Genomic DNA, 72,089 nt, shown 5'->3' with positions numbered 1-72,089 from the left:
ACTGAGAATTAAAATAGGTCCTGGCATTTCAGGTACACAGAGGCCCAATCAGCCCACACAGAGGCCCAAATAGCCCCCACCAGCCCATTAAATACTGACTTTCTATGGGACCTTATAGCAGCCCCTCTGGCATTTGCCAGAACCCACAGATTGTCAGTCCGGGCCTGTTCTCCATGCAGGGTAAGGTTGTCACCTGTCTGGTTTTGAAACGGACAATCTGGTTGGAAAATGTCTGCCTGGTTTTCAAAAATCTGAAAACTAGTCAAGCCTGTCCCCCGCTTCTGGAGCGATGTGTGAAATCATTGACCTGTCCCTCTGCGTTACATCATCAACTATGCCTCTGACATCACTGGTGCTTCCCCCTGTCTGGATTCAAAGGAAGGAAAAAGTGGCAACCCTAATGCATGGAAAGACACAACTCTGATTGCAACTTCTAAATAGTTAATAATAACACTTTATAGAAATGGCCTCTGTATACAGTATTAAAAACCCCTCTTATAACTCGAGAAAATGTACTTAAAGGAGAACTTAAACCTAAAAATGAATGAGGCTAAAAATGGCATATTTTATATAGTGAACTTATTGCACGAGGCTAAAGTTCCAGCTTGTCAATAGCAGCAATGATCCAGGACTTCAAACTTGTCACAGGGGGTCACCATCTTGGAAAGTGTCTGTGACACTCACATGCTCAGTGGGCTCTGATTGGCTGTTGAGAAGCTAAGCTTAGGGCTCGTCACTAATTATCCAGCAGAAAATGAGCTTCCCTGGCTGTAATATAAGCTGATGCTACAGGTTTGCTGATTATTAAATTCTGATGCTAATTGCACTGGTTTCTGTGCTGCCATGTAGTAATTATCTGTATTAATTACTAATCAGCCTTATATTGTGACATTTCTATTCTATGTGTACTGTATATTGTGAGTGGGTCCCTAAGCTCAGTAAGTGACAGCAGCACAGAGCATGTGCAGTGAATCAGCAGAAAAGAAGATGGGGAGCTACTGGGGCATCTTTGGAGACACAGATCTTTACTGCTAAAGGGCTGTGGTTGCCTGGGACTGGTATAGAGACACAAAACAAAATACACAACATTTCTAGTTATTTCTTTAGTTAAGCTTTAGTTTAGTTAGCAACTCTTTTGTCTCAGCTACAATTTTGTCTTGGCAACTTTTTTGTCCAAATGCATTAAAGTCAATGGGTGTTTTTTTTTTCTTATGGCGACTACTTTGTTGTGGCGAAATTTTCTTCAGTAAGTTTTTGCCTCAGTTTCGCTAAATAATTTCCAGGTGGCGAAGTGCAGAATTTCTCCTCGAATCCGTGCCTGGCGTGGATTCACTACTAGTATAAAGTAGGAAAGAAGAAACAAAGAAGAGCCCAGATGAGCAAAATGGTATGGCTTAGACCCAATTACATATCCACATATTCTAGCATGTCCCAATATATTAATTCCATTTCCATTTCATATATTTAACATATTTAAATAGATTACATTCCCTCTCTGTAGTTACAGTAGTAATAGAAATTATTCCTCATTTTACTGAGTATTAGAACACTAATTATGAAATTAGGAAGGCCAGCTAGAAAGGCGATAAAGCACGTTCTGCCCATGCAGACAGAATTAAGTTGACAGCTGTTTTGGACAGTAAACAAAAGTATTAATATCAGCAGCAAGCCCAGCCTCAGATAGCCTCCATAACCTCAGTTCACTCTTGTCACATTGCAAAGGTTTCTGTGAGTCCATCGCCTATGGCCAAATCTATTTAATTGTGCGCTGACATGTAGAAGGTGATCACGCTAAGGCTCGTTTGTGATACTTCACCTCAGTTACCGGTCTGTCATTTAGTAGAAAATGCCTGCTGAGTTCAATGGAAGAACGTAAGCAGCCGTGGTACATGGGAGTTGTAATGAACTGTGAATTGAGAAGAATATCTTGGTTATTTTCTACACACTATTAAATACCAGGAAAGAATATTAGCTGGTTTATTTGGGAGGCTACAAAGCTTCTGTGATCAGAAGAAGGAGGAGGAGGAGCTATAAATCAAACGAGAAGGATTATTGGTGATATTTTATTGAGGGTAGTGTTGTAGTGTGCTGCTATAGGTTGCCATACTTGTCTTACATAGTTAAGTTGGGTTGAAAAAAAGACCAAAGTCCATATATACACATACTTATCTATGCACTCCCATATACAGTATACTGTATATACCAATAAATATATACTAATTGAAGATATCATGCCTGTCCTAGAATATGTCATCACAACATCAACTGGCAGGCCATTCCACAACTAGTGATGGGTGAATTTCTCCCATTTCGCTTCAGCCGAAAAATTCACGAATTTCCCGCAAAATTCCCAAAACGTCGAAAAATCTGCGAAAAACCGTGAAATCGGAAAGTTCCCGAAAAAATAGTGAAATTCTAACGTTTTCACGAAAAAATCAAGAAAATCAGACGTTTTCACGCAAAAATCGTGAAATTAGGAGGATTCCACTCAAAAATCATGAAATTTCAAGGATTTCACTCAAAAATCATAAAAAATGTGAAGGTTTTCACTAAGAAATCGTGAAAATTGGACGTTTCACTCAAAAATCGTGAAATTTGAAGATTTTCACAAAAAAAATCATGAAATTTGAAGGATTTCACTCAAAAATCGTGAAATTTGAAGGATTTCACTCAAAAATCGTGAAAATCTGAAATTTTAATCGGCGAATTTTCACGGGAGATTCGTGAATTTATTTGCTGCCGGCGAAACACGGAAATTTGCGGTGAATTTGTGCCAGGCGAATTTAATCAACCCATCACTATCCACTATCCTGTTTAAAGGACAAGGAAAATTAAACTAAAGAAGTAGGCTAGAAATGTTGTATAATATATATATATATATATATTTTGTGATAACACCCCATTAAGAACATCTTCTACACTCAGTCACATCCCACCTTTACCAACCTGTCTACATAACGAATTGATTTTTCTGTACTTTTCCAATTCATAATTTCCCTTTTTGTGTACTATAGACCAAATCTATAGCATAGTCCAGATGGGACCATAATAGTGCAGAATCCCATTTCTATCCCATTTCTATCCTGGAGTCTATGCTTAAAGGGGCTTTGAGCTAGAAGTCCTTGCCCGTTGTTAGGTCTAACTTGTTAGTATCCTTGAGGCGATTTCTGTGTTGTTTGATTCCAGTATTGATCTTTGCCTGCCTGACTATTCTTTGAACGCTGCCTGTATCGACCCCAGCCTGATTGACCTTGCTTGAACTCTGCCTGTACCGACCACTGCCTGTCTGACCCTACTTGAACTCCGCCTGTCCCGACCCCGGCCTACTTGACTATGCTTTTCGGCAACTCCGTGAACTGTTGCTTTTCATCCAAAACCTTGGAAACAGATGTGCCCCTTTGCTCTTTCAGAGCACCATCTTTGCTCCTCTCAAGTTCTGGTGGCATCTGAGTAGCTGAGGGCTCCTCCCGAGACCGAAGGGAGCTGTACGGGACAGCAATGAAGACAAATTTTGCATAAAATAAAAAAAATGTGTGGCCATAAAGAATGTCACATAGAATGGAAAGCTCACATTTTGTGCCAACGGTTTGGATAGACCATTTCTGTTTCAGCACGTTTATGCTCATGTGCACAAAGTGAGGTCCAACAGAACTGGTTTGCTGAGATGGAAATGGAATAACTTGAATAACCTGCACAGAGACCTGAATTTACCTGACCTGAATTTCAGATCCTCACTGTGGTTAAGGATCATATCTGTGTGAACAATAATGTTCCAGATCTAGTACCAGTGGCTGTAATGATGATGAGCAGAAATACAGTTCCATCCCTACAAAGGGATGGAACTGTGAGGGGTCAGAGACAGAGCATCAGGAACGGCCTCCTCAGTTTATAGCAGATTGTATCTAGGGCACAAATGGTATGCAGATAATTTTGCTGCAAAGCAAGAGAGAATGGGAGGAAGGAAGTGATGAGACAGAACATGAGATCATGATCAGGAAGTGGGAAAGTGAAGATACTCAGCATATGGCGAGCAGTTCCTGCTACAGTAAATGGGAGGCTTTGGTCTATTTAAGACTTGCCATACATTCCAGCAGCTTATTCTATAAGCACCCAACGTGCCGAAGAATATTCAAAAGGTGGGGGAAGAAAATGTTAGTTTAGCAGGAGCCAGTGGGCTACAAATGGACATCTTTGACATAAGACTCATAAATATGTATTTATTTAACTGCATTTAGAACCCCCATTTTTATTTACTGCCCCATGGTTGATACCTTTCTTCTCGAACTTCATGGCAAAGTCAGAAAAAATAGCTCACCGTACATTGTCCAGAAGCAATTCATATGCCGTCAAGTCACAATTCAGTTCTAAATTCAATTTACAATTCAATTATATTTTTACTCTCTTTGATGTTGGTGTTTATCATCCCATTGTTCTGCAGACTATCCATGCTTTATGCTTTATTGCTCAAATGTGGCGTGAAATGAAAGTGACTAAGTCAGTGACTTTTTGTCAGATTTGATCTTTGTCCAAGTGACTGGACTCCCGTCGTATTCTCTAAATTGGAAAGTTATGTGCAGATAAGAGCATATTCATTAAGAAAACCATTGTAGTTACATCTACAAACCAAGGAAGTAAATAGAAACCCAACTCCAATCTTTGCCCTAACTTGCCTTTAGAGTGGATCCCCACCTTTGGTTTTGTCCTAGGCCTTATCAGTCAAAAGTGAAGACCCCCTCTCCAACAAATGCATGACCTATTATTGCTTGGCAGGACCCCCCATTCCTCCAACCCCCTTCCCCCTTGCAGCTGTGCAAAGTCCACATATGATAGCACTCACTTTTAGTGTGGTTTTTTTTTACCCACAATGGAACGTTCCCCCCCATAGTTTCAACATCATTGTCATCTCTAGAGGGCATTGCATCTAAAGCAATTGCGACTGGTGCATTAAACTTGATGTAATTGCACCTACACACCAACACAAACTAGATACAGTTGCACTAAAAGTTTTCTATGTCTGGTAGATATAATTTTTGGAGCAGTGCTCAGTTTGGAACAGGAGTAATGTTGCCACCTCACCCCTTCAAAGGGGTTGTTCACCTTTAAATAAACTTTTAGTATGATGTAGAGACTGGTATTCTGAGACAATTTGCAATTGGTTTTCATTTTTTATTATTTGTGGTTTTTGAACTTAGATTTTTATTCTGCAGCTCTCCAGTTTGCAGTTTTAGGAATCTGGTTGCTAGGGTCCAAATTACCATAACAACAATGCACTGATTTGAGACGGGCATATGAATAGGAGAGGCCTAATGAGTAATAAACAGTAGCAAGAACAATACATGTGTAACCTTAGAGCAGGGGCACATGGGCAGATTCGGGGAGATAATTTGCCCCAGTGACAAATCTCCTCTTCTTTGGGGCAACAGTCTCCCCGAACTGCCTTCCCCCTGCCTTCCACCTGCTTAAATGAAAAATCGCATGCGCCAATGCACTTAGATTTCCGAATTCGCCCGAAGTTTCCTCGTGAGGCAACTTCGGGTGACTTCGGAAATCGAAGCGCCGCAAGTGAATTGCCGCAGGCGATTTTTCATTTTAGCAGGCGGAAGGCAGTTCGGGGAGATTGTCGACCGGTAGAAGAGGCAAATAATCGCCAGGCCACTAAATCTCTGCAAATCTGCCCGCGTACCCCTGCCCTAAAAGAGGATTTGTTTATTAAATGGGGTCGGTTATCCCACATTTAATAGCTGGAGTCAGAAGAAGAAGACAGAAAATTCAAAAACTATAAAAAATAAATAATTAAAACCAATTGAAATTAACCATTGCTGCAGACTGAATTGATTTATGTGTAGTAATGCAACATGCCTCCAAATGAATTGCATGCAGCATGTGAATTTAAGATGCGACAAGTATTAAAGGGATGAGGTGACACCCCTAAACAGGAGGCAGGTTATGGGGCACTTAGTACTGCTAAATGTGAGTGCATGTATTGGAATGAATAATTATCATGTGACATTACATCCATATTGCAGGGCTGCACAGAAATCATTGCAGTCTGATTCATGCAAAAATGATTGGCCATGTAGGATCATGCGAAATTAATATATGAAGTCAATGGGTATCTATAGGATGAGTTGGCATCTAGGAAATGATTTTCTTTATTTTCACCACTTTCCATAATCATACCCCATGCAAGTAAATAGTTAACATCCAGAAAATGCTGAAAATCTTTCTTCTTCCCCCTAAAAAGATTCATTTCTCACGGCTGTTCCTGTAGTTGTATTTACTGAAGTATGGAACAGAGATAAAAACAAAAGCAAAACTCTTTTTTCAAGTCATAAGAAACAGGGAACCCAGACAGTTTTTGTTCTAGACACAATTAGCAGATAGAGTTGCAGACTCGCTACTTGCAGTTGCAGCAAAATTCCCAAGCTGAGAAAATGGTATTGTGTCTGGTTTGTAGGCTGATGTCAGCTACGCACTGCAGATCCAGCATCATCTTCATTCCATTGCAACTCAAGGGAGATCAGAAGAATGCAGGAAAGGCAATGTTTCTCACTTAAAAGGACAGAGGCACAGGATGATGGAAGGGAGATGCTTTTTTAAATAAAATATTCAATAATGAACCTATTAATTCCCCTGATAATGCATTGCTGCAAATAATGCATCATTCAAAAGACAACAGAATAAAAGGTTGTGTTTGGAACTCACAAAAATGCACTTAACTCAGCCTGCAGCCTTGTGCCTTTATATGGTCACAGAACCCCTCAGTGACGTCTAATATCCTTATCATTTACAGTAGGGGGTACATTATCCCTTATAATACATGAGTGATACTCAGAGTTCCCTGTATAACTCAGCCTGCAGCCTTGTGCCTTTATATGGTCACAGAACAACCCCTCAGTGACTTCTAATATCCTTATCATTTACAGTAGGGGGTACATTATCCCTTATAATACATGAGTGATACTCAGAGTTCCCTGTATAACTCAGCCTGCAGCCTTGTGCCTTTATATGGTCACAGAACAACCCCTCAGTGACTTCTAATATCCTTGTCATTTACAGTAGGGGGTACATTATGCCTTATAATACATGAGTGATACTCAGAGTTCCCTGTATAACTCAGCCTGCAGCCTTGTGCCTTTATATGGTCACAGAACAACCCCTCAATGACTTCTAATATCCTTATCATTTACAGTAGGGGGTACATTATCCCTTATAATACATGAGTGATACTCAGAGTTCCCTGTATAACTCAGCCTGCAGCCTTGTGTCACAGTAGGGGGTACAATATCACATCTACACAGTATCCATCCGTGTTATATATTTAGAAGATCTAAGTTTAGAAAAGCAGGGAGCAAGTTCTGTTGAAGTTGATGTAAGATCTTGGGTGTGTTTTGTTTAATGAATGCAGAATTCTGTTGAAAGTGATACGGGTGTGAAGAGCCAGCCCGCAGCGCTGACAGTTGCTCCATGAAGCGGAGGATTTGTATAGTGTAAGTAAAGAGGACAAAAGCATTGGCTGCTAGTGAAAACATATGGCTTAGAATACAGGAACTTGTCATTTGTTTTACATGGGAAAGTGATTGTAATGCAGTAAGTGCTCTTGTTATAAGCCTGTGATAATGAAAGCGTGACAGTGGGGCCTGTAAAAATATATAGTTAGTACTTACTCCCACACCTGCACCTGCAATATCCACCGACACTGTCCATAAAGCAGAATGTCCTGTACATGTTATCTGGCTGTTAATAGGTAGTAGGACTGAGACAATGGAGGGGCCTATTCTCAATTCTCAGGATTTCAAACAATAAAGTAATTGCCCCACTCTCAGATTCTTTCAAAATGGCTCCCAGTGTCAGGGTTGATTCTTATTAGTAGATAAGTACATGTGGGTAAAGCGACAAATAGCTTTAAAACCATTAAAAGTTTTAAATAAATATTTATTGAGAGGTTGATCGGAAATACATTTTTTAGCTATAATTTGATTTTCAAATGTATATCCCCTTTAAGCATTTGATGGGTGGCAGTGATGAGCAAATCTCTTCCATTTCACTTCACCGAAAAAATTCGCGAAACTGTGGAAAAAATCTCGAAACAGTGAATTTTTTTTAAACGCTTTCTACTACTATAGTTTATATAAACAAGCTGCTGTGTAGCCATGGGGGCAGTTTATTTATATAAACTATAGTAGTACTTATCTGTTATCTACTGTGTATCCTGTGCTTGAATGGCTGCCCCCATGGCTACACAGCAGCTTGTTTATATAAACTATAGTAGTACTTATCTGTTATCTACTATGTATCCTGTGCTTGAATGGCTGCCCCATGACTACACATCAGCTTGTTTATATAAACTATAGTAGTACTTATCTGTTATCTACTGTGTATCCTGTGCTTGAATGGCTGCCCCATGGCTGCACAGCAACTTGTATATCTAAACTATAGTAGTACTTATCATTGCAGGACAACACTATATTTATTATGTTGTCATTACTGTAAAACACTTTCTCTTTTTGGTGTTACTATCCCTTTAAGTGCTTTATTTTGTGGGTGAAAGTGAGTGGACACTTGCAGACCCTGGCGCTTCAATTAAATTGATCATAGAACTGGATTTGATAAGAGTACAAGATAATAAGCAATGTCCATAGGATGGTATGGGTATGATTATTATTGGGACAGACAAATGGATGTACAGTAAGATGAATCTTTCGACTATTTGACCATTCGATAGTCGAAGTACTGTCTCCTTAAAAAAAACTTCAACCACCTACTTCGCCACCTAAAACCTACCGAGCATCAATGTTAGCCTATGCGGAAGGTCCCCATAGGCTTTCTAACCAATTTCTGATTGAAGGAAAATCGTTAGATCGATGGATTAAAATCCTTTGAATCGTTCGATTCAAAGGATTTAATCGTTCGTTCGAACAATTATTCCTTTGATCGTTCGATCGAACGAATATCGCTAAATCCTTCAACTTCGATATTCGAAGTCGAAGGATTTAACTTCAACGGTTAAATATCGAGGGTTAATTAACCCTCAATATTCGACCCTAAGTAAATGTGCCCCTAGATGTTGTACTATTGTAGTGGCTGTGTATGTTAGTGTCAAGCTCACAATTGTGTAGAAGTGTGAATAACACAATGTGTGCGTTTGCACGGCTCAAATGTCTGTTTCTTCCCTTAAGGGGAACTGAGGCTTTTTCCTTTAGTACAGAAAAAAGTCAATGTAAGGCCTGTGTGTATAGAGGGTATAGTTTCCCTTGAATAGGTGAGGGAGTAGAGCACATCGCTCTAGGAAGAAGCCAGTCGGCGAAACGCGTCAGCGAGGACTAGCAATTTTGAGAGCTGCGGAATTGTGTCACAAACATGCGCAGTGGACGGTAAAAGACGCTGAGAGACCGGGAGCAGCAAATAGAGACTTTTATGCGGATTTTATATGCGGTTTTACTAAGAACGTCTGTGAGTGCATTTTAAATATTTAGGGGCCGATTCACTAACTTCGAGTGATGGATTCGAAGTTAAAAAACTTCGAATTTCGAAGGTTTTTTTGGGCTTCTTCGACCATCGAATGGGCTACTTCGACCTTCGACTATCGAGGTATTCGAAGTAAAAACCGTTCGACTATTCCACCATTCGATAGTCAAAGTACTGTCTCTTTAAAAAAAACTTCGACCCCCTAGTTCGCCATCTAAAAGCTACCGAAGTCAATGTTAGCCTATGGGGAAGGTCCCCATAGGCTTGGCTAACTTTTTTTGATCGAAGGATATTCCTTCAATCATTGGATTTAAATCCTTCGAATCGTTCGATTCAAAGGATTTTATCGTTCGATCGAAGGATTATTCCTTCGATTGTTCGATCGTACTATCTGCGCTAAATCCTTCAACTTCGATATTCGAAGTCGAAGGATTTCAATTCCCAGTCGAATATCGAGGGTTAATTAACCCTCGATATTCGACCCTTAGTGAATCAGCCCCTTATTAAAGTTATAAAAGCGCTTCTGCACATGTCACTTTTTTTATGCCCAAGCAAGGAACAAAGAAGATCTGGAGCGGAGCAAATCATCTAATATATCCAACGCCCGCATTAACTCATGTCTTGTGAGTATAATATACCACCGGGAATAGTGCGGTTTTTAGTTCTGGTTTTCACTAAACTACAAGACTTCGGCAGCACTGCGAAGTGTGGATCCTATTTTGTCACACTTTTTTTCTAATTTTTTTCCAATTTTTGTTATTTTCCTTTTTTTATTTTTATTTTTTCCATTTTTCATTTTTTCGCAATTTTTTTATTCACTTAATAATCACCATATGTTTATTGGTTACCATTTTTTCACTTATGTAGGATATCTTTTAGCTGACTAAGCACAAATTAAAATATAAGAAGCACCAAGGGTGTCACACATTTTTTTTTTTATAAAATAATACACTATATTATTTGTATTTTGCTGTTTTTCTGTTTTTCCCCTCTCCCCTGGTTTTTGAGGTATACAGAGATCCAATCTTGGATATTGTCTGGAGCACATTAATCAGTGTGTTGAGGGAAGTAGTTTAGCATGACCTGCTGACAGGACTTTCCATAGATGAATGCAACCCCCTGACAAGACAGGAGTGGAAATAAACAGCACTTTGCTCAGTCTCCCATAAAGCAGAACTTGCAGGGAAAAAGAGATTAGCCTGGCTTTAACACTTACACTGTTGTAGAACTATAGCTAGAAGTAGTGATCTGTAATCAGAGGCAGAAGGGAATGATGAGAGTTAAAGTTCTGCAACAGCTGGAACCCAAGAATTTTCCTGTGCCTGTGCTTCGGTGTACTAAAGAGGATGTAACCCCAACAATAAAATTGTGAAAGAAAATGGAATTCAATGCAACTTTCCAATTCTAAGGGTAAGGGCACACCTGGCGTTTCGGGAAGATTAAGTCGCCTGGCGAATAATCGCCTCTACTTTGGGACGACTAATCTCCCCGAACGGCTTCTGCTGTAATGAAAAAACGCCTGCTTCATGGCACATGTGGCGCTTCGTATTCCTAATTCGCCCGAAGATTCCTCGTGAGGCAACTTCGGGCGACTTCAGAAAACGAAGCACTAAGTGTGCCATGCCTTAGGCGTGGTGTGCCCTTACTAGGGATGCACCAAATCCAGGATTCGGTTCGGGATTCGGCCAGGATTCGGCCTTTTTCAGCAGGATTCGGATTCAGCTGAATCCTTGTGCCTGGAGAACCAAATCCGAATCCTAATTTGCATATGTAAATTAGGGGCGGGTAGGGAAATCACATGACTTTTCATCACAAATGAAGATTTTTTTCCACTTTTTCATTTCCTGCCCCTAATTTGCATATGTAAATTAGGATTCGGTTCATATTCAGCCGAATCTTTCACCAAGGATTCGGAGATTCGGCCGAATCCCAAATAGTGGATTCGGTGCATCCCTGGCCCTTACACTAAATGGTTTTAAAGGTGTAGCATGTCCCCCTTTCCAGGGTTCAATGAATAAGTAGATTATTAGATTAACATCTGACAGATAAGCAGGAGCCCAGGATGCTGGGGAATTAGTTAAATTTCTGTAATCCTATTATCTACCCTCAAAAGAACCAAACACGGTGCAGTTTTATAACGGAATAATAAATAACGGAAACCATTATTTGTGATTAAACGTACGTTCAGCACAAGCCCCATTTATGGAACTCATGTACTGCCCCTTTAATACTTAAAGCAAAGGTATCACATTTATCACATGGTCATTCATCTCATACAATCATCGAAGGCTGAGCCCTGCACACATCAGCCTGGCTGAGATAACATGTGGGTAAAGTGACACATAGCTTTCAAACCATTAAAACTTTTAAATAAATGTTTATTGAAAGGTTGATCGGAAATACATTTTTTAGCTATAATTTTAAACATTGAAATATGCTGGGTGGTAGTGATGAGCAAATCTGTTCCATTTCACTTCACCGCAAAATTTGCAAAACTGTGGGGGAAAAAAACGAGAAGCGGCGAAATTTCACAAAATGCATTGAAGTCAATGTCCTAATGCATTAAAGTCCCCCTATAAGATATATTGGATGTAACTGTCAATGAATATCTGACACCCAACTGCTGCATGAAGAGAGAATGAAGAGAAACAGATGCTGAGAGAGGAATAGTGAAGATAAACTTGATTATTTCAGAAACAAAACCGAATATTTAATTGATTGTATTTAGAAAGTTTCTAATTTCAGCATGATGAAGTTTTATTCAGTTTTAATTTTCGAGATAGTTCCCCTTTAAGCCCAATGTCTTGTTGAGATGGCCCATATCTATCCTGAAGATCTACAATGTGATCATTGATCCCTTTATAGTTCATTTTGAAGGCAGGATTTTGTCCTAAAACTTCAAAAGAGGCTGACACAAGTCTGGACCCTTGATGTAGTAAAGCCGGAGTCAGATTGTAAAAGGATTAAAAAGGCTTACATTTTATTTTCCATAATTAAGAACCAAGGCCTGACGCGTTTCGTGTCTACCAAGGACACTTAAGGTGGCCATAGAAGCAAAGATCCACTCGTTTGGCGACATCGCCAAACGAGCGGATCTTTCCCCAATATGTCATTAAAGAGCATGGTTATATCGGGGGTAATCTAAACGTTCGGCCATATGGCCAAACGATCCGATTACGATGTGCAATGGGCTCCGGCGGGATCGGTCGGGACAAAATCAAACCTGATCGATCGACCAAACGACCCATATCCGCCGGAAGAAAGATGTCGGCACTCTCTACACACGATCCAAAAATCGCACAACTCCTCGATTCGTATGATAGGATCTGTGCGTCTATGGCCAGCTTTAGTCATAGGCTCCTTGGTAGACACGAAACGCGTCAGGCCTTGGTTCTTAGTTATGGAAAATAAAATGTAAGTCTTTTCTAATCCTTTTACAATCTGACTCCGGCTTTACTACTTCGTGGGTCCGGGCTTGTGCCAGCCTCTTCTGATGTTTTCTGGTTTCCTTGCTGAAGGTCTGGGGCGTGAGCACCCGGGCCCACCGTATACAGCGGTAAACTTAAATAAACGCATCTAAATTCAGTATATACTGGTTACATAATTGTACAGGATTTTGCCCTGTTGAACAGAAGGGCACTCTGTATGGCTACCCATAAACCAATAGGCAGGGCTTTATCAGATAACACACTACTCACACAGCCACCACAAAACAACTGCAGAGTAACGGTATTGTGAGAGTCGTTTCTTTCTCAACACACTTCTTCTTCTTCTTCTTCTTCACACTTATCTCTCTAGTGTTTGTCACGCTTTGGCACCCATCTGCCTTGCCGCATCCCACCGGACACAGGGTTAAACAGCGAATATACTTTTAGCAATTGGAGCGTGTTATTTGCACAGCAGTGTGAAGATCCTAATAGCAGCATTGTGTCAACATATTGTGTACCAACCTGGATGCGTTTCTCTGTGCGTCACCTTTCCGGTGCCCTTGTTATGTTCCTTGAGATATGTGACATCTTTTCAAATTGAATCCATCATGCTGACCAGAAAGGCAGATAATATTCCCCTGGGAATTAGTCAGCAAAGGAGCACGTCATGATGCTGTGAGTCAGCAGAGAGCAGAAATCAATGGCAGCCAAAATCAGTAACCCGAGAAGAGCAAAGATCCATATTTTTAGATACCTAAACCAAAATATTATTGTCTGCATGTATTTTTAATTAGTTCAGTTCATTTACGTAGAGCTAAACCATACCCTTGCTTGACTTTTATTATCTTATCATTTACTAAAGACCCTACGGAGGTTATTTATTGATCTCAGAATGCCAAAAACCCGAAAATTTTTTAGGAATTTATTATACCCCTGAGGATGGTAAAAGTCAAAATCCGAAAATCTGACATCGCAGACCTGCCGAGGTTGCATATAAGTCAATGGGAGGATTTCCAAAGATATCCTGATCTGCACTGGGTTTCGTGCAATAATCCAAAGCTTTTGTGGCTTTCAGGCAAAAATCTAAAAAATTAGTTGGAAAATCCTAAAAATTGGTATGGTTTGGGGTTTTTTTCGATTTTTTACGGGTTTTTTCCCGCACAGAAAATTTTTCGGGAAAATGTTTTGATAAAAAAGGGGAAAACTTGTGCAGATATGGTTGGAGTATTTTTTTTAGAAAATAATGTGAGCACTGTGAGCACTGTGTCACTGTATGTAGTACATCTTAGAGTGGTCCTGGGTTCCCTTTCTCCTGCTCTGTTCTGCTTGCCCAATGGTTTTTGGATGTGCCATACTGTATGTGTGTCATACTCTGCCTGTGTGTGCCATACACTGCTTGCCCTATGCTCCCTGTGTGTGCCATACTCTGCCTGTGTGTGCAATACACTGCTTGCCCTATGCTCCCTGTGTGTGCCATACTCTGCATATGTGTGCCATACACTGCTTGCGCTATGCTCCCTGTGTGTGCCATACTCTGCCTGTGTGTGTCATACTCTGCCTGTGTGTGCCATACTCTGCCTGTGTGTGGCATACTCTGCCTGTGTGTGCAATACACTGCTTGCCCTATGCTCCCTATGTGTGCCATACTCTGCATGTGTGTGCCATACACTGCTTGTGCTATGCTCCCTGTGTGTGCCATACTCTGCCTGTGTGTGTCATACTCTGCCTGTGTGTGCCATACTCTGCCTGTGTGTGCAATGCACTGCTAGCCCTATGCTCCCTGTGTGTGCCATACTCTGCCTGTGTGTGCCATACACTGCTTGCGCAATGCTCCCTGTGTGTGCCATACTCTGCCTGTGTGTGTCATACTCTGCCTGTGTGTGCCATACTCTGCCTGTGTGTGCAATACACTGCTTGCCCTATGCTCCCTGTGTGTGCCATACTCTGCCTGTGTGTGCAATACACTGCTTGCCCTATGCTCCCTGTGTGTGCCATACTCTGCCTATGTGTTGGAACAGAGTAAAGCTGAGCACACTCCTTCTTTTGTTCAGATAGCCTGGTGCACAATGTAAGAGGGTACGGCAACCCCCAAATACGACAATTGTGTAGAAATACAATGGCACACAAGGCAATTAAAGTGCAGGGTTACCCCTTGCTATTTATTTTGTGCGAACGTGCAACGTTTCGGGGCAAGCCCCTTTGTCAAGCATGTCATACTCTGCCTGTGTGTGCCATACTCTGCCTGTGTGTGTAATACACTGCTTGTCCTATGCTCCCTGTGTGTCCCATACTCTGCCTGTGTGTGTCATACTCTGCCTGTGTGTGCCATACTCTGCCTGTGTGTGTCATACTCTGCCTGTGTGTGCCATACTCTGCCTGTGTGTGCCATACACTGCTTGCGCAATGCTCCCTGTGTGTGCCATACTCTGCCTGTGTGTGTCATATTCTGCCTGTGTGTGTCATACTCTGCCTGTGTGTGCCATACTCTGCCTGTGTGTGCCATACACTGCTTGCACAATGCTCCCTGTGTGTGGCATACTCTGCCTGTGTGTGGCATACTCTGCCTGTGTGTGGCATACTCTGCCTGTGTGTGCCCTGTTCTGCCTGTGGAACATAAGGCTGGTATTTGCGGGGGTTTGTTAGCATTTAAAAATTATTTTTAGGGGCCCCTAAGGTATTTAATCATGTGCTGGGGGTGCTGTTTTATCAACAGGGGAAGAGGAGGCATATGGATTTAAGGGTATGTCTTAATATGATAACTTTTTTCACATATAAGTGATATCCCTGCAGTGAGCACCAACCATTTGGTTTTTCGGTGTGCTGCCACCATTAATGTGGATAGGGTCGTGTGGTAACATGGGTGTGGTTTATAGTGGGTGTGATTTAAAAACAGGGAGTGGCTAAGAATGGCTTCCATTATCGGCTCTCCACCATGTAGGCCAGAAAAATTCTGGCCCTCGGTATCACAGAAGTTGGACAGCACTGCTCTTACATATGCCTCAGTTACAACAATTGGCAACAATAGGAAACATGGTGGAAAATGTTTAAATCCAAAAAGGAAAGCACAGAATATAAGGAGTGCAGAGTAGACTGCTTACATTGTGTGCATCCGACTGGCTACTTGTATATAATGACATTTTATGGAGAAAACAAGCCTAGGGATTTCCCGAAAGCTCCACTCTGCTTCATTAAGTGCTAAGCGGAGCAGAGCATGACTGCTGAGACTTCCCTTTTAAGATCATCTACTTTATCATTTTGACATTATTAGCTTTATCTCACTTTCTGACTGTAAATTATGTAGCGAGCAAACTAGACATGATAAGGAGGCGCAGGCAAACAAGCTCTAAAGCTTGAGTAATCACAGTAGGTAAATGCAGACATGTTCTGACTGTGTCTATCAGGGCTTCCAAGAAAAGCTCTGTAACACAGCAGATACCTATGTCTTTTCTTATTTGGGGCATAGTGTGTATAGTATGGCAGGGTGGCGTTTAAGGAACAGTAACACCAAAAAATTAAAGTGTTTTAAAGTAATGAAAATATCATGTACTGTTTCCCCGCACTGGTAAAACTGACCTAATTGCTTCAGAAATTCTACTATAGTTTATATAAACAAGCTGCTGTGTAGCCATGGGGGCAGCCATTCAAGCACAGGATACACAGTAGAAACAGATAAGTACTACTATAGTTTATATAAACAAGCTGTTGTGTAGCCATGGGGGCAGCCATTCAAGCACAGGATACACAGTAGATAACAGATTAGTACTACTATAGTTTATATAAACAAGCTGTTGTGTAGCCATGGGGGCAGCCATTCAAGCACAGGATACACAGTAGATAACAGATAAGTACTACTATAGTTTATATAAACAAGCTGTTGTGTAGCCATGGGTGCAGCCATTCAAGCACAGGATACACAGTAGATAACAGATAAGTACTACTATAGTTTATATAAACAAGCTGCTGTGTAGCCATGGGGGCAGCCATTCAAGCACAGGATACACAGTAGATAACAGATAAGTACTACTATAGTTTATATAAACAAGCTGTTGTGTAGCCATGGGGGCAGCCATTCAAGTACAGGATACACAGTAGATAACAGATAAGTACTACTATAGTTTATATAAACAAGCTGTTGTATAGCCATGGGTGCAGCCATTCAAGCACAGGATACACAGTAGATAACAGATAAGTACTACTATAGTTTATATAAACAAGCTGTTGTGTAGCCATGGGGGCAGCCATTCAAGCACAGGATACACAGTAGATAACAGATAAGTACTACTATAGTTTATATAAACAAGCTGTTGTATAGCCATGGGTGCAGCCATTCAAGCACAGGATACACAGTAGATAACAGATAAGTACTACTATAGTTTATATAAACAAGCTGCTGTGTAGCCATGGGGGCAGCCATTCAAGCACAGGATACACAGTAGATAACAGATAATTACTACTATAGTTTATATAAACAAACTGCTGTGTAGCTGAGGGAGGAGCCACTCAAGCACAGGATACACAGTAGATAACAGATAAGTACTACTATAGTTTATATAAACAAGCTGCTGTGTAGCCATGGGGGCAGCCATTCAAGCACAGGACACACAGTAGATAACAGATAAGTACTACTATAGTTTATATAAACAAGCTGCTGTGTAGCCATGGGGGCAGCCATTCAAGCACAGGATACACAGTAGATAACAGATAAGTACTACTATAGTTTATATAAACAAGCTGCTGTGTAGCAATGGCGAACATTTTTAAAATTGATTCCCATTTTTTGTGTAATAATAAAACAGTAACTTGTACTTGATCCCAACTAAGATATAATTAATCCTTATTGGAAGCAAAACCAGCCTATTGGGATTATTTAATGTTTACATGATTTTTTAGTAGACCTTATATATGAAGATCAAAATTACAGAAAGATCCGTTATCTGGAAACCCCCAGTTCCGGAGCATTCTGATAATAGGTCCAATACCTGGTACTGTTTCATTATTACAGAGATTTTTTTTTATGAGTTTCCAGATAACAGATCCCATCCCTGTAGTTTAAATAACATAATGAATGTGGCTGAAAGTGCAAACGCATTAAAAGGTTGTTCACCTTTACGTTAACTTTTAGTTATAGTTAAAGTTATAGTATGTCCTACTCCTAGCATATTTGCAATTGGTCTTCAATATTTTCTAGTTTCTAAATTATTTGCAATAGCTTCCTGTATATTTTCAGCTTTTAAATGGGCTTCACTGACCCTGGCAGCCAAAAACTATTGTTTTGTGTTATTTCTAATTTATATTCCTTATCTTTTCACTCAGCCTCTTTCCTATTCATATTCCAGTCTCTTATCTTAACCACTGCCTGGTTGGGCAGGTAAACAAGGTCCTAGCAACCAGATATATACCTCCCAACTGTCCTGTTCTTTGCGGGAACAGTCCCAATTTTAACAGCTCAACCGCAGTCCCCGATTGTTTCTGAAATGTCCAGACTTTTTCTTTGATCTCCTGCACGGAACAGTCAGAAAAAGATATGAAGTTTCCAATACGAGCTACTGTTTTATTATTACACAGAAAAAGGAAATATTTTTTTAAAATGTGGATTATTTGAATAAAATGGAGCCTATGGGAGATGGCCCTTCTGTAATTTGGAGCTTCCTGTATAATGGGTTTCCGGATAAAGGATCCCATACCTGTAGTTGGTGCCAGCTAAGATCTAATTAATCCTTATTGTAGGCAGCACAATCCTATTGGGTTTAATGAAGGTTACAGTTATTTTTAGTAGACTATGGGGCATATTTATCAAGGGTTGAATTTTGAATTTGGAAATTTGGAAATTTGAATTCAAAAAGACCAACCAAAATTAAGTTGAAGGGTTTTTTTGGCCGATTAGGTCCGTTTTCAATCAAATAGATCAGTTTTTGATCAAATAGGTCTGTATTCAACCAAATTCGAATCGTACGAATCAAAGTAATAGATAATTTTTTCGAATCAAAGTTTGTTTTTTTTTTGTTTTTTTATTAATTTTCACCAATTGACTCCAAATAGGTTCTAGGACGTCCCCCATAGGCTAAAACAGCAATTCGGCAGGTTTTAGATGGCGAAGTCTATTTTTTAAAGAGATAGTACATGATAAATTTCGATATTCAAATTTTAATAAAATTTTTATAAAAGTACACAAAAAATAGCTTGAAATTCTAATTTTTTTAATTCAAAAATTCACCTCGACCTTTGACAAATCTGCCCCTAAGGGTATAGTGATCCAAATTACAGAAAGACCCATTATCCATAAAAAAACCCAACCCCAAGCATTCTGGATAACAGGTCCCATGCCTGTACAATATGTTTTAGTAAAAAAAACTAAAATAAAATAAATACTATTTTTCAATCTGGCTCATTGGCTACAGAATTCTATTTATTAGAATAATAAAATATTGGAGAGGCAACGCTATAAAGAAATAAATGAGACAGGAGTAGTGATGGGCGAATTTATTCGCCAGGCGCGAATTCGCGGCGAATTTGCGCGTTTCGCCGCCAGCGAATAAATTCGCCAAACGCCCGCGAAAATTCGCGGAAAAAATTCGCCGGCGTCAAAAAACTTTTTTTCGAAAAAATGGACGCCGGCGCCAAAAACGGGCGCCGGCGTCGGAAAAACCGGCGCCGGCGTCAACAATGGGCGCTGGCATCAAAAACGAGATGCCGGCGCCGTTTCGCGAATTTTTCGCCGTTTCGCGAATTTCGCGCGAAATTCGCAAATTTTTCTGCGAAGCTAAACGGGGCAAATTCGCCCATCACTAGACAGGAGATATGGAAAAACGGATTCCCATATCATTCCCCAATAGCTCCGTTTAACACTGATTACCTTCACTAATTAGCATTATATAAAATAATCTTGCAGAAAATCGCTGATTATGGCGTAGACATCTCACTCTGTCCATCCGAGAGTTGGAAAACATAATGAGAAGAAAAACCAGTTCATTGATTGGGCCGCTTAAACAGATCATTATCAATACGAGATTTACGGGGTAATTGCTGATACTCATTATTAGATGAAGAAAGAATCGGCGGTGGGGTCGCATTTCTACTGGCAATTAAATAAATGAGGTGGAGTAAATTATACAGTGAGAATGCAGATCTGTTACTGTAGATGGAGTGTAGTTCTATATCGCTATAAATTGGGTAAGTGGCCTGACAGGGTTTGTAGTGAAAATACCGTATTGCGCAGCCATCGGCACAACATATTCCCACTTTCCACAACCTTATCCCGATCCGGCCCTGGATATTGGAACTTCTACTCAATTGTCTTTCTAGGCTTCAGTCAGTTGCAAATGCTGCTGCTAGTCTTACCCACACCATTCCAAGATTATTTGACCACGCCCATTTTTGTGGACACCCCCCCTAATTACCATGTCCATTTTACAAAATTTGGTCGGTTATGAAAGTTTGAACAAATTTCAGTGGTTTTTATGTGCTATTACAGTTGTGACCACGCCTTCTTTGTGACCACACCCCCTAATTACCATGTCCATTTTACAAAGTTTGGAAGGTTATAAAAGTTTGAACACATTTATGTTTTATCGCAGTTTTTATAATGAAGGTGATATTCAGTGCGTGTATGGTGGGAGACCATGGTGGGTCGGCACCCAAAATCCAGAACCGATTCCCAGCACCCTGGTCTCAGCTCCTGCTTCCGCCTGTAGCAGCCGCCTTTGACTTCGGGAGGAGCCCTCAGATACTCGGATGCCGCCAGGTCTTAAAACGAGAGGTGCAAGGCGAGGGGTTCTGGACAAGCAGAGGGGCACGACCAGATAGCAAAAGTCTTTGGGCAGAAGGTCCGCTGTACAAGGCGTGAGACAGATTCGTAGTCAGAACAGGCCGGGTCGGGGCAGGCAGAGTATAAGCGTAGTCAGGCAGGCAAAGGTCAAACCGGGTGATCAATCAGAAGGAATTAGCAGAAGAAGTAGTGGGTATTCAGGCAAGGGTCAGGATTCAGAAGTCAGAATAGTCAAAAAGCCAGGCAGGGTCAAATACAGGAATCAGATACAGAATCAGGAACAGGATCAGAACAAGCTCAAGCAGAAAACAAATCCTACCACGGGCAGTGTGTAAATAGAAGACTTAAAAATACTTAAAAATAAGACTTTTTAATTTTCACACCATTGCCATTATGCGCCTATAAATACAGGAGATGCGCTCCGCGATCGCCCTTACCGGCACAGAGCGGAAGGGGATACACACGGCGGTTGCCCCCGCCGAGGGGGCGGCAGGCGTCCGTGCTGTCCCCCCACTAGACCACCAGGGTGAGTTATTACAGAGACGAGTCGGCCGATATAGGCAAAAGACTAAAAGGGATACTGTCATGGGAAAAAAATTTTGCAAACAGATTTTTTTATATTTAATTTTGATATCTGACATAGGGCTAGACATATTGTCAGTTTCCCAGCTGCCCCCAGTCATGTGACTCTGATGAGCTTCAGTCACTCTTTACTGCTGTACTGCAAGTTGGAGTGATATCATCCCCCTCCCTTTCCCCCCAGCAGCCAAACAACAGAACAATGGGAAGGTAACCAGATAGCAGCTCCCTAACACAAGATAAAAGCTGCCTGGTAGATCTAAGAACAGCTCTCAATAGTAAAATCCAGGTCCCACTGAGAAACATTCAGTTACATTGAGTAGGAGAAACAACAGCCTGCCAGAAAGCAGTTCCATCCTAAAGTGCTGGCTCTTTCTGAAATCACATGATCAGGCAAAATGACCTGAGATGCACCTACACATCAATATTACAACTAAATACACTTGTTGGTTCAGGAATGACATTTTATATTGTACAGTGAATTATTTGCAGTGTAAACAGTGTCATTTAGAAATAAAAAATATATAAGGAAAATCATGACAGAATCCCTTTAAGAAAATTTTGATTGGGCGCCTTTGAAGGCACCCAAACATCGGACATTGTTAGTGCTGAATCATCAGATACAGGTAGAATCAGAGCCGGGCCAGGCCGGCCAGGCGCCCTAAGCAAACTGGCCAGCCACGGCGCCGGCTGGCAATGCGAATGCGAGAATAGACGTGCGCGCTTCGCAAATCATTATGCGTGTACGTGTGAATCAATGTGCGCAGAAGTACAAAATTAAAGAGTCAGTTGGAGAGAGGGGACTGGACATGGGGTAGACGACAGAGCTTTTGTGTCCTAGGCAGGTGCCTACTCTGCCTACCCCTAGTTCCGGCTCTGAGTAGAATTCTGTTGTTTCTCTCTGTATATCTGACCATTCAGCTCTACACGTGTGTATTGAATCGAACAATCCTTCTTGGAAACATCTTTTCCAGGAAAGGTCGTAATTGTTACCTCTATGGCCACCTTTACTCTAAAAACCAGGCAGACAGGAAGATGATTAAAAGAATGTCTAAATAGAAAGATAAATAATAAATAACATTAATGCCATTAAAGAAATAGGCCTCAGGATTCATTTGTTATGCAACTTACGCCACCAGTTCACAATTAGCATTTATCTGCTAAGATTTCATTTTAAGGTGACCTGCCCCTTTAAATATTTTATTCCTGGGAATTTGAAGGTGCATGCAGTTAAATTTATGTTCCCCTTTAATGCGCATTTGCTACGGCAGAGCTTTTAACTCACTGCTGGGGAAGCTTTTTTTCCGTCCAAATGACTGAACACAGACTGAAGCCACAATTTACATTTTGAGGATCTTCCGAACAGTCGTTGCCAGGTAACCTGCCTCCATAGGGTACAGAGCCTCCCACCCTGTGATCTGTTAACACTGCGGAACACGGAGCATCTTTCTATAAATACCCCGGTGTGAGGGATGGACTGGACTCCGTACCTTGTGTTTAAAATATTGATATGTAGTAGGTTAGCGGAGTGGTTTGTGGGCATTCCATGGGCTCGGCGTTGGCACCGTCTGCGCAGAATAATGATCCATTATGACTGCAGTGCTATTGCAGCACGTTACAGCGAGCGGAGATACCGTCATTGATATTCTGCAGTTTGCTAAGCAACGCTGATATTTTCCTTTCCACCAACCCACCCCAACACGTCAGCTAAGCATTTTTCTACGGCCCAAAGCTGCTCGTTCCTAAATAAAACACAGCTCGTAAGCTTTTGTGGTCGAACAATAAAATCCAGAAATTTCATTAAAATGCCGGTCGTAAAAAAAAAAATAAAAACTATAATATTGCAATGGTATGCGGCAGTTATGTAAAGTCTTATATAGATATTGTCTTATGTAACGCTGCTAATTACATACAGGGCACAGATTGCACATATTTTATTATTTCCAGAGGCAGTTGGGTCTTAAATATTTATTATGGCACACTGCTGTTTCTTTTAGTTCCCTATTGTGCCATGTTTGCTTTATTTCATTTTAAAGAGGGACAATACATCAGTTGTAGTTTTATTTTAAATTAAAAATATTCTTAACGAATAATTATTGCTCTTTTTGTTTCTTTTCCAGCTTAGGTTTCATTACGACTGTCCTGTAGAGTCACAATATAATTCTCTGAGACGGGGCCTGGTGAACCAGGTTTGTGGCCTTATTTAATTAGAGGCATCGTCAGTCATATCTAGATTGCTTCATACCAGGGACAGCACCCTAGTTTTTATCAGGGACTGTATACAAAATACCATGAGATTATGTTAAAGGAGAAGGAAAGGCTAAAATTAAGTACGTTTTATCAGAAAGGTCTATATAAATACACCAGTAAACCCTCAAAGTAATGCTGCTCTGAGTCCTCTGTCAAAAGAAACATCACATTTCTTTCCTTCTATTGTGTACTCATGGGCTTCTGTATCAGACTTCCTGTTTTCATCTTAAACCTCCAGGGCTAGGGCTTGAGCATGCTCAGTTTGCTCATCTGCTGTAATCTGAGACCAGAGCTATGAATGAGCAGGGAGAGACTCAGGCAGGAAGTGATGTCACACTAAGCTAATATTGCAGCTGCTATCCTAAACAAACAGAGAGAGCTTCTAGAGCTGTGGAATGGTAAAGCATTCTACAAAATAAATAGTGTTATAGCTTGCAATATTGTCGCTAATCTATTGGCAATAAACTGCTTCAGTAGCTTTCCTTCTCCTGTACCAAGTATAATTCTGCAGGGACAGTCCCTTACATTTCCTGAAATTCTGTAGAGAGCAGCACCCTAAAACTATCCAAGCATAATAATCCCCTTGTACCAAGCACAATTGAGCAGGAACAGCTGTGCAAAAAGGACCTGTGAAAAGTATGTATGCATGAGTATCCATCTATATTAAGAACAAAGCAGCAGGACCAGCCCTTCATATTGTTTTTTGACCCACACAGAGAACTACAACTGTATGGTGACTCCCCTATATTAAGCACAATGCAAGTGGAAGAAGTCCTTGACTTGACTAGGTGTTACCCAGTAGGAAGTACTCTTCAGCATGGAATTGGTAGTTTTTGGAGTATAGTGGTCCTTAAAGTGTATAGGCCTTGTTTTGGCCTATTGGGGAAATACTAATACTTTAAACCAGTAGTTCCCAAACTGTGGGCCTGGAGTTCAGCCTAAAGACCAGTTAGGGAGAATGGCCATTTGCTGTCATAGATACACCTGAACACCCAAATTGAAGGTCAGTTAGGCTGGGATTTGGAGCCAGTGGGTATTTGTGGTCCTAGATATTTTTGGAACTATGACTGATACTGTACTCATTTCATGAGCTAAGGAGGGTGTAAGATGCACCGGGAGATTGCTTAACTCCCAGTGCATCTCTCGGTGCTCAAGCGCACTTCCTGGTTGTCGCTGCCGTCATGACGCTCAACGCGAATAGGATTCAAACTTTGGCGTCAAATCTTCTTTAAAGTCCAAGTCTCCATTTTCAAAGTGCCCAAGCTAGGTTCCAGTTTACTGTTCCAGCCACAGCGTTTATTCTGTGATTGTTTTCCTGGTTTTGACTCCTGCTTGACTTCTGACTTCGATACCTGCCACCTGCTTTGAACTTTTTGCCTGATTCACTACCACGTCTCTTCTAAATCCTTGCCGGTACCTCGCTTACGGACTTGTTGTTTTGTTACACACTTTCCCTTGTGTTTTCCGCAGCAGAAAGCCCGGGGCCCCAAAAGGGTGTCGTGAACACCGGAATTCGCAGGGATCCACTGTGCATTCAGAGTTTACCCATCCCTACGCAAGGTTCCCGATAACGTCATTGTTATAGTTGGGGCCTAACCAAAGACTGGAACTTCAAAAGGGGAACTGGCCAAAAGTTTGACATTTAAGTGGGTTCAACCATAGCTTTAAATGTGAACTAAAGCTTAACTAAAGAAATAGGCTAGAAATGTTGTACATTATGTTTTGAGCTCCTATACCAGGCCAACCACAGCCCTTTAGCAGTAAAGATCTGTGTCTCCAAAGATGCCCCAGTAGCTCCCCATCTTCTTTTATGCTGATTCACTGCACATGCTCTGTGCTGCTGTCACTTACTGAGCTTAGGGACCCACTCACAATATACAGTACACATAGGGGCCGATTCACTAACTTCGAGTGAAGGATTCGAAGGTAAAAAACTTTGAATTTCGAAGTTTTTTTTTGGGCTACTTCGACCATCGAATGGGCTACTTCGACCTTCGACTACGACTTCGAATCAAAGGATTCGAAGTAAAAATCGTTTGACTATTCGACCATTCGATAGTCGAAGTACTGTCTCTTTAAAAAAAACTTCGACCCCCTAGTTCGCCATCTAAAAGCTACCGAAGTCAATGTTAGCCTATGGGGAAGGTCCCCATAGGCTTGGCTAACTTTTTTTGATCGAAGGATATTCCTTCGATCGTTGGATTAAAATCCTTCGAATCGTTCGATTCAAAGGATTTTATCGTTCGATCGAAGGAATTGTCCTTCGATCGTTCGATCAAACTATCTGCGCTAAATCCTTCGACTTCGATATTCGAAGTCAAAGGATTTTAATTCCTAGTCGAATATCGAGGGTTAATTAACCCTCAATATTCGACCCTTAATGAATCGGCTCCTTAGAATAGAAATGTCACAATATAAGGCTGATTAGTAATTAATACAGATAATTAATACATGGCAGCACAGAAACCAGTGCAATTAGCATCAGAATTTAATAATCAGCAAACCTGTAGCATCAGCTTATATTACAGCCAGGGAAGCTCATTTTCTGCTGGATAATTAGTGACGAGCCCTAAGCTTAGCTTCTCAACAGCCAATCAGAGCCCACTGAGCATGTGAGTGTCACAGACACTTTCCAAGATGGTGACCCCCTGTGACAAGTTTGAAGTCCTGGATCATTGCTGCTATTGACAAGCTCAAACTTTAGTCTGGTGCAATAAATTCACTATATCAAATATGGCATTTTTGGCCATATTCATTTTCAGGGTTTAGTTCTCCTTTAAAGACAAGAACCATTAAAGCCAACTTGACACCCTAAAAGTTGTCATAACGGATTCAGGATTCACTTCATAGTCGTCAATAGGCGTCAGTAGAGCAAATGCACCAAGTAACCCACCAACCCCCCTTCACCAACCCTATTGTTTTCCTTGTTGGAATGTGTAGAAAATTGCCTGATAAGCGCATTTACTGTAAATGCTCAAACAAATTAAGTACTAAATACAGTCCAATACATTTCAAGCTCATGCAGATAAAAAAATCCTGCATGATGGGAGTAACATGGTAAATACTGTATAAATAGAGCTTGACTATTTCTCCCCCATAAACATAAATGCTTCTTCTATTTATGTGTACATCATAAATCACAAGAAAAGGCCGAGGGTTTTATGTAGAAGTAGCTCTCACAGTTTCAGCATGAAAATAAATATATTGTAAAATGATTGTTCCGCCGCAAGGCAATTTCTTCTGAAGTCTGAAAAAATTGTTCTGCCTGAAGAATTTTATTTGGAGTGTCAAGGGCATTATGACATGGTAACATATGGCAAGTCATGTAGAGACGACTTCATCTGGTATCAGCCTCAGAATATACATGGTATAGACCAGAAATAGAGTTTATGGGAGACATTGCGTAATGCAGATAACAGGTTTCCGAATAATGAATCCCCATACCTTTACCTAAATACCCACCCTTATCCAAGGCTAATTTAGGGAGCATTGATGACATACTGCCTGCCCCATGGCAAGTGAGAAGAACAGGGTTTGCTGATGTTCCACTCCTTCTTAATCATGGGAAAGGTACAGGGTGTAGACACATCTTCAGCAGAAATGCTTTCTATATTACTTACTTACTTAATCCTGTGTCTCCCACTGGAGCAAAGGGCCTCAACAAATGTGTGCCACCGGTTTCTGTCCTGGGCGATTTATTCTATCTCAGTCCACGATGTCCCTGCTTTCTTTATTTCCTCTTCCACACTTTGTCTCCAAGTTGTCTTTGGTCTTCCTCTTTTCCTGCTGCCTTGAGGATTCCACTTTAAGGCCTCCTTCTCAATTGATTTATCCTTGCGAAGGGTATGGCCAATTCATCTCCACTTTCTCCGTTTGATCTGTAAGTCCACTTGTTGTTCTCGGGTTCTCTCCCACAGCTCTTTATTTGAAGTTATATTCGGCCACCAGATGTTTAATATTCTTCGGAGGCAGCTGTTTATAAAAGTTTGGAGGCTTTTTGTTATCTCCACTGTCACCTTCCATGTCTCACATCCATGCAGGAGGACAGTCTTCACGTTACTCTGGAATATTCTCAGTTTAGATTTCATGGAAATATCTTTGGATCTCCAAATTTGATGCACTTGTACAAAGGCTGCATTTGCCTTCTTAATTCGGCTTTTGGTATCAGCACTGGCACCACCATCCATTGTCATCAGGCTGCCCAGATACTGGAACTCCGTCACAGTTTCTATGTGTTTCTCATGGACCTGGAACTTCTGGTTGGGGTCTACCTTGCTGTTTAATCGCATCTCTTTGGTTTTCTTGCAGTTTATTTTCAGTCCCACCTTCCTGCTCTCTTCTAGTAGATGAGCTAACATTACTTCCATATGTTGGTAATTTTGGGAGAGTAAGCAGATATCGTCTGCGAAGTCAAGATCTTCTATGTATTGTGTCAGCCCCCATTGTAGTCCAGTTCTATTTCCGAGGCATGACTTCCTCACGACTAAGTCCATTACTATCAAGAAGATAGTGGGGGAAAGGGTACATCCCTGTTTCTTTCTATATAAGCACTAATAAATTCGTCATGTGCGAAATCCGGCAAATTTCTGCATTTCACCACGGCGAATAAATTTGAAAATCTGTGGCGAATATTCGCCTGCATCAAAAATTTTTGAACATGCGACAAGTCGCTCGTGTGAAAAAACGTTGCGCATCAACATTATTTGGACGCCCATTGACTTTAACGCCAGCATCAAAATTCGAGTTTGTGAATTTTTCAGTGTTTCACAAATTTCACAGGAAATTCTCAAACTTTTCGGGGAAGCGAAACTAGAGAAATTCGCCCCTCACTAAGCACTAAGGGTGAGCCCTTGCACCCTTATTATAACCTACAGAGCTTATATGTTATTCGTTATGCAAATGTAAGCCCTATTACCCAGAGTCGGACTGGACAATTGTGGGCCCACAGGGTTCCAAACTTCGGGGGCCCCCAAGCACATGCGAGAACCTACATTGTTGTTTTGGTGGCCGGCAAATCAGGATAGTGGGTCTAGGCCTGCTATTATCTTATTTAAGCTTGAATAGCTGCCCCCAACACTCATTATTTTGTTAGCCCTCAAAATTCAGCTACATCTAAAATTAAATGAAATATTGGGATGTCTTGGTGATATTGGGACTCTGCTATTGGTGCCAATGTGTATTTAAGTTTTCATTTAGGACAGTTCTCAACAGTAGACAACTGCTCTCCAACCCCTTGGATGTTGCTCCCAGTGGCCTCAAATCAGGAGCTTATTTTTGAATTCCAGGCTTGGAGGCAAGTTTTGGTTGTATAAAACACAGATGTACTCCTGTAGGCTGCCAGTCCACATAGGGACGACAAATGGCCAATCACTGCACTTTTTTGGCATCTCCAGGACTTTTTTCATGCCTGTGTTCCTACTCAACTCTTTTTACATTTGAATGTGGCTCAGGGATAAAAAAAGGTTGGGGATCCCTGATTTAGGAGATAACCTAGGACAAACTTGTACAGGTGCCTTGAGCTAAGGTAAAGGGGATATAAATAATGCATTTGAGTGAGGTTCTTGGTATGCTTGATAAAGGGGGTCACCCAAAAACGTTGCAGGCTGCAATTCACTAAATACATTAGCAAGGTTTAACCTGCTAGCAGTACCTGTGTGCCTGTGAATTCTTTTGGATCCATTGGAAGGGGGGACGCCGATTCCTCCATTGCTGTGCACCAGGGTGTGCGAGTGCAACCTGATTTCTCCCCTTTGAGCGAGGTTCTGCCATAATGATTACACACTGTAGTACAAGAATCCATTGAGTCCCCTTATGAAATAACCTACCGTGGTCTTTTTTGTTAGTGACAGAACATCTTCATAGATGCACAAGTTCAGAATGATCTTCAGAACGTTAGTTGTTCATGTTCGTCTGTACAGATTATTTCATCCATAACCCGTCTCCCATTTCCCCCATAAAACTACCAACTTAAAAAAAAGTTGAACAATAAATAAAAAATGACTTAGAAACGGTGGAAATCACTAACTGGTGCAAAGTAAGTAAGCAGTTCTCATCCAGAAGTCTCAACCCAATGTCTCACTGCTCAGTTCTACTTTGAGAATTGAAGGAGAGTAACTGTTCAGTATTTCCTAACACTCAATCAAATACAGTACTTATTAATACTTACTTATTATTTTTTTTTTTTTTTCAAATACGTATTTTAACTGAATATATAAAATAAATATGTAGCCAGTGGCGTAACTACAATGCGTCGTGCTCCCCTGCAAAAAAATCTTCAGAAGGGCCCGGCGCACTCCAATCCCCATCCTCCCACCTACTTCCACGCCTCTGCCACACCCATATCCCACCTCCAGTCCACCCACTCCCCGCCCACTCCCTGTCCGACTTGCATCCTAGGTAAAGGAGCGGCTGGGAGGAGGGGGGGTTATTAGCTATAGAGAAGCAGTTCCCACAGACTGGCCCCCCCTGTTCCACGGGCCCCCCTGGGACTGCGAGATCTACTTGCTCTGTAGTTACACCACTTTTGCACAGTTGCACACACACACACACTGTCAGGTATGTGATCGGCGCACCAGAGGGATCCGGAGTGGGGCCCTATGCAGCAGCCCCGGTGGGTTTAGGGCCCCCCAGTCCGACCCTGAACTAAGATATAATGAATTTTTATTGGAAGCAAAGCCATCCTATTGGTTTTAATTGCTACATGACTTTCTAGTAGACGTAAGGTAAAAAGATCCAAATTACAGAAAGATCTGTTATCCAGAAAACCCCAGGTCCCAATCATTCTTGATAGCAGGGCCTGTACAATGCAGCCCTGGACCTTCCCACAGTGACTGCAGAGGAGTCTGGTCCCCTCTCCAACTACCTCGGCATCACCGCTAGATTTAGCTGCAAGTATCCAGCAGCAGACTGAGGTTTTTGTTTTTGTTTGAGAGTGGCCACATTTTTATGATTATGAAAAAAGTGCAGCAACCTGCAGCAGAGACCATTTAAGATTAAAGACAGATGCAAAGGGCAAAAAAATATCAGATTGCCTCCCTTTTTTTTTCCTCTTCATACTCTACCTTCCACTTCTTAAATGACCACTAATCTTTTTAATTCTTCACCAGTGACATAAACAGACAAGGATGGACTGCAACTGAAGGGCCCTCTTCCCAGCACCCATTGTCCAACCTTGACCTCCACCCATGCTGCTTACCTCCTCCAACATTTGCCTCTACTGGGTCAGGGCAGGGGAAAGGCTACGTACAGGGCGGTGGAGTCAGCTGGGTCCAGGGGGTCCTTGAGGTATAGGGACCCCATGAGGCCCAAATAATGGACAATTTCAACATATATTGGTAAAATAGGGCAATCTCTGATATGTTGGGGCCATAAAATTAATTTGCTGTGGGCCCAGTAATATCTAGTTACTCCACTGGCTGGGTCACCGGGGTCCATCTTTATTTCTCTGGTATCCTTGTGGCCCAGTCTAATGCTGTAATCAGGGGTCTTGTTTATCCATGGCTCTCTACAGAAGTACAGAATGATAAGATTCTGCACATGACATTTGGACCCATACAAACTTTACATTTAAAATAAAATATTTCCACTTAATGGTGTTTCCGATCCAGTAAGAACAATGTACACTGCACACTTAGTGTTTTCTGAATGACGTGGAAGTGCCATATATAGAACAAATAGTACAAATGTGTTCCACGCTCACAGTAGCTGCTCTTGTATTTGTGCCCCTAAAGAAGAAAGTGTTAAGTCACATTGCGAAATTACTAGAAACGTTTACTGTTAATGGTAATTCAGGCGCCCCAGACCCCCCTTACAGGAAACGCACATACATCTCAGGTCAAATCATACTCACACATTTGCTGCAGCTGTATAATGTAATGTATAGGATCTAATGGCATTGCCCTCTCTGTTATTAGGAAAGCGATGCAGCATATTTAATAGACTTTTAATGGTTATCGGATGCGTTAGTATCAGCAGTTATTTCTTTCAGTGCAGTTGAAGATGCGTGGGGAACAATTCTTCAGGCTTAAAGGGATACTGTCATGGGAAAAAATTTTTTTTTCAAAATAAATCAGTTAATAGTGCTGTTCCAGCAGAATTCTGCACTGAAATCCATTTCTCAAAAGAGCAAACAGATTTTTATATATTCAATTTTGAAATCTGACATGGGTCTAGACATATTGTCAATTTCCCAGCTGCCCCAAGTCATGTGACTTGTGCTCTGATAAACTTCAGTCACTCTTTACTGCTGTACTGCAAGTTAGAGTGATATCACCCCCCCCCCCCCGTAGCCTAACAAAAGAACAATGGGAAGGTGGCGAGATAACAGCTCCCTAACACAAGATAACAGCTGCCTGGTAGAACAACACTCAATAGTAAAAACCCATGTCCCACTGAGACACATTCAGTTACATTGAGAAGGAAAAACAGCAGCCTGCCAGAAAGCAGTTCCATCCTAAAGTGCAGGCACAAGTCACATGACTGGGGGCAGCTGGGAAATTGACAAAATGTCTAGCCCCATGTCAGATTTCAAAATTGAATATAAAAAAGTCTGTTGAGAAATGGATTTCAGTGCAGAATTCTGCTGGAGTAGCACTATTAACTGATGCGTTTTGAAAAAAACATGTTTTCTGATGACAGGATCCCTTTAACTCTAAGGGGCAGATTCACTAACTGACGAAAGTCACCAGCGACCGCTTCGCAGCCATCGCTACTAGGGCTGGCCGAATTTTTTCGCCTCGTTTTGCCGAAAAAATGACGCCCATAGACTTGAATGGAGACGTGCGTCAAAAAAAAAAAAGACGCGTGACAAAATAATTTCGCTGCCCGACAAATTTTTTTTGACGCCCATAGACTTTAATGGCCGTCTGCGACATTTCGCCGACGAAACGGTCAAATTCGCCCATCCCTGATCGCTACAGTTCGCCAGGTGAAAATTCGCTCAGACAACAGTAATTCACTAAAATGCAGAGTTTCGTCATGGGCGCCAAATGCTGGTGACTTTTCGCTAGCGTTACTTAGGCAATGCGAACAAATTTTGCTTTGCGCGAATTTAATATAGCTTATGCAAACCCGGAAACTGTGTAGCGACCACTTCTGACAGTGGAAGACCGTTTGCGAATGTTATAGTTAGTGCCAATGCGCAGTCAATGTAGTAAAACTTCTTACTGAAAAAGTCATTGGGGCTCATTTATAAACTTCGTATAAGTCAGATTGGTTCGCACAGTGAATATATTTTCCCTGCGCACGGTTAGATTCATAAAGCTGAATAAGAGTGGACAAACAGAATTGCAATTTTTTTTTCACAATGCGAATGTCTATAACAGCTTTTTAAATATGTCAAAAATCGTAAATTTGCGAACATTTATTCTGCGTTTGAATTATGCCACAACTTTGGTGGCGGAGAAAATATTCTCAAAACAGTTTTGCAATTTGAGAATTTAAGTTAATGTCAACGCTATTTTCACGCACCGTGAGCGAACTCACGCAAACCTCCTGCTCGTTTGGGAAGATTTATTCACAATGCGAATTCGAAAAAAACGGAAAGACGGGCAGAGCAGTGCAATATATTAGCGTTCAGGAAAAAACACGGGCAATACAACCATTTGCAATACTAATATGCGATGTGCGAACTTTATAAATGACCCCCATTGTGGCTGCTCCAAAAGATTACGCAATAAAAATTCGCAATGCAATAAGGAACATTACATTGCGAGATGTGGATTTTTATTCTTATTGGTGCGAAATGTTTATCTCTTTGCGACTTTAATTACATTCCCCTCTTTGTGTTTTTTTTTTATTTTGGGAATGTGTTTGCCTATTAATAAGGTAGACATGTCCTTTGTCACGGGTTGGCGTAAAACTGTGCCGAGACGCTTCACCATCTCGTCCCAGAATGGTTGTATTATTGGACATGACCAGAAGATGTGAGAAAGCAAAGCTACTTCCCCGCATCCCCTCCAGCAGTCTGGTGAATGATCTGGAAATAGTCTATTCAGTTTTTAGGGGGGGGTATGATACCAGAACATCTATATGTTCCTTCTGTTTGACGCATGTCACTAGACCTTTGGAATTGAGCAGGTCCCACTTGTCATCTGTTAGAGGTTAAGGCAATATATTGTTGCATTTCAGCAGATATGAATGATATACTAGGGCAGTGATCCCCAACCAGTAGCTCGTGAGTAACATGTTATTCACCAACCCCTTGGATGTTGCTCCCAGTGGCTTCAAAGCAGATGCTTATTTTTCAATTCCAGGCTTGAAGGAAACTTTTGGTTGCATAAAAAACAGTTGCATTGCCCAATAGAGCTTTCTGTAGGCTTATAGACCACATAGGGGCTACCAAATAGCCAATTACAGCCCTTTGTTGGCATCCTCAGGAACTATTTTCATTCTTCTGTTGCTCCCCAACACTTTTTACATTTGAATGTGGCTAACGGGTGAAAAAGGTTGGGGATCCCTGTACTAGGGTCTCTTGTAGAATATTATATATCCTGGATATTAGTCCCTTATGTCAGAGGCCTTCTCTGGCTTTCTTTTCAAATGAGGTTGGTGTGTTAGTCAATGTTTTATCTCTATATGGGGCAACAAAATGTGGGATTTGCACAGTGCCGGATTTAACTTGCCTTTGTGCCCACAATGCCACTGGAATACAAAATGCTGAATTGTGGGGAGAAAAAACAGGGCAATTGCACTTGAAATTTCTTAATGTTCACTACACATATGTGATCCCTATTGACTTGAAGCTAGAATGATCTGGAATGTTCTAAAAGCTGAGATGATGTTGTGTTTATATTAACCCCCACTGTGGTTCATAGAAAGCTGGCCCACCTCAAGGTGGGCATATAGGGAGAGATCCGCTCGTTTGGCGACATCACCAAACGAGCGGATCTCTCCCCTATATGCCCACCTTGAGGTGGGCAATATCGAGCTGATCCGATCGTGGGCCCAACGATCAGATCCTAACGAATGGGAACGGACGGTCGGATCGCGGGACCGTATCAACGAACAGATGCGGCCGTGATCCGACGGGATTTTTAGTCCCATCCAATTGAGATCTGCCGACTTCCGGCCAGATCTCGATGGGGGAAGCCCCTCGGGGGGCCCCATACACGGGCCAATAATCGGCCTGTGTATGGCCACCTTAAGGCAAAAACATGGATGTACTGTATTGTGTTTTCCTATAACGCTGAAGCTCAAATACCTATACTATGCGTTTCTATCACCTTGGACAAAACAAAATACTGTTTTGATAGAAATTTGTTACCCTTTATGTCAGCCTGCAAAGAGATTATATTGACCTTTTGTGACATTTGAAAGCATCAGCGGTATCTGGACTGTATATTGATTTCAGATTGGCTTTAAAAATGGAAACATGAGTCTGTACCTTAAGTAAATGCATAACGTAAGCTCCATCCGGAGGGGGTAAGGTAGAAATAATACAACGTGTCTCACATCGCTAGGAAACCAAATTATAAGGACTAAGCGGTAGGTTATGACCATGTGGTTACCATGGTTCATGTAATGACACAGAAAGGACGAATGGATCTATACTTATAGCTTATGGATAAAAATATATTCACATAGATTTTATTATTGATTTACAGTTACAAGTTAAAAATACAATAAGAACTTCGTTATGACGTAGAGTTTCTTCTCGCATGTGTCTTGCTTCTCTCTCTACAGCATTTGCCACTTGAATCCATTAACCTTAATTAGGGATGCACAAAATCCAGGATTCAGTTCGGGATTCGGACAAGATTTGGCCTTTTTCAGCAGGATTCGGCCGAATCCTTCTGCCCAGCCGAACCGAATCCTAATTTGCATATGCAAATTAGGGTTTGGATTCGGTTCAGTATTCGACTGAATCTTTCGCAAAGGATTCGGGGGTTCGGCCGAATCCAAAAAAGTGGATTCGGTGCATCCCTAACCTTAATGTTATTTTGGTGCTTTATCATATCTCCCAGCTGTCCCATTTTACACGGGACAGTCCCGATTTTGACAGCTCAACTCACAGACCCGGCTTCGTTTTTGAAATGTCCCGACTTTCTCTTTGATCTCCTGCACTGAAAAAGATACAAAGTTTCTAACTTAATTGGCTTTTGGCTAGGGATGCACCAAATCCACTATTTGGGATTCGGCTGAATCCCCGAATCCTTGGTGAAAGATTTAGCCGAATACCGAACTGAATCCGAATCCAAATTTGCATGTGCAAATTAGGGGCAGGAAAGGAAAAATTGGAAAAAACCCTTCTTTTGTGATGAAAAGTCACATGATGTCCCTACCTGCTCCTAATACATATGCAAATTAGGATTTGGATTCGGCCAGGCACAAGGATTCAGCCAAATCCGAATTCTGCTGAACAAGACCGAATCCCGAACCAAATCCTGGATTCGGTGCATCCATACTTCATACTTCATCCAACACTTTAAGATAAGGTAGTCTCTTGGGGAAACTGTGATTTGCAGCTTAAAGGGCAATTCACTGTAATAACACATTAAAACCACAGAAATGTGTTCAAACTTTCATAACCTGCCAAATTTTGTAAAATGGACATGGTAATTAGGTGGGCGTGGCCCCAAACAGGCGTGGTCAAAAATGTTTGCCGCGCTGCAAATTTTTTTGTCCCTCTTTCTATTTGCAAAATGTTGGGAGGTCTGCTTTATGGCTCTGGTTGGCTGTAGGTTGATACAGAAATACAGAAATGTAAATATTCTAATGCTCTCATTGGCTAAAGGGTTGTTCCAAAGATGGACCAGTTCTGTTATATGGTCATTTCCAGTCAAACTGGTCGTTGGCCCATTTGTAGGCCCCCCCCCCAACAAAGAACTTGGTCATTCAAATCAAGGCTGGCTTAAAGGAATTGTTCAGTGTAAAAATAAAAACTTGGTAAATAGACTGTGCAAAATAAAAAAAATGTATCTATTATAGTTAGTTAGCCAAAAATGTTATGTATAAAGGCTGGAGTGACTGATTGTGTAACATAATAGCCAGAACACTACTTCCTGCTTTTCAGCTCTCTAACTCTGAGTTAGTCAGTGACTAGGGATGTAGCGAACTGTTCTGCGGCGAACTTGTTCGCGCGAACATCGGCTGTTCGCGTCCGCCGCAAGTTCGCGAACGTCGCGCGACGTTCGCCAATAGGCGTTCGCGTCAAAATCGTTCGACCATTCGACCATTCGATCGCTAAAATCGAACGATTTTCGTTCGATTCGAAAGAAAATCGTTTGATCGAACGATTAAAAATCCTACGATCGTTCGAATCGAACGATTTTCGGATGTTCGAAGTTCGCGAACAGTTCGCGAACTGTTCGCATTTTTTTCCGGTGTTCGCGAACTGCGTTCGCGAACACATACTCGGCGGTTCGCTACATCCCTATCAGTGACTATAAGGGGGGCCACATGGGACATAACTGTTGCTTTTGAATCTGAGCTGAATTTTGAGGATCAATTGCAAAGTCACTGAACAGTTATGTCCCACTGGCCCTCCATTTAGTCACTGACTCCCGAAAAGACTTAATAAAATCGTAAAAATATTCAAATCATACAGATTTTCGGCAGGTTTAAAGTATAGTCGATAGGGGTAGTACATTATAAATTTCGAAATTCGATTTTTTTTTAAAAAACTCGAATTAAATTCTAACTATACCCTAATCAAATTACATTAAAATAAACTCAAACATTAGAATTCAAAAATTAGAATTTTCACTTCAACCCTTGATAAATCTGCCCCTAAAAGTCTGACTAGAAAAAATTGGCCTTTAATAAATAAACCCCTTAGTAAATATACTACATATAGTTTTATGTTACTATCTCGTCACCTAGTCCTTCAGGTGGTCCTACTGTTCCCATTTTGATCTTCTGCCTTCATCTAGTTCTGCTGCTCTCACCTTACTCCAATACCCCACAGTGTCCTTTAGGTAGTCCTACTGTCCATATCTTGAACTACTATTCCCAGACAATGGCCATGTGAGGGGTTCACACACAGTGAGTAACCACAGGTGTACCCTGCCCAGACAGAGGTGATGGTGAATGGTAGCTGCAGGGAGCATAGTCAATCAAGTATTAACATGACAGTTTCTTCCATAACTGAATCACCTTTAGTGAATACTGACTTACTTTCAGTAACTGGTCCTACTGCTGCCTTTTTGTTGTATTGTCACAATTTTGTCCTACTTATGTCACCTTTCCTTTAGGTGGTCCTACTGTTCCCATCTTGATCTTCTGCCTTTGTTTAATTCTACTACTGCCACCTTGTTCTACTGCCCCCATCTTGTCCTACTACTGCCACCTTGTTCTACTGCCCCCATCTTGTCCTACTACTGCCATCTTGTTCTACTGCCCCCCATCTTGTCCTACTACTGCCATCTTGTTCTACTGCCCCCCATCTTGTCCTACTACTGCCATCTTGTTCTACTGCCCCCCATCTTGTCCTACTACTGCCACCTTGTTCTACTGCCCCCATCTTGTCCTACTACTGCCACCTTGTTCTACTGCCCTCATCTTGTCGTACTACTGTCACCTTGTTCTACTGCCCCTGTCTTGTTCTACTACTGCCACCTTGTTCTACTGCCCCCATCTTGTCCTACTACTGCCACCTTGTTCTACTGCCCCCATCTTGTCGTACTACTGCCACCTTGTTCTACTGCCCCATCTTGTCCTACTACTGCCATCTTGTTCTACTGCCCCCCATCTTGTCCTACTACTGCCATCTTGTTCTACTGCCCCCCATCTTGTCCTACTACTGCCATCTTGTTCTACTGCCCCCCATCTTGTCCTACTACTGCCACCTTGTTCTACTGCCCCCATCTTGTCCTACTACTGCCACCTTGTTCTACTGCCCCCATCTTGTCGTACTACTGCCACCTTGTTCTACTGCCCCATCTTGTCCTACTACTGCCACCTTGTTCTACTGCCCCCCATCTTGTCCTACCACTGCCACCTTGTTCTGTTACTCTCATCTTGCTCTATTGTACCTGTTATCCCCCATTCTTCCTAACAAAATCTTCTGCTGCGGGCACATACACTATGTGGGGGGGGGGAGTAATAGCAAGTATTACTTAAAATGGTATTTTTGCACCTACTCAGGAGTTCCAATAAATATTTTGTCTCAAAAAACCCTTTGTGATTATGAGATTTTATTACATACACTCCGAACAACAGCCATTTGCGAAACTTTGCGGGGAAGTCGTTGACGTCTGTAATTGGCCAAAAAGGTAACATTTGCAAAGGTGTGTGTGAAAGTTTTTTGGGCTAATGACACATATTACATTCCCCCCCTCTATAGACAGCTCTTATGGCAGGTCTTACAGTTCCCCTTAGCACAGAATACGCGTGTTCGGCTTGTAAAATGTATTTGAATCACACAAGTAATTCATATTCAGCAGAGCAAAAGAAAACTGCTCAGCAAAACAGGATCTCTGATGTACAGTAATTAAATCAAAGCACTTACTTAAATGATGGTTTAACCTTACAAGATTCACATGTGTGTTAAATGCAATAAAAGTGATATATTTTATGTAAATGACTTTAATTCAATTGATGTAAAAGCACCTTATACATAACATTTAGAATTAATGAGCCCTAGGGAGCTGCTGTATTTGCTGAATAAATGTTTATTCTAAGTAATGGATCAAAATGATACACAGGAGAAGAGTTTTCTCTGTACAACTCAGTGTATATTACTAGACATATTGGAGCAGGATAGTATGGGCCCAATAATATGGCTTATTGTTTATTATAGCCCAGTAACTTTCTTATTATAGTTACGTTGCCATTCTCTATAGTGACATTAGATATAGATTCTGGAGCAGTGATATTTGTTACTGAATATGGGCTCACTGACCTATGCTACTGATCAGCGTCAGACTGGGGTCCGCACTTATAGTGATGGGCGAATGTCTCCTGTTTCACCGAAAAAATCGTGAATTTCCAGCAAAATTCCCGAAACTGCGAAAAATGTGCAAAACTCAAAAATAAACTTCATTGTTAAAGTCAATGGTTAAAGCGTTGACGTGCTGCGGTTTTGACGCAAGCATCTTTTCGTACGTGCGTCCAAATTTTTTTGACGCCAGTGAACTTTTGCGGGAGTTTCGCAAATTTATTTGCCAGTGGCAAAAAACGGAAATTCGATTATGATCATTACTGGCCAGTGACATTCTCTACTAATTTTGGGCCAGTGGCGCACTCTACTAATTATGGGACAGTGAAATGGAGGCTCATTTTTTGAAGGTCGAATTTTAGCGGTTTTAAAGCTTTTGTGAAACCACGACTAAACTCACAAACTCTAAAACCGCGATTTTTGATTACATTTATTAAAAGTTCAGATTATGAAAAATACGAATGAAAAAAAAATATGAATACCTCGAAAACCTCGAAAAATGCAAGTTTTCAGGACAATTCCTAGCAAAGAAAATCTGAAAAAAATTCTAAGGAGCAGATTTATTAAGGTTTGAATGGTAAATTTGAATTTTCAAATTTTTCTTGGCGTCAAAACTCACAAATTCGAATTTAAAAGCACGACCTCGAATGTAAATTTGAATGTGAGATTTATCACACCTCAACCATGGAATCAGTTCTAATTCGAATATTCACTACCTAAAACCTGTCAAGTTAATTTACAAGTCAATGGCAGGACATTGAATGAGGTCCATTGAACCATTTGAATATGTTTTTTTCGGAGGAAAAAAAATTGATTTGGGACTATTCGAATATTAGACGTTTGAGATTTATCATAAATAAACTTCCATTTGAGTTGTGAGTACATTCAAATTTATTAGAGTAAAAAAAAAATTCACATAAATTCGAAATTTGACCTTTGATAAACAACGCCTCTAAAAGTCTGAATTGATTTAAAATGGTCCAAAAGATTTGCACAACTCCCTTTGACTTCAATATGATCTTGACAGCTTCAACCTGGCAAATTTTTGAATTCATGGTTTTTACACTTGATAAATCTAGGTTTTTTTAGAGCTTTTTTAAAAAAAATTAGAAAAAACACTAATTTTTAAACATTCGTGGAAAAATCTAAATTCTATTGTCACTTAATAGACCTCCCATTTACTGGATGTTGAATTTTAGTGGTATTAAAGCTTTTAAAAACCAGGATTAAACTCTATTTCTCTAAAACCAAGAATGACATGAAAGTCATTAAAAGATCCGAATCTAAAAAGTATGAGTGGAAAAAGTATGAGTGGAAAAAACCCGGAAAAATAAAATTATTATATAGTTATGAAAATCTCTAATACCTCAAAAAATTTTACGAAAAAATATCTGAAAACCTCTTAAAGTCTGAATAGTTTAAAAAAGGTCCAATAGGATTAGAGCTGCTCCCATTGGCTTCTATAGGAACCTTGACTACTTTTGCTTGGTTTAGTTTTGTATTAGAGTTTTCATAAATTTTACACTTAAAGGGCATGTAAAGTCTAAGATAAAAAAAGGCAAGAAATGCTGTATTTTGTATACTAAATATAAACATGAACTTACTGTACCACAAGCCTAATCAAACAAATAATTTATGCTTTCAAAGTTGGCTACAGGGGGTCACCATCTTGTAACTTTGTTATACATCTTTGCAAGAATAAGACTGTGCACATGCTCAGTGTGGTCTGGGCTGCTTAGGGATCGTCATAAACAAAGCTGCTTGAGTTCTGCCTGGCTGGGAAGTAAGGCGGGGGCTCCCCCTGCTGTACATAAGTATAATTGTTTCCCTGCTCAGCAGTTAGGGACCGTCTGACAATTCCTATCCACAGCAGTAAATGAAGGGAGAATTTCACTGCATACAGTCAGGTTTCTTATAAAAACGGTACTCATTTTTTAATTAAAGTATATTGGAGATAGGTTTCTTTTTCATTAAAGAAAGTAAAAATAGGATTTTATTTCTTTGCCTTTACATGCCCTTTAATAAATCTCAATTTTTTAAAAGAAAAATGTGATTAGTGCCAATCAGAAAAAAAGAAATTTGAATTTTAGTAAATCGTCCCCAGACTCTAATGATTATTAGTCAGTGACATACTGATTATGGGCCAGTTAAATACTCTACTAATTATGGCCTCCTCACTTACTCTACTGATTATGGAACAAAGGTACAGGTATACGCTACTTAAAAAGATTTTATGTGCAACAAATTTTTTATGATTGTGCCAATTTTTTCTCACTCAAAATGCAGTAAAGTCAATGGCCATTCTTCTTGCGGTGTCTTTTTTGTCGTGGCAACATTTTTCATGGTGGATTTTTGCCGCAGTTTGGCAAAAAAGAAATTGCAGATGGCAAAGTGCGGAATTTCACAACTAATCCAAATATGTTTTAATCACGACCCACCAGCATCTTGATATGTAATCGGGCATGAAGTATTGCAAAGACTAACAGAATAGACTCAAAAAAGGCCTCAACATTTTATCATGTTCATTTACTGATTATTGAGATAAGCTCCAAACAGGAGCATCTTTTGGGGAAGATACAGAAGGCTGTCTGCTGTAATAATGTAATAAAACTAATTATACAGAGAAAGCTATGTTACACTGAATTACTGTATCACTTAAGTGTAATATCATCTTCAATTACTGTATCAACTACATCTCTAATCAGCATTTAATTTCTGGAAGATAATTGTTACATATCCAGCATTTCTTTCTATTTGCTCTGAAGGAAACAGAAGAATTCTTGTAACACAGCGATGGAGGCAGAGAAAAGGGTGAATACAGAGCACAAGAGAATTATTGGAAAGGGAATGTGAGAATCATCTGAGTATGTGCCAGGCTCAAGGTGAAGAGAATCGGTGAGAACATTATGAACTATGTACATGGGCTGTAGTGTAGAGTGTCGGCATTCATTAGCCGTGACATGATTAGATGTGCGTAAGGGACTATTCTGTAGCTAATTTGTGCCACTCATCTCCCTAATACAGTCTTGTCCTAATTAACCTGTATCCTGTCCTTGACTTATTCTCAAACCCATAAAGCCAGAAGTCCTGGGATTGGGTTTATCATTTCTAAATAACTTTGGGCACTTTACCATGAGACTTGATGCCAAAATGCACTGACATGCCAGTTATTCATATCCAGAACTGTGGAGCCGATGTGTTTGCTCTTCTGTGCATCGGCATTTGATTTGTGTTATTTACAGTCCCTTGTTTTATTGCACAAGGCCCATTTTATACATTCTCAAATGTATTTTTGAAGTACTGTTCCAAAGCCACAGTTTGAGAAGAAATCATATAAGACAAATAAAGCTTCCTCTCGACTCTAAGGGTAATGGCACATAAGGCCCTTAGCCAAAACACAACTATCAGTGCTCCTAATGCTATTTAATAGCGAGTGCCCTGGTTGACACCTATAGGATAGGTTTCAACCAAGTGTTTTTGTTGGGAGGTCTGTCTACCAACCCCCATTATACCTTCTATACAGCAAGAGACCCTCTGAGATTTGCAGGGAGTTGCCAGACCTGTTGCCGAAGGGAAAGGTCAGTGTCCTCTGTACCAAGGAGTGGCACCAACATATTCTGCATCACTTTACAGATACAGACATAGGAATCATTTACATCAGTCCCTGTAATGCTAGTTAACAAAGAATCCCAGGGAGACAGATTGTAAGTACCTTTCAGTGAACTAGGTCACCCCTTTTGGGGCACCAGAACTTTCTGCTGCAGGATCAGTGTCGGACTGGGATGCCAGGGGCCCAACAGAAAACCGTAGACTAGGGGCCCACTTTCCAAACTATTATTCCTCCTCTCCTCACTCAACCTCTTTATACTCATTATATTTTATATCTACTTAAAATACTTTATTCTTCCATTATTAAGCTTCTTTTTTACTATAAAGAAATAGAGAATGACCATGAAATAGGCCAAATGGTTAGAAGCAATAAGGCCTACTGATACCTGGGCTCACCGGGAGTTTTCCTGTTATCCTGGTGGGCCAGTCCGACACTGTGCAGGATCAGCAGGGAACCAGAACACATCAAGGATTTATGCTGTACAGGCAAGGCGGAGGCAAGGTCTTAGTCGAGGCCAGGCAGAGTTTAGGACAGGCGACAAGGATCAAAGTCAATAACCAGACAAGAGTCAAAACCAAAACAGCTTAGATGAGCAGGGTAAGGCAGAATCATGGTCACTAGGCCAGGCAGGTTTCAAAACCAGAATAATATACAAGAACAAGGCTTAGGCAGGAACTAAATACACAGAAGCCAGCTTGGGTAAGAAGGGGTAAAGGAAGGAGCTATTTAAAGGACAAGGAACCAATGGGAGGAGAAGAAACTTAATAGGCAAGGAAGGCAACCAATGGGCACAGAAGATGCACAATTAGCATCATATGGACTCAGGTATGAGGTCCTATTATGAACAATGCTTCAGGCGTGAATGTTGGGCGTGTATACTATCGGCGTGTATGTGCCGGAAGAGAGCACACTGGAAGAGACTCTCCTTACCCGCCAGTCAGTGCGTCCAAAGGTAAAAGTAGATGGGCGGGGTGGGTTACAGTCCCCATCCCAGTGGAACTTACAACTTCAGATCACACACTTTGGTTAGTTTTATTAGGAGCCAAATTAACCTGCATGTTTTTGATTTGGAAAGGGGGATAGATAATAGTCAAGCAAAGGCTGGAGCAGAGGAACAAGCTCTTGGTTTGGTATTCAGGCAAATATAGGCTTAGACAAGTCAAGCTCTTGGCATGTTAAAGTAGAATGGACAAATATTTTCCTGAAAATCAAGTAAATGCTTCGGATGGGTTCTTTAGGATGGGTTATCCTGGGATCTTTGTCATGGATTGAGTCTGACATCACATATTATTTGTCTTGAACATAAGCAATTGTTAAATCATGTAATGAATTATATTAAATGAAGGGGTAATATACAGAATAATCCAACCGCACTGCAACATCTTTATCTACAGAACCAACCGTGAAAGCAGCTCATTTCTTTCTCCTTTTCCTTGTTTCGTCTGAAAAATATTGTCCCGCTTATAATGTCTAGATAAAAACCATAACTGAACATAGAGAAGTCGGCTCATTAATAACATAAACCCAATCAATTAAATGAGAAAACAAATAGAGTAAGGAGGAGACACATCACATTTTACAGGGAACATACACATAATCCTATACTCAATTATTTAACAAGGTCAATCTTTATGACGAGAGGAAAGTTTTTAGCTTGCATTATTGATGGACTTAGAGGCCATGCCACTGAATAATAGACTTTAAAAGAGTAATAATATTATTGCAGGACTCTCTAGGAAGCAGCTCCATTTAAAGGCTTTTTAGTTAGACATCTATATATATATAATTAGAAAATGTAAGTTCAATGTCATTTTCATACAACAATAAAAATGTTTATAAATAAAAACTCTTGTGATTTCAGGTTTGCGGTGATTCAACTAAGGATTAAATCGATTTATATACAATATATATGCAATTAAAGCAGCAGTTTATAATTGTTCATTACAAAACAATGAACAATGAGGGTATAAATAACATGAGGGTAATGGCTTACACATTGACTCCAGGCATTCTTTAAGGTGGCCATACATGTAGAGATCCGCTCATTTGGAGATGTCGCCAAATGAGTGGATCTCTCCCTGATATTCCCATATTGAGGTGGGCGATATCGGGCTGATCTGATTATGGGCTGTAGGGCCCAACGATCGGATCAGAATGGAGGTGATATGGGCAGTCGGATCACTGGACCGAAGCAACAAACAGATGTGGCCGTGATCCAACAGGATTTCTTACCCTGTCCAATCAGCATGGCCAGATATCGATTGAGGATGCCCCCACACACGGGCCAATAAGCTGCCAATTCAGTCTGTCGGCAAATTTTATCGACCCGTGTATGGAGGCCTTTAGTGTTAGTAGACACACTTGCACACAAGAGGCTGGGCAAATGGACACAATGGGGCAAATTCACTAAAGGGAGAATTTTTGCCAGCCAAGGCTCCTCCACACTTCGTGCCACTTTGCCAGGCGTAAATTCATTACGCTAATTCACTTAGATGTGAAGTTGCATCTCTGTAGTCGAGCGTTGGCGAAGTTTCGCTAGTGTTAATTCGTCAACGTGAGAATTGAATATTGATCTTTCACTAGCATTCATTTCTGCCTAGAGAAACTTAGTTAGAACACTTACACGTTAATTTGAATAGGGTGTGTACATATATATGTCTTTAGTAGAGATGTTGGTACAAATGCTTGAAGTGGCCACTTATTATTAAGTGGCCTAGACATGAGCCCACCCTAAAACAAATGTGGCATGCCCCTCAAATTGGTTGCAAAATATTGTTAACAGAAAAATCTTTATTAGCGAATCACTTCTACTAGGGGGACACTTGAAACACTTGGTCAAGTTGGGTCAGGAAGAAGGACATTCCAAATATACACAGATTCTGCTAAAAAAATAGGAATTTAGTATGTTTAAAGGACAACCTTTAAAGGGACTATTTACCATAACCCTAATTGATTTGGTTTTTGTTAGATATAGGTTTACATTTCCCTTTTGGATAGGGGAAAGCATATAGTATAGCGTCCCTTTAACTAAACTAATTTTTTTGCAGAAGCTTAAAAATATGCCCTTATGGATCAGATTTGTAATTAATTGACTTCCAAATCCCCCATCTCTTTCTGTGGTTCAGGCCATAACTCATTGATTTCTAAGGGCCACCAATTTGTTCAAAAACATGTTAAATCCATCACTAAGAAAATCACGTGAAATTATGTGGAAATGATATTCACTGAGGGCTGGCGTCTACTGGTCATTCCCAGAAATAGGTAAGTAAAGAACAGTGTCATGAATTCTTCTCCTATGGGATTTCAGTGTGAATCAAGTCAAGACAGATATATAAGATACTTTCTAAATCATCTTTAAATATAGGAAATCAACATCTATCTGTCTTTATTCATTTAGAGATGGCTTAGGTCTAAAATAGCCAGAGAACTAATAAAATAACTAATAAACAGTGACTTTATAATGCAGGAATAATATTGTATAAAAATGAATTTCAGAAGAGCCCATCTCACCCAAATAATAACATTTCTTCCAATAACACAAATTAATACTAGCAGGGTCAGGGAGCAAAGCTGGAGAAGACTCTGATTAAGGTTCTTCTTCAGGAACACGCTTAATATTTGGGAGAGTTCTAGTCCAGAACAACTGGTTTCTTCAGGCGTACCCTGGGGTTTGTATTGAATCCCATTCATGACCTAAAGTATATCAAGGTGAACTTATCATTCAGACATTGGTGAATTGCCAGATGCCTGATGCTCCTTCCCAACGTACCTCCCAATGTAGCAGCATTAACCCTTTCGACTCTTGCGATTCTCAAACCTTATTTAACCTCACTCAACAACCCAATAAGACAACCCGGATTTCTTATTTTTTTCTGACAAAGAGGGAAGGTTCCCCTTTAAGTATAATAATGATTTAAGACAATATTTTTTTATTCCTTGTGGTTTTTAAATATTTTTATTTGTTTTTTTCTGCAGCTAACGATAATTTTAGTTTGTTATGGTCCCAACCAGATATTGGTTGGACAGACTGGTGAAGCAATTAAATTAAAGGGCCTGGACAGAAAAAAAACTTAATGACCATAAGAATCTAGTCTTGGCATGAATCTAGTTTATGGCTGAAGAAAAAATAGTGCAAATTGCCAAATAGAAATTTCTACAGTATCTTAAAATGTTGAAATACCTATTTTAACCTCCATCTCTACATGGATTCTAGGGCTGTACCTCAGCAATAGAAGTAGGTCTACAGGTTGGACATCCCTTCAGAAGAATGCTCCAATCAGTTCCCTGCTAAGAGTTGAGCTCTCAATGGGAAGATACCATTTGCTGAACCATTACTGAGCCCAGTAGCAAGTTGAGTAGATGGCAACCTTGTAACCTAACCTCCGTGCCTTGTGCAATATGCACCATTAGAGGAATGAGAAGTACAAGGGCAAGAACATAGCTACTTTGGGAGGTGTTAATAATGGAAGTAGAGTTTAGTCACTTGAGCCTAGTCAGTTGAGTATATGGATTCTGCTCTCAAGGAAGCCTGGAATTACCAACAGGTCAAGTGTTTCAGTAATTCTAGGATTGTGTTGCTTCCATTAGAGCAATGGTACTCAATTCATCAGAGCAGACTGAATGGACACATTTGCTGCAAAGTTGCTAAGGGGCACGTCTGGATGTATGAACTTTGTGAAGAGCGTCAATGTTCCCTCAGTTTCCCATTCATATAAGTATTTGCATTTGGACTTACTCTAGTCATACAGGCATAAGATCAGTTATCCGGAAAACTGTTATCCAGAAAACCTCAAATTGTGGGAATGCCGTCTCCCATTGACTCTATTTCATCCAAATAATCCTTTTTCTGTGTAATAATAAAACAGAACCTTGTACTTGATCCCAACTAATACATAATTGATACTTATTATAAGCAGAATCAGCCAATTGGTTTATTTAGGGGGTTACCTATGAAAAAACGTGAACGTCTAATATTCGATTGAATAGGAGCGACCCGTGGAATCGAATTTGAATCGAGTTTTCCATCTTCAAATGGTTCAACGGACCTCTGCCATTGATTTCTACATGAACTCGGCAGGTTTGAGGTGAATTAGAACTGTTTCCAGGGTTGAGATGTGATAAATCTCACATTAAAATTCAAGTTGTTGATTAAGAATTTTAATTTGTGAGTTTTTACCAAAAAAAAAAAAAAATCAAAAATTTGTAATTTGAATTTACCATTCAAACCTTAGTAAAATCTGCCCTTTAAGGTTTACATGAGTTTCTTGTAGTATGGTATGGAGATACAAATTACAGAAAGATTCCGTAAGCATTCTGGATAACAGGTCTCATATCTGTACTATGTAAAATTCATTATTTTTATTACTGAAGGATTCTGACATACAGTTTGTAAATGTATAAAATATAAAAATAGTTATTTACAGCAACAGAAATCTGCCCAACCTTATTTAGAAGTGCATAAAAATGGAGGCAAATATTTCAGATATGGAATTTTGGAGAGAATAGCTTAATAGCTACACACCTCAGCCCTTTCTTCAATTGAGACCCTTGCAAAGTTCATCCCAGCACCTTGTCTTGCAGAACAATAACTGCTCAAGAGATTGATTATGTATTTTCCCCCAGAAGAGCTGATGTTGCTTTAACTCTCTCACCTTATGGTAATTGTATGTGACAATATCAGGGACAGAGCATTCTGCATTGAGATCCAAGGTCGTGGCTGACATGTAATCAGTCTTTAAGCGATTGAGATATCCACAGATGCTTTTTAGTCCTTTCAACTTTATTTTCGTCTCTTTTGTGCCTAGAATAAGAATGAAATAATGTACTTCTCTGCAATAGGAACTCGTTTGGTCTCAGCTGACCTCCCCTCTACAGCAGAATATTCCACTGATTCAGACTTTTTATTATTTCACCCACATTCATCATAATTTTACCCATTTTGGATCAGTCTGTTAGCTGTACTGAGATACTGAGTTCAGACAAAACTTCTACAGGCATGGGATCCGTTATCTGGAATCCCATTATCCAGAAAGCTCCAAATTAGTGGACAGTCATCTCCCATAGATTAAATTTTAATTAAATAATTCAAAACAGTTTTTTTTCTTTACATTTCCTGACTGATGGCAACTTAACTATACAGTGGGCACATGTGTAGGGCAAAATAAAAATTTTATTTGATGTTTTGAAGGTTTTCTAGGCATTTGTAGTGCTGATACGTATTCCTCCATTGAAATTTGAATTTGGCGCCGTATGCAAATTAACCATCGCTAGCGTAACTTCGCTTCGCTTAGCGAATCAACGCTAGCGCAACTTCGCAACCTTACACTACCCCTGAGCGCAACTTCGCCTGGCGAAGTGCGCGAAGTGCGGCGAAGTTACGCCTGGCACAACTACGAATCTTAGTGAATTTGCCCCAATGAATCATTATATCATTATATAATGATATAATTATCATTAATGATATAATATCATTATATTAGCAAGTGAGGGAATACAGGGATATGGGAGATAGCTCATAGTACAAGTTGATCCAGGGACTGGTCCCATTGCATTTTGGAGTCAGGAAGGAATTTTTCCCCCTCTGAGGCAAATTGGAGAGGATTCAGATGGGTTTTTTGCCATCCTCTGGATCAACTGGCAGTTGGGCAGGTTAAAATAGAGCTAAAAGGTTGAACTTGATGGACGTGTGTCTTTTTTTCAGTCTAACTTACTATGTTATTACTCAAGGCAAAACAATCATATTGGGTTTATATTTAAGGGCAGATTTACCAAAGGTCGAAGTGAAAATTCAAATTAAAAAAATTGAATTTCGAGCTAATTTTTGTATTCTAATAAAATTCTAATTTCGAAATTAGAAAAAATTCGACTTCAACCATTTGCTATCTAAAACCTGCCGAATTGCTGTTTTAGCCTATGGGGGACCTCCTAGAACCCATTTGGAGTCAATTGGTGGACTTTTTTTGGGGAAAAACGTTGAATCGTACGATTCGAATTTGATCAAAAACTGACCTATTTGCTGGAAAACGGACCTATTTGGCCAAAAAAACCTTCGATTTAATTTAGGTTGGTCTTTTTGAATTCGAATTTTGAAGTTTTTCAAATTCAAAATTCGACCCTTGATAAATCTGCCTCTTAATGTTTAAAATGTTTTTTTAGCAGACTCAAAGTATGAAGATCCAGATTACGGAAAGACCCCTTATTCTGAAAACCCCAGATTCCGAGAATTCTGCATAACAGGTCCCATGCATGTATTTTCTTAGCATTAGACCTTCACTCCAGATCTGATGAAAGATCTGGTGAAATAGTTTTTTGCCTTGGGAGGCACAAACATTTGACTACTACCCTACCTTCCCTCAGTCCTGACTTGACAATTTTCAGCGCTGAAATATTCAATACAATTTCAATCAACAGAAATGGAAGCCATATAATTTATATAGTGGGTAATAACTCAAATGCCAGAGGTGGCAATACCTTTTTCAAAACAAGAGACAGAGACACCCTGGTTAATTTTAAGTAGGTATTCGCATTCGTTTTATACACAACAGGGCTTTCTGTAAACACTTTTCTATTCATTCAACAATAGAAAATAAAAATTCAGTCCCTTCACCTAAAGAACTGTACTTTTTCAGGGGATATTATTTAGTTTTATTTAATTGGGAGTTTCTAATAGCGATGGACGATTAAATTCGCCAGGTGCGAATTTGCGGCGAACTTCCAAGTTTTTCGACGCCTGCGAATACATTCAGGAAAAATACGCCGCGTCAAAAAAATGTGGCTGGGCATTAGAATAGTCACTCGCATATAAATTGGCCCACTTCAAAATGATTCGGACGCCGATTGACTTTAATGCGTTTGGACAAAATAGGCACGTGTATAAAAATTGTCTAAATTGACGCGCAGCAAAAAAATTTTGACTCCGATTGACTTCAATGTGTTTCACAAATTTTTCGCGTTTCTTGAATTTTGTGGAAAATTCTTGAATTTTTCGGCCAAACTGGACAAATTCACCCCATCACTAGTTTCTACGGGATTTGTCCTATTTGCCATGACAATTTTCAAGCTGTAAGTGCACAAACATAGGCTTGTGTCATAAATGGACGTCTCAGCGATGCCGTGTTTATTTATTGATTCAATGTGTATTCTCGGCAGAACATGCTTACACGTAACTGTAAAAGCATTCTTCTACATTGTATCAACCCGCAGAAGAGCCTGTTGAGCAATTATATGGAATTAAGGACTTCCGTGCCTCACGCTGTCACTGTTAATTATAGTTTTATGTCTTTTATTTATTGGCATAGTGACAAATACTCTTACTCTCTATTAGATACCATCAAAAACCATAAAAAAATTTACTTTTTGCCTCTGGTATTGTCGAATTCTTTCAACATTTCACAGGTTCCTTAAAGGGATATTTTATGCTGTTATTTCAGAGTAGAAATATAAGTAATGCATGGTCATCGTTATCTCGTCAAGTGTCTCTCTGGAAAGGCTATAAGAAAACCTTGGGAGTTTTCCTGCTATGAAGAAATTAATTTTCAGCCGTGTTCAGCTGGCCACGCCCCCAGTGCAATCAGAATATTCCCAGTGGTCTGCTAGTGGGGTTTATAACAGATGCAGAATTCTGAGTCTGGGAGATGTCGAGGGCAACCGCCATGTTCTTTTCCCATGATTCCAGCTTCATTGAGATTCTCATGGTGATTGGTGTCCTTTCCAAGAGACAAGGGGCACTGAGAATCTTTACCTGCACAGGATATTTTTTTATATTTATTTATATTTCTTGTTGAAGGTGAAAACCCCCTTTGAAGGGGCGAAATGTCATAAGTAACAAGGCCATTTCTCGCCTGCCCTTCTGTAATGGCTGAGGAGATGATTTCCTGCACAATGTGGAACTGTGGAATCGAGTGAAAGCCATAAACATTTCTAGCCATCGCTGAAACGCGCAGCTAATTAGAAAATAGATTCCCCCGTATTTTCTGCAGATCGGATGACAGGTAATCTGCACTCGCTCTTGTCGGCTTCAGGGGAAAATAGAATTTCACTGGCTTGCATCAGTCAGAGATCACTGTGTCATAACCAGGGTTCTATTATTACATTAGTGTTAATTAATCTCTTTATAGTACACCAGCTCCATCCGCCTTGTGATTCATGAACCTCTCTGCCTCCCCCTAGCCCTCCCCTTCAATCTGATTATATCTCTGACTCTGCAGCCCCTTCTATCCACATTGCCCCTGCTGTTTAGCCGGAGTACTTATGATTACAATTCATCTCATTAATGCCAGACAGACGTTCGCATCAACAGAAATGTCTAACATCATTAATGTATGAATGCCATGCTTTTTTTCGGCGGATGTGTTATTAAATATGATGCGTCAGCCCCTTTCACATTCATAAGCGGTTCCTGGAAGAGGTTAAAAGACGGTTCAGATGGAGCAGCCAGATTCAGTCTAACCATGCGGCCGTATCAAATATTGATGTTCTATCTTTCCTGGTATGGAAATAAAAATGCTGCACTAAAGTTTTTTTTAATAGGAAGTTTAAGAAAGAGCCTTAACGTTATTTATTGCATAGAGATACACTGCTGCAAATACTGCTCCCCTAATGGCTAAATCAATGCAAGAGAATGGCTCTGTGTTATCTGTATTGGCTGTGATTTTAATAGTGCCTAAATGGCTTGGGTGTTGTCTATTCTATTAGCTATGCAATGCACCCCTCCAAAGTCATAGTATCTATCCATTTTCCTACTGTTAGCACTTTTGAAAGAAAGAAAGAAAGAAAGAAAGAAAGAAAGAAAGAAAGAAAGAAAGAAAGAAAGAAAGAAAGAAAGCATTTCATTTTGACGGCTTATAGGCACCATTAATTAACAGGGTTTCAATATCACCTCCTCTTCTGTCAATATGTGTAGCAGAATGGAGCCTAAAGAAATTCTGTCCAATTCATGTCCAACTACAAGTACAATTTTTCTGGAATCCAGGTCCGGATTTGTGGAAAGGCCACCAAGGCCCAGGCCTAGGGCGGCAGGATTTTAGGGGGCGGCATGCTGCCCAACCACACCCACATTGGTTCAAAAACACTGGGAATGTGCTGGAGATCCAATCATTTTTTAAATTTCCCATGCACCAATCCCTACCAAGGGGAGGGGACAGGGGTGACTAAAAGCAGTGGGCCTAATGGCGCCCGCTATGTAAATCCGGCCTTGAAATTATTATTATTAACATGTATTTATATAGTGCCAACATATTGCGTAGCACTTAACAGAAAGAAGGAAGGAAAGAAAGGAGGGAGAGAGAGAGGGAAGGAGGAAGTATACCTAAACAAACTTTGTCTCGTTCATATCCAACTACGAGTACAATTTTGTGAGATTTCCCACAACTCCTCCTTGTTCCTGCAGTTATGTTTGAATTGGGAAAGAAACATGGTGTATGGGTAAATCTGGGTGAATTGCATCTGGAATTACACTTTGTAGAAGTAAATTAAGGGAAGGAAGGGAGTGAGGAAGGAAGGAAGGAAGAAAGAGGGAAGTGTACATAAAGAAATTCTGGCCAATTCATGCCCAAAAACAAATACAATTTTTCTAGAATTGCCTTTGTAGAAGTAAATTAATGGAATGAAGGAAGAAAGAAGGAAGGAATGAAAGGAGGGAGAGAGAGGGGAGGGAGGGAGAGAGGGAGAGAGGAAGGAATTGTACCTAAACAAATGTTGTCTCGTTCATATCCAACTACGAGTACAATTTTGTGAGATTTCCCACAACTCCTCCTTGTTCCTGCAGTTATGTTAGAATTGGGAAAGAAAAATGGTGTATGGGTAAATCTGGGTGAATTGCATCTGGAATTGCACTTTTTAGAAGTAAATTAAGGGAAGGAAGGGAGTGAGGAAGGAAGGAAGGAAGAAAGAGGGAAGTGTACATAAAGAAATTCTGGCCAATTCATGCCCAAAAACAAATACAATTTTTCTAGAATTGCCCTTTGTAGAAGTAAATTAACGGAAGGAAGGAAGGAAGAAAGGAAGGAAGGAAAGGAGGGAGAGCGGGAGGGAGGGAGGAAGGAAGTGTACCTAAAGAAATTTTGTCTCGTTCATATCCAACTACAAGTACAATTTTGTGAGATTTCCCACAACTCCTCCTTGTTCCTGCAGTTATGTTAGAATTGGGAAAGAAAAATGGTGTATGGGTAAATATTGATGAATTGCATCTACAATTGCACTTTGTAGAAGTAAATTAAGGGAAGGAAGGAAATGAGAAAGGAAGGCAGGAAGGAAGGGAGGGAGGGAGGCAGGGAAGTGTACCTAAAGAAATTTTGTCTCGTTCATATCCAAGTAAAATGTTGTGAAAGTTGACGCAGCTCCTCCTTGGTCCTGCAATTATGTTGGAATTGGGAAAGAAAAAAGCTGTATGGGTAAATTTTGGTGAATTGCATCTAGAATTGAACTTAGTAGAAGTAAATAAATGGAGGAAAGGGAGTAAAGAAGGAAAAGATGGATGGAATCGAGAGAGGGTGGGAGGAAGGAAGGAAATAAATTAGATTAACGGTGCTTCATTAGATATTTCTCCCAAATCCATGCTGGGATGTTCTTTAAATTCTAAAGTTGGCCGTAGATGCAAGGACAAAGTCAGAGGTGTAACCACAGAGGAAGCAGACCTTGTAGCTGCAGGGAGCCCAGGAGGTATAGGGGCCAAATGAGGCCCTAGTTCATATACAATTTCAATAAATATAAGAACAGGTGAACCTCCACACATTTTGGGGGCCTGAAAAACAATTTGCTGTGGGGCCCAGTAATATCTTGTTACACCACTGGAATAAGTCATACAAATGTTTGTTTCATATAATTTTTGGATTGTGTGTGGATCGTCCCAACATTCTTTGTGCCATGGCGATCTATCGTTTGGTCAATCGGATGAATTAGAAGATTTCTGTCAGCTACGATAATATCTCTGAATGTATTGCCTATCTGACGATATCAGTGGGTAACTGTCAGTATTATTTGTCAGACATAACATTTGTACAATTGCTGTCCGTGAATTAATGGCCAGAACATGGTCTGATTTGTTCTTTTTACTACTTTATTTAATCTAATGGTTGGATATAGGGCAGGAGATTGCACTGCACGATTGTTCATCGGACATAAGGATATATCTGCATGCCTATGGCCAGTTTAATTATCACTTAAGTCAGCAGGACTATCAAATCTGCACAAAATGTAAATTAAATTGCTAATTAAAAAAAATAATAATTTCACAAATCCATAATTCAGATAGGAATTACAAATTTCTTACATTTTACAAAGGTAAAAACTGCATTATTTTTGTAAACATAAACCACCAAGGCCCATTTCAGCAGTGTCTTGGCCCAAAGCAAAGTCATTGGGAGATCACTGTCTACAGCGAACTGTAAAGCATTTTTCAAATCCAGTCTAATATTCACAATATCAGGTACAATGTGAATTTCCTCTTGAAATGGAATGAATTTCAATGTTGCTTATTTTCTTGTTACGGTAATGATTTCATTTACGAGCCACTTATTGTCATTTTCGTCACATAACAATATCGTATTTTTTTTTGTTTCAGGATGAATAGATTTACATGAAAATGGATACGGTGGATAATAATGATCCAGAATGGAATGATACTCAGTGCAGCCAGCAACTGTCAGATTCATTCATTAAATCAAGGTCAATATTGCTGTCTGCCTACTGGCACCGACTTATTTCCTGCTAAAGAAGAAATAGCAATACGTTATACTGCAATAACATCGGCTCAAATGCATTTATTACTGAAGATAAAATAACATCATTTTTGAGAGCAGAGAACCAATAAAATAATATATTAACCATACTGTCTTAAATATATTATAAGTAGAGTTTATCGTCCGTTTATTTCCCCTAAACAGCCAGTAAAGCAGTGAATACTCTGTTTGCCTCAGTGGAGGCTGCTGTATTACTTGCCTTTATTGAAGGCATTGACCATAGACCCCACTAGAGTAGCACAATAGTCACACTAAACTCTTATACTTTACCATCTACTTAAGGCAAATGAAATATAAACTCCACTACATAATATTGTATTGATTACCTTTAAAGGGGCCATCAAACTTCTTAATGGCAACAGCACACAAGGCCCTTTAATGACCAGAAGGAGAAATTGTATAATAATTCCAATGAGCCTCTTGCCATGTCATGGGTCTTATGGCCCATGGGAGCAATTATGCCCCAAACACTGATCCTATATTTTCAGGTGACAGCTGTTCCCCGTCATAAAATTTCCTTACAGTCATAATATTTATTGGAATGTTGTGTTGGGAGTGGATATAAAGTCTTCCTAGAAGTGCACAGAGATGTACATTGTTTGCATCTGGCTGACAGTAAATTACATTGGAATATAATGGCATTTAGAACGAGTAGAAAGAATGGTAGAGGGAAACAGCAAGTAGGGAAAGATCGAGTTTTGTGTTAAACTCTTAAGAAAGACTGTAATGAGCCAATAAAGAGTCGACAGCTGAAGTAGGTCTTATATGGACTATTTTTATAAAAATGGTGGTCATTTTTGTAATGCCCGAAGGCGCAGTTGAAGTAAGGACCAAAGAGGAAGCAACAAATCAGGTTCGCAGTACAGAAAAGGGTTTATCAAAGAATGGTCGTCAAACAGGCAGGATGGTCAAGACAGGCAGCACAGATTCAAAGTCGATAACAGGCAAAGGTTCAAAACACGGAAGATCAAGACAGAATATATCGCACCCAGGAACTATATGAAATAGACCTATAATTGGGCAAGGTCAGGAAGGAAATGAGGGTCTTTATAGTCCAGTCTATTGGTGCCAAAATTGACGCGCTTGCGTCAGACGCAGACGCCAGCGTCCCCACGCTGACGCCTTGACGCCGGCGCCCGATTCTGACGCCGGCGTCCGTTCCGTCGCCGGCGACCAATCACAGGGCGAGAAGGAGATGATGCAGGAGGATTGCGACCAGCCGGAACCATGTGCAGGGAAGAGGAATCGCCATTTTGGACGCCATCTTGGAGCAGGTCAGAAGATTCCATTACAGTACCCCCTTCCTTAGGGGGGGCCTCAGGACCACCGGGACCAGGACGAGAAGGAAACTGCCTATGAAACCTGCGAACAAGGATGGGGGCATGGACATCAGATTTTTTCACCCAAGAGCATTCCTCGGGACCGAAACCCTTCCATTCGACAAGATACTGGAGAGCGCCCCTGGAAAAACGAGAGTCCAGAATCCTGCTGACTTCAAATTCTAGATGGTCATCGATAACAACAGGAGCTGTGGAAGAAGAAGAGGAGGAAGACACTGCAGGTTTAAGGAGAGACACATGAAAAGCATTAGGGATCCGCATCTCGGGAGGAAGAAGAAGACGAACTGCCACAGGGTTGATGACCTCGATGATGGGAAAGGGACCGATGAATTTGGGGCCAAGCTTGGGAGTGGGAATCTTGAGGCGAATATTCCGTGTAGACAACCAGACCTTGTCACCAGGAGCATAGGGTGGAGCGGCAATTCTTTTCCTGTCGGCAAACTTCTTCTGGGAGGACGAACTTTTTTCCAAATTAGCAGTGGTGGCCTGCCAGATGGCCAGCATATGAGCGGCTTGATCATTAGCAGCAGGAACGTTTGTGAGTAAGAGATCCTGAGGGAATGCCAATGGGTTCCGGCCATACACACAGAAGAAAGGAGATTTCTGGGAAGAAGAATGAAAAGAATTGTTATGAGCAAACTCCGCCCAGGGAAGAAGGTCCGACCAGTCGTCTTGACACAAGGATACATGGCAACGAAGAAATTGCTCCAAGGCCTGGTTAACACGTTCAGCGGAACCATTGGACTGAGGATGATAAGAAGAAGAAAATTGAAGAGAAATATTTAAAGCTTTACACAGTGACCTCCAAAACTTAGACACAAATTGGGGGCCACGATCGGACACAATTTCTGCAGGAAAGCCATGGAGGCGAAAAATATGTTTAATAAATAGTTCAGAAAGTTCTGGAGCGGAAGGCAGTTTGCGGAGAGGAGTGAAATGAGCCATCTTACTGAATCTGTCGATAACAACCCAAATGACAGTGTGGCCGGAGGAAATGGGCAAATCTACAATAAAGTCCATGGCGAGATGAGTCCAGGGTCGAGATGGGATGGGTAGTGGAAGAAGAAAACCCTTGGGAGGAGAATGTCCGGATTTAGACACAGCACACGTGGAACATGAGGAGACAAAATCTTTAACGTCCTTTCTTAAGGTTGGCCACCATACTAGACGAGACAAAAGCTCGGTCGTCTTCTGAATTCCAGGATGTCCAGCCTGTTTGGAACAATGAGACTGAGACAAAATAGTAAGACGAAATTCAGGAGGGACAAAAGCAACACCAAGAGGAGTTTCCGCAGGAGCAGAATCTTGAGCGGACAACAATTGGGAGGCACAGGAAGGAACAAGGCAGCAATAATCTTGATAGAGGGTACAATAGGTTCAGGTTCCTTGGACACAGAATCTTCGGGAATAAAGCTTCTGGATAAGGCATCGGCCTTCCTGTTTCTGGAGCCAGGACGAAAAGTAATGACAAAATTAAAACGGGAAAAGAAAAGTGCCCACCTGGCTTGTCGGGGATTCAGACGTTTGAGGGTTTGGATGAACTCAAGATTTTTATGGTCGGTAAAAATCGTCACAGGAACCGAAGAACCCTCCAGTAAGTGTCTCCATTCCTCCAAGGCTAATTTGATGGCGAGTAGTTCCCGATTCCCCACATCATAGTTCTGTTCAGGGGCAGAAATTTTTTTAGAAAAGAACGCACAAGGATGAAGTTTACCGTCAGAGATGGATCTCTGTGATAAGACTGCACCAGCTCCGACATCAGAGGCGTCAACTTCCATGAAGAAGGGTTGTAGGGGATCCGGGTGCCGAAGAATTGGAGCGGAAGAAAAGGCCTCTTTGAGGGACTTGAAGGATTCCAGGGCTTGGGGAGACCAGTGTTGAGGTTTGCCCCCCTTACGAATCAGGGCCAGAATTGGAGAGAGTCTGGAAGAAAAATTTTTTATAAACTGTCTGTAATAATTGGCAAAGCCAACAAACCTCTGAATGGCTTTGACACTGGTAGGAAGAGGCCAGTCCAGGATTGCAGACACTTTGGCAGGATCCATCTTGAAACCTAGAGGAGAAATAATATAGCCAAGGAAGGAAATGGAAGAGACTTCAAAGGTGCATTTCTCCAATTTAGCAAAGAGACTGTTCTTCCTTAGTCTGGAGAGGACCTCACGTACATGGGCACGATGTTCCGAAAGGTCTTTAGAAAAAACAAGAATGTCATCTAGATAAACGACCACACATAGACCCAACAAATCCCGAAAAATATCATTAACGAACTCCTGGAAGACCGCAGGAGCATTACAGAGACCAAAGGGCATGACCAAATACTCGTAATGTCCATCACGGGTATTAAAGGCGGTCTTCCACTCGTCCCCTTCACGGATCCGGATAAGATTGTATGCCCCCCGAAGATCCAGCTTTGTAAAGATATTGGCACCCCTAAGCTGATCGAACAGTTCAGAAATAAGAGGAAGAGGGTACCTGTTTTTAACTGTGATCTTGTTGAGTCCTCTGTAGTCGATGCAGGGCCGCAAACTACCATCCTTTTTCTCAACAAAGAAGAAACCTGCTCCAGCAGGGGAGGTGGAAGGACGGATGAATCCTCTCTGGAGATTCTCCTGGATGTATAACTTCATAGCAGAAGTTTCCGAAGGGGAGAGTGGGTAGGTGCGGCCCCTGGGGGGCATAGAGCCGGATAGAAGTTCCACAGGGCAATCGTAAGGCCGATGGGGAGGAAGAGTCTCAGCGGAACACTTGTTAAATACATCGGAAAATGCTTGGTACACAGAGGGAATAGAGGAATTAGAGGACACAGAAGAAACTTTGACAACCGGAACAGTGGGTAGGCAGTTTTGTAAACAAAAAGGACTCCATCTGGAAACTTGCAATGAGGACCAGTCAATGACTGGATTATGTACACATAACCATGGCAGTCCCAGGACAACCGGAGTGGAAGGGCAATCAATGAGGAGGAAGGATAGTCTCTCCAAATGCATGGTGCCCACCTTGAAGGAAAGTTCCTGAGTAGAATGCGAGATGAAGGCAGACGACAGGGGACGATCATCAATCGCCAGGACACGAAGAGGAACAGCCAAGGGTTGAAGAGGGATGGAATGGCGTCCTGCAAAGGTTCGGTCCATGAAGTTTCCTGCAGCACCGGAATCTAGAAAGGCTTGTGAAGAAAACTTTAGAGAGCCAAGCTGGATCTGCACCGGAAGAAGGAAACGTAGAGCAGAGGAATGGGGAGAATGACAAATCCCACCCAGGTAAGTCTCCCCATGCTTACCTAGGCTTTGGCGTTTCCCGGCTTCACTGGACACTCCTGGGCAAAGTGGGTTTTACCCCCACAGTAAAGGCATAGACCGGCCGCCCTTCTCCGGAGTTTCTCCTGTTCGGACAGACGAGCCCGCCCAATCTGCATGGGTTCTTCAGCCGGCAAGGAGGAAGAAGCAGAATCCATAGGAGCAGGAGGAAGCACTGGGGGAACAGGATTGAAAAGCAGGGGTCTCTGGAAGCGGGGGGCCAAAGTAGGTTGGAACCGGGGGTACCTTTTTGTACGCTCTCGGTCGAGTTCGAGCTGGAACTCCCTCTGCCGGGTATCCACCTTCACCGCCAAGGCCACCAGATCCTCCCACCGAGAAGGAATTTCCCGGGAAACGAGGTCATTCTTAATGCGTATAGCCAAGCCGTTGTAAAAGGCCGCGTGGTAACCATCGTTATTCCAGGAGGTCTCTGCCACCAGAGTACGAAATTCAATGGCATACTCGGGGACTGAGCGAGTGCCTTGTTGAAGCTGGAACAGTCGAGCCGAGGCTGCAGTAGTACGACCTGGAGCATCAAACACCGTCCGGAGTTCTTGGAGAAAAGCCCCGGCGTTGTCGATCAGCGGGTCTCTCTTCTCCCAAAGGGGTGACGCCCATTCCAGAGCCTTCCCCTGCAGACGGGAGATGACATAACCAACCTTGGCTTGCTCGGAGACGAACTGGCCTGGCTGCAGAGTGAATTGAATTTCACATTGGTTAATAAAACCTCGACAAGCTTTTGGGTCTCCGCTGAAAAGAGGTGGAGCGGGAACACGAGGTTCAGACACCTGGAGAGGAGCAGGAATGGCAGGAACAGGCACAGCCGCAGGAGCCGCAGGAGACATGGCAGTCAATTTCTCCAGGATAACATCAATAGCCTGGCCAATTTGAGACTGCTGGGCTTCATAGGATTTCATGCGAGAAGCCAACCCCCGAATGGCCCCTCCGACATCGAGGGGTACTTGGGCCTCCTCCGAGGGGTCCATGGCCCAATTATACTGTAATGCCCGAAGGCGCAGTTGAAGTAAGGACCAAAGAGGAAGCAACAAATCAGGTTCGCAGTACAGAAAAGGGTTTATCAAAGAATGGTCGTCAAACAGGCAGGATGGTCAAGACAGGCAGCACAGATTCAAAGTCGATAACAGGCAAAGGTTCAAAACACGGAAGATCAAGACAGAATATATCGCACCCAGGAACTATATGAAATAGACCTATAATTGGGCAAGGTCAGGAAGGAAATGAGGGTCTTTATAGTCCAGTCTATTGGCGCCAAAATTGACGCGCTTGCGTCAGACGCAGACGCCAGCGTCCCCACGCTGACGCCTTGACGCCGGCGCCCGATTCTGACGCCGGCGTCCGTTCCGTCGCCGGCGACCAATCACAGGGCGAGAAGGAGATGATGCAGGAGGATTGCGACCAGCCGGAACCATGTGCAGGGAAGAGGAATCGCCATTTTGGACGCCATCTTGGAGCAGGTCAGAAGATTCCATTACAATTTTCCTAACAAACTATATGAACATTAGTCCTTGTATAGGGTCTTGAACTATTGGGTATTGAGTATTTAGTAGTCATGTTTTTTGGGTCAGCTGGCCTGCAACTGAATGACCCAGTGTCGGACTGGGATGCCAGGGGCCCACTAGAAAACCTTAGACAGTGGGCCCACCTTAGAGCATGGACTCACTTTCCAAACTCGTATTCCTCCTCTCCTCACTCAACCTCTTTATTATCCCAGTCTTTTATATCTACTTAATATATTCTTCCATTATTAAGCATTTGTTTCCCATAAAGAAATAGGGAATGACCAGAAAATATGCTAAATGGTTAGATGCAAGAGGGCCCACTGACACCTGGGCCCACCGGGAGTTTTCCTGGTATCCCGGTGGGCCAGTCCGACACTGGAATGGCCCAATACTTTTCCATAATCCAGATGTAGGCAGAAAAAACCAAGTCCAAAAACAAGCTGAAATTCAAAGGCTGGTGGCAGAATCAGATTCAGGCAACAAGATCAAGAGTTCATGCAATGTCCAATATCAGGCCAAGGTCAATTCTGGGAAGTCAACAGATCAAGAAGGGGTACAAGGGAACAGGAATGAAACAAGGATTACCGGGATATTGTCAGGAGCAGGAAAAACTCGATATCAGGACTCAGGAACAAAACAAGAATTCTGGATAACAATTTGACCTGTTTCGCCAAAGATTCGCTGCCGTCAAAATGTCGTCGACGCCCATTAAAGTCTATGGGCGTCCAAAAAATTTTGACGTACGGCAAAATTTTTTTTGACGAGCGTCTTTTTCTATGGGCATCATTTCTGCAGCGAAACAAGGCAAAAAATTCGGCCATCCCTAGCTCTAATTCATAATTGCCCTCAGCTGGATCGAGTGCGTGCACTAGGACAGACTGACCTGGAGGCAGCAAAGAAGCAGTCCTAAGGAGAAGGTTGTCACTGGGGAACAGACAAAATAGGCAAAAGTCAGAGTTCCAGTTAGGGACAGGCTAGAAGTGATTAACTGGAACAGTTACAGATGGACAGGGGGGCAGAAGTATAGACCCAGCAAAGGAAAGCTGGGGGTGTGATTAAGGTTAAACGTTCTTAAATGTTTCTAGTTGAACAGAATTTCACTCTTTCTTACTTTATTCTGAAGAACCCTGCCTTTATTCTGAAGACCATGCAAGGTGGGAAGTTCTGACTGTTGGATTTACCTTCATCTAAGGAAAAGAATCTTGGAAAGAAAGCTTCAAGTTCTCCATAAGAAGAAAGCTCAAAGCTGAATCTAACCACATTTCCTTGTCCTTTAAAATCCCTTGTTAAAAGAATTTATGCAGGCAGGATCCCAGTACTCTATTACACAGCCCTTCAACGGTGTGTTCAGGTGCACGAGTGTTCCAGAGCCCTTCAAGCAGTGCTTAGAGGAAGTCATTGAAGCTGACATGTAAAAAATGTAATTGAATAGAATGTGAAGTGGTACTTTAGTATTAGTTATGCGCTTTTATCCACTTGGCATTACCCAAATCTAGAGAAGAAATGCTTCCCTTTATTTAACCTTGTGTCTTCCGTGACGTTTTTGTACATCGTATTGACTCACAAAATAGCCGTGTATTTAAACATATATTTATATGAGGGTTTCCCAGCCCCAGGATCTCTAGGTGTTATTGAAGAGACAGAGGTTACAACCCTAATTTATAAATATTTGTCCCCTCAGATAGGGGCCCCGGCATTGGTGCAGTGAGAAGGATCCCATTTATTTCTAGCGCTAGTCACGTGGAAGTCTTCACAGTTTTTTTTAATATTGTCAAGTGCTGGAATTGGCATTCCTTTGTTACTTGTTAAATCATTTCAAGCACTTCCTAATGCATGCCCTCCTGCATGGAGCAAATATGTAGCGATAGTTGCTTGACAGTCTGGATGTCCACCTTGGTATTTGCCTACACTGTGATGGAGCCCAAAATGTCCTTCACTTTTATCTGAGAACACGCGCAGTGATGATGACTAGATTGAGGAAGGCTGCTCTTAAATGATTCATACATTCAGCTATATTTACTCTAGAACCAGATTTATTTGTTGTTCAATGAATCCAAGAGTAGGGTGAGGAGGTCAACTGGGAGTCTAGATACAAACTCTAGCTGTAGATCGTGTACCAGATCTTCTGATTCATGTCAACTATATCTTATATAGCATATAAATATGTATTAGCAATGGGCAAATCTGTCCTGTTTCGCAGAAAAATACCCGAAACATCGAAAAAATTTGCGTAACGGCGAGAAATTCGCAAATCGCATTGAAGTCAATGGACATCAAAATAATTTTGACATGTGAACATTTTGATGTGATTGTTAATTTTTATACACACAACCATTTTGTCCAAATGCATTAAAATCAATGGACGAACAATTTCTATGCGCAAAATTTTTTTTCCAGCTGCACATTTTTGCCGCAGTTCTGCGAATTAATCCGTGGGCTGCCGGAAATTAGCCACAAATCTATGCCTGACGAATTCATTCACCCATCAGTAGTACGTATAAGGTGTTTGTGTGGTGATGGGGGTATCATTCCCTTCCTTATACCCCAGTATTAATAACCTGCACAGCTGGTTACATAATATTAGAAAATAATTCAATAAAAGCAATAAAGGGGTAAAAAGCAACCAAATAAAGGGGTAAAAGCAACCAGCAGGGGTATTATGGGATCCCAGGGCTCTCCCGCTGTGACCATGCAAGCAAGGGACATTTTTATCTGTGGGACTCAATTTTATTTATTGGCATGGCAGGGCCCACCACCAGGGGGGCCAAGGCGAATGGTGGGCTGATAATTGGGGGCCCCCCACGGCACAGCGCTTCTAATAGTAGTATGGGGCCCAACAGTGTTGGACTGGGACACCACTGGCCCACCCAAAAACCTTTGACTAGGGACCCACAAAAAACCATAGACCAGGGGCCCACTCTCAGTAATATTATTCTTCCTCTCCTCTTTTTAAATAGTCTCTTTTCTTTACATACTATAATCTATTATTCCATCTATTTAGTCTCTTTGTTCTCAAAGAAATTGGGAATGGTCATGCAATAGGCCAAATATTTAGCAGCATGAGGGGCCACTGACACCTGGGCCCCCGGGAGTTTTCCTGGTATCCCTGTGGGCCAGTCCAACACTGGGGCCCAATGATTATTGAGGGCAGCCCTTTTATCTGCTTTTATTCCTCAATTCTTGGGAAAAACTCTACATTTTTGGTAAAAAAAACTGGGCAATCTGTGTTTTGTAAGTTGTTCATTGCATTTGTTTTTGTGAAGTGAATGAGCCCCCCTGTACTTTTATTCTATTATATTTGTATCTTAAATAAACCCAAGCTTCCATATCAGTTTCTTGAATGTCAAACCTCCTTGCTAATATTTTTCACTTGATAGAGGATTCTATTATACATTGGTGGGACAGAGAGACTGCTCTGTGTAACCAGCTGTTACAGGCCGCCATATAGATATCCTATCAGCAGCTCATTCATGGTGGGGAGGCTTATCCTAACTGCTATGATAAGTCAGCACAATTCCCTGTACGCTGACGTCCTCATACCTCACAAACTAATTCCGGCTAATACCTCTGCTTAAATAATTAGTCTGACTTGCTGCCATAAATACTTCTGTTTTATTAGGAAAATGACAGAGCAAAAAAAAGAAGGCAAAACAGCTCATTAGCATTATATATTGCAGCTGTCCTGCCCCAGAAAAAGCAACACTCCTTGGGGCAAATTCACTAAGCGCCGAAGCGCCGAACGCTAGCGTTAATTCGCTAGTGTTACTTCGCACCCTTACGCCAGGCGAATTTTCGCTAGCGACGTAACTACGCAAATTCACTAACGAGTGCAGTGTACTGAACGCTACCTTTTACGCTAGACTTCCTTCGCCACCTCAGAACTGGCGAAGCGCAATAGAGTAGATAGGGATTGTTTCAAAAAAAGTCTACATTTTTTCTAAGTCCCAAAAAAACGCTGGCGTGTTTTCTACATGATGGCTGATAGGCTGAAAAAGATTGAAAATTTTTTTGGGGCTCCCCTCCTTCCCCCCTACATTTCCTGACTCATGGCAACTTACCTAGACAGTGGGCACATGTGTAGGGCAAAATAAAATTTTTATTTGAAGATTTGAAGGTTTTCTAGGCATTTGTAGTGCTGATACGTGTTCCTCCATTGAAATTTGAATTTCGTGCCGTATGCAAATTAGCCTTCGCTAGCGCAACTTCGCTTTACATAGCAAATCAACGCTAGCGCAACTTCGCAACCTTACGCTACCCCTGAGCGCAACTTCGGATTTTAGTGAATTTGCGGAGCGCTGACGAAACTACGCCTGGCGAAGTGTGGCGAAGTGCGGCGAAGTTGCGCCTGGCGCAACTTCGCATCTTAGTGAATTTGCCCCCTTGTATTTCTAAGACCGACTTGTATTTAGATTATAAGCTCTGTGGGACAGGGACCTCTTTCCTTCTGTGTCCTTTAACAGAAGCGCTAAATCTGTGTAACTGTATACATTTCTATTTAATTATTGCAATGTTTGTTCCCCTGTATTGTACAGCAGCACTGTATACAGATATTGACGCATATATGAATTGGATTTGTCACAATGAGGGACTGTTAAGGGGAATTTGTTTATTTACGGAACTTCCCTGATCCATTAGGAACCAAGTTTGGCCCCCTTCTGGGCATGAGATGTTGGCATGACAGATGTATGGCACAATGTATATAAGATTGAATGGCAAGCTTTGGAATTATACAGAGCTTTGCTGTGTGTAATAAATTTAATATTGTTGCACAAGTTCAGATAAGCATTGAATATTAATGGAGCAATTGTAGGTGCAACTTTCATCTGTGGCCTCTCTCTCCACACAAAACAACATGCGTTGAAGTCTTTTAATTCTAAATAATGGTTCTTTAGGTTTCAGGTGTTTGCGTCTACCTATACCATGTATAATTTTACACCAAAAACAAATATTGAGGAGGATCAGATCTGGCACAGACCCCTCTGGAGTCTTCATTGGGGTCAAGTCAATATCCTTCTCAACTGAGTAAGACTTGGTCACTTATCGATCAGGAATATTGAACTGATGGACAAGGACTGCAAGTGGATGAGACGGACTCTGGGTGCCACAAATGTGAATGATTGGATGAGCCCAATTAGTATTTATAATCATCATCATTTATATAATAGCGCCAGCAAAGAGTAGTAGTCAACTAAACCTAGCTGTGATTAGTGATGAGCAAATGTATTCGGTAGGCATGGATTCGCAGCGAAATTCTGTGTATTCTTGTGTATTTTTTTTTGCAAAACTATGGCGAAAATATAGAAATAACAAAAAACGCCCATTGACTAATGCATTTGGATAAAAAAGTCACCTAGAGAAAAAACGCCCATTGACTTTAATGCATTAGGACAAAAAAAGCCGTCATAACAAAAAACGCCCATTGCATTTGGACAGAGAAAAATTGTCATGCGCGTAAAAACGCCCATTGACTAATTGCTAATTAATCAGTGAAGCGAAACGGGACAGATTCGATCATCACTAGCTGTGATATTTGTGTTCCACATTTCCATTAATATTTCTAGGAGTCATCTTGTATTGGGGGTTTGGTCCCAACTGAAGAGACCAGAACAGCTCTGATCTTGACTGGCCTCCTTATGGCACGCCAGGCTTTTTTGCTTCAGTGTCAATAAGAAGATTCCAAGATTGTGCTGTCATGAGCTTGGGGAGGTGGTCATTGGATTGATTTGCAGGACATTATACTCATGGAAAGGCTGAGGTTGGAACAGGTGATTTACCATGGGGACATATAGGACCATTTAAAGTAAATTTCCTTGGATAAAAAGGTTATTGTCTTTATTTTTTAACATCTTTCAAGCAGAATCCCTCTCCCTTCAGCTCACATGTACCTTATTGCTGCCACAAGCATCATCGTTCAGGCACCATTAAGTCAGAACAGAGTGTCATGATCAGGAATTATGGGCATAAAAAATATTTTTTTTTTCCAGAAGCTGAATATGGAATATCTGAATGTTTCATATAAAAAGGCCTTTTACATATTGATCCAATCTTTATGATGGACATCTTTCATTTTTTTTTGTTTATCATGGCGAGTATTTCAGCTGAATCAGAAGAAGTCCATCTGGAAGCCTAGAGACATCGGTATGGAAAGTGCATTATTAATTCATTTCTTTGGAATGATAAAATCTGTTTGGTTGTGGTTTTTACGCCCGTAAAGGGACGTAGCTTGGGGATTAGGAAACAGAGGCAGAATGGAATTTATATTAATGTGATTCTGTATTCCATTGCAGGGGCTTGCCTTAAATTCATGATGATAGGTGTTTTTCTGTAAAAAAAGCAAATCCTCTTCCTGAAGATGGGGGTCTTAACAACTCTTCAGGTGAGTCTCAATAACTTCTAGTTATTCCACTATTCATGAGCTGCCTCTGTTTAACCTGCTAGGATCTCTAGAAAGCCCCACCACCCACATCAAAATAAACACCATTAAAATACAGTAACAGCGACACTGGTTCATTTACCATTGCCCCAAACACGAGTTGCTTCTTTTAACTGAATATTGAAACCTTGGGTTCAAGAAAGGTAAATTTAAGAGCTGCTTTTTCAAGCCCCCTTCCTAATTAAAGAGAATTAAGCTTCAACATGGTCTTCAGACTTGCATTGCACAACCTACTTTTCAGTGGCTACAAACACAAAATCTCATTTATACGAGCACAATCCTGAATTCCATGGTTTAAAGTAGACATGACTTCTTTTTAAAAAATATAACTGTACATGCCCTGCCTGGTTTCTCATACCAGGAATAAATATGTTTTATTTGGGTGCAACTAGGCCATTCTGCTAGATGGTAAAGTCTTAATAGAATTCCTGTTTGAAGGCGATCTTTGTTCATGTTGTAACAGAGTCTGGCATTAAAATTCATGAAAGTATTGAGCAGTGGCCCAAGACAGCTGAGTGAGCATTAGCTTCACGGCGAAAGTAGGAATAGTATTTATTGTACGTTTGCAATGAAAATCAATCTTTCCTGGGGAGACAATCCATGTGAACGTTCTAGCAATTGGTGGGATTAGAAAGAACAAGGCAGTAAACAGATATGTTTTGATATTAATCACTGTAGCCAATTATAATATATTATAAGGCCCCAGGAAAAAAAATTAAATCATCAACAGAAATTGTATTTGGAATATTCTCCCTACAGTATTAAATACCACTAGTAATGGGCGAATTTCTCCCGTTTTGCCAAAAAATTCCTGAATTTCCTGCGAAATTCGCAAAACTGCAGAAAACACGCCAACAATTCCGCTGCCGCCGACAAGTCCAACGCTGGCGACAATTCTGACGTCCATTAAAATAATATATTTTGTTTCCAGTTATTTTCCGCAGACGAAATTTATTCGCGCCGGCGAAATGTGGAAATTCTCTACATACCTTGGGTAATTAATTTGATGGCAGGTCCTTGGATACTAAACATTATTTCCTATTTGGAACTCATGCAGGGGAATTATAACAGAAAAGGTAAAGTTATGCTCACCACTAATGTTTAAAAATATTAAATCGGGGGTTGTGACCACAGAATACACATCACCACAATGAACAAATACAAGAGGTCCTCTGGACTAATAATCAATATATTAAGGAATATATGGACAAACAATCCCTGTTTTGTTTAAAGGGTAAGGAATTTTTAGTAGCTGAAGGCACAAAATGTTTCAATGTTCTTAATATATTGATAATGAGTGCAGAGGACCTCTTGCATTTGTTCATGCAGGGGAATAAACACACTATCTTTAGTTGTATGTTATCAATGTGCCCAGACTATGAACATAAATAATGGCTTGGTCTCTAGAAACACCATCAAAAAACAAACTGTAGGGAATAAATATTTTGGGGGTCATCACTGCATACTGTCTATTCCAAAAGTTCTATATGAGGTGGAACCAACTCAAACAAAGTTGGATCAATTTTCTTTTTAGGTGGTTTTGGTGTTTGGAGAGCACCAATGCTTCTGACTGAGGCAGAACAGTTCTGAATTGCAGACCCTTAAAGAGAAAGTTGGGTGCAGCTTTTATAGTACCTTGCCTTGCATCGCTGGGGTTCTGAGTTGGATTCTGCAAGGAGTTTTTATGTTCTCATGTGTCTGCATGGGTTTTCTCCATGTAGTCTGGTTTCCTCCAACAGTCTGCTCAGTGGTCCTGCTGTTGCTAACTTTGACCTGAACCTGGCCACCTTTTCCCTGAAAGAAACCCAGGGGGAGGCAGGGCCGTGATGCAGTGGGGGCGGGGCCTGATGTGGTGACCATGACATGACAGGGGCGGGGCTGTGATGAGGGGTGCGGGTCTATGACGTGGTGATTGCCTATTGGTCGATCGCCATGTCAATCTCAGGAAATCCTGGCTTGTTTTCCTAATTTGGAAAACTGGGCAGCCAGTTTTGACCCAAACAGCCCTTCAAATACCGGGCTGTCCTGGTTAAAACCGGACAGGTGGCAACCCTACCCCTGTACCCTCCCCTTTATTTGTGCCAATGTTCATCAATGGGTATTGGTACATACTCCTCCTCTCGTTTTTTTAACCAATGCCGTTATGGTTGGTCATCATGCCGCTCCCTAAAATCCTGCTGCCCTAGGCCCGGGCCTTGGTTACCTTTCCACAAATCCGGGCCTGCCTGGACTTTCTCTCCTACAGTTGCTGACCTCAGCCTGCTTTGACATCTCCTTTTCCTCTGCCTGTCCCAACCCAATCCTGTTTCTGCCATCTGTGTACCGGTCTCCAAAGATCCCACTGAAACTATTTTGTTGAATCTCTAGAGCTCTCATACCCAACCTTCTCGTTCCAACACAAGAGCGTACTAGTGGAGAGCTGTAAGAGGGGTCATCCTCAGCATTCTGGTTATGGTCTTCACTTGACAGAATGTCCGAGCACCAACCTATGCAATGGGCTTTAAATACTATTTCTCCACCATGCACTGACATGCATCACGACGTACGTCATTGTGCATCATGAAGTTCACCCCTGCATCATGATGCACTTCCGGGATTGAGGGGACCCGGTCAAACGTGCGTGCATGCGTGGAGGGAGGACAGGACCTTAACAAAAGTAGACCATAGAGGGTGCATAAATGTCATGGATTTTAAGCTCCACAAGGAAGGTACTGATGTAAATGATTTATAATCTCTATAAAAATATCAGCACTACATAAATGCAGATAAAGATAAATAAATATATTATAAAAACCCTCCCCGATGCTGCTGGGTATTCTGTTTTAGACTCGCTTTTTCCATGTGATTGTGTTTACATATGCTGTTTGCTCTTATTTTTCTTCTACAAAGTTTTTTTTTCTATCAGATTAGAATCTGCTTTATCCTAATGTACTTAGATAAGGGCCTTTGAAGTGTAATAAAGTAAGAGCAAGCGAGCACAAACATTGCATTTTCAACTTAGTGCAATCTTTGGGAAAAACACATCATGTAATATTATCGAGAGTTTTAGAAATGTATTAAAACAAAAAAACAACATGTCTTTAGAAATTCCAAACTCAAGGACTGTAATGCTTTGGCTTGGTTTGTGGCTTCTCATATAAATCCTCCTTTAAAATAAAAATCTGATCGAAGGAGATATCTTGCTGTTCAACTGTAAACATTTGGTCTGCTTGTACTTATTATTTTAGATATCCTGCTACTACAGTTGGGTCAAAATATACTGTTTTTGATACTGGATACTCTACTGGCATATAGCACAGTCAGAGTTTATTTACAGTCTGGAACCATATAAGGGATCCCCAACCTTTTGTATCCATGAGCAACATTCAGAAGTAAAAGGAGTTGGGGAGCAACACAAGCATTGAACAATTTTCTTGGGATGCCAAATAAGTGCTGTGATTGGCCATTTGGTAGCCCCTATGTGAATTGTCCACCTACATTGAGGCTCTGTGTGGCAGTACACCTGGTTTTTATGAAACCAAAACTTGCCTCCAAGCCTGGAATTCAAAAATAAGCACCTGCTTTGAGGCCACTGGGAGCAACAGCTGAGGGGTTGGAGAGCAACAAGTTGCTCACGAGCTACTGGTTGGGTATCACTGTTAAACCTCCTCACTCTTCACATTATCTTCAGCATGATGGCCTATCTTCCAGTGGTGCCAAATTGTGGACCACAACAGGCATGAGGCTTAAAGGAAAGAAGGTAGGGCTTCTGCAGATAAGGGGCATGTCTTTGGATAAATGTCCACATCC

The 72,089-nt window shown here is 41.1% G+C and overlaps 1 long non-coding RNA gene across 1 annotated transcript; it reads left to right on the top strand.

The window, feature by feature from the left end:
- Window positions 1–22,508: 22,508 nt before the first annotated feature.
- On the top strand, window positions 22,509–55,801 carry LOC121395181. The gene is made up of 4 exons (XR_005962327.1): window positions 22,509–22,616; window positions 23,361–23,429; window positions 42,133–42,262; window positions 55,537–55,801. It is a non-coding gene; the product is annotated as an uncharacterized LOC121395181 (long non-coding RNA).
- Window positions 55,802–72,089: the final 16,288 nt, after the last annotated feature.

The sequence above is a fragment of the Xenopus laevis genome, chromosome 6S (genome assembly GCF_017654675.1).
Source record: "Xenopus laevis strain J_2021 chromosome 6S, Xenopus_laevis_v10.1, whole genome shotgun sequence".
NCBI classification, from domain to species: domain Eukaryota; kingdom Metazoa; phylum Chordata; class Amphibia; order Anura; family Pipidae; genus Xenopus; species Xenopus laevis.
Note: the sequence above shows the minus strand (reverse complement) of the source record. Positions and strands in the feature narration are given on the sequence as shown.